Source organism: Vigna umbellata, chromosome 4, assembly GCF_029865625.1.
Source record: "Vigna umbellata cultivar VRB3 chromosome 4, Vumbellata_1.0, whole genome shotgun sequence".
NCBI classification, from domain to species: domain Eukaryota; kingdom Viridiplantae; phylum Streptophyta; class Magnoliopsida; order Fabales; family Fabaceae; genus Vigna; species Vigna umbellata.
In genome coordinates, this window is record NC_142168.1 from 18,954,160 (window position 1) to 19,006,444 (window position 52,285).

The following is a 52,285-nucleotide window of genomic DNA, read 5'->3' on the forward strand; positions in this document are numbered from 1 at the left end:
AGGTTCTCCACGCACCAAGGAGCTAAGCATTTCTTCTCATTCTGCAATTTAATTCTGCTGAATTCCATCTCTGTTTCTGTTTGCTGTTTCTGTTTTCTGTTTCTGTTTTCTATTTCTGTTTCAGTTTTAATTCTGCTTCTGTAATTCTGTTCCAGCCTTTAATTCTGTGTTCTTACAGTGCCTTATGTCCATCTTTCATTTTAAACGGTGAATTTTATTTGTTTGAGTCATTTCTACCTTTATTTTTCATTTTCTAGTAATGTTATGGTCATGTCCTGTTGTGCAGTTTTTTTTTCAACTCTGTCATCAAGTATTTGATTCTGTTCTAGCTTTCATTTTCGTTTTAAGTGTGTCCTGAGCAATTGCTAGCTCTATGTTGATCATATAAAGCAATGGCAACATGTCCAGCTTTGATCATTTGAGCCAATTAGCATTGCAAATATTGATTCCAGTAGAAAAATCTGCATAAAACATCATTTGTGGATTAATTTGATATCAGCTGATGCAGTCCAGATTTCTTTATTTTCAAGCTTTGTACAAGTTTGTTTACTGTTTTTACATGTGTTTGAAGTGATAGCAACTCCTAATAATCACAGAATTGAAAAATGAGTGGTTGAGTTGCTTGAAATCTGGTTTCAAATCACTGTTACTGTTTTAATCCAAGCTTTTCACCGTGCTAAGTTTCCTTGAATTGTATAATCTGAGTTTGGTCATGCTAAGCACATTAAATCTAGCTTAGATCTGTGTTTTTACACTTCTTAGAGTCATTTCCTTTGCTGTCCAGTTTTTGATTCCATGAAAAGCTAAAATTGGTTGGTTCATTGATGGTTTTTGCTGCATAATTTGGCCATAGCAAGGGTGATTTTCGAATCCTGCTATTTCTGTGTGTTTGGACAGTTTGAACAAGTCTAAATGGATGATTAAAAGTTGCTAATACTGTTCATTTGGTCAAAATTGAAGTTATATGCAGATTGGATACTTAAACCATCAATTTTGAGTTAAAATTGGAAGTGGGCCAGTGAATTTGAGTAGTAAGCATTAATTCAGCTGTTTAAGAGTTTAAACATGTTTAATATCATGAATAAAAGTTGTTTGAACATTCATCCAAGCTGCTGAAACACTGCTACTCATTTTGGGTTCCAAAACCACCATTTTAGTTCATATTTCTAGTGCAGTTTCTGTTTTCTAGCCACTGTTTTGGTAATTTTAGTGTAAAATTCATTGCTGGATTGTGAAAAAGCTGGTTCAATGTTTAAAAATGAAAATACATGATCAAAAGAAGAAGTATCAAGTGTTAAAAAGTTGTTAGAACCAACCAATCCAGATTACAGGCCCTGAAAAAATCAAAAACAAAATCTGAAATTCATTAGGGCATTTTATCAAACACTTCTAAAAATTATCAAACAGTTTGCATTTGGAATAATTTCTGAGCTGTGCTTGTGTTTTTCTTGCTTTCTTCATCCATTCTAGTACCTTTGATAAGTTCATCTTGTGTACCTACTTTCATTTGTGTGCTGTCCAATTGTTTGTGTCTATTTTTTTTGGCATCTAAAGTGTTCAATACAGCAGCCTATACTGGTGCAGTGTGCAGAAATTTGGTGCAAATTTTTAATCTGTTTGGTGTGATTTTGCTGAGTTTTGGAGTGTATGTGCAAGCTGTTTGGGGCATCCAGCACCAGAATCCTTCTCCTACTTTGGTAGCCTCCTAGGAAGTGGTTTGAGCATTGAAAGTGGAGCAAGAAGGAAGACTCAACAGCAGCCCAAACACCACTGTCCAGCAGCTGGAAAATTCTGTTACAGCAGCATTTCAACCCTGGAAAAAAGAGCAACTCACACCTTCATTTTGAGTGGCTTTCTGCAGCAGCAAGAAGACAAAGCTCACATTACTTCTAGGCCTCATTTCAAGTTTATTTACATCAAATATCACGGAATTTGCTGTTAGAAATTGTATTTTTTTTTCTTTGTTGTTTTTGAGCCAAGTGACTTGGAAAAATGCTCTTGAAGCAATTCCAAGTTCACAATTGAACATTGTAATAGTCCAATTTCGTTTTCTTAGTGTGGAAGTGTGTCAAGGGGCTCCAAGTGTCACTTGCACTTTCACTTAGGGCCGTTTAGCATTTACATTCTTGCATCTTTATTGCTTTCCTTAAATGTCTTGAGTAATCCTTTTGTTTTTAGGTCTCCGTGGTATTTAGGATAGCCTAGCATATAGTAAACCTTTCTTTGGTTTGTAGGTTCATAACATTTAAAAAGAATTTGAAGAATTTCTACTTAGAAACTAAAGTAAAAGAACATTCTAAGGAAACTCTGGCTAAGGAAGAATTTGGTTTCTAAGCTTGTCCATTTGTGACTAACCTCTTCTTCCTGGGAGCTACTTAGAAACATCTTTTGCTTCTAGAATCTCTGTAGAAATTTTTCACCAAAAACAAAGAAAGCTTGTGAAAATCTTTTCACTCATTACTTGTCAAATATTTTGAAAACTTTGTGAAAACCTTTTTCCTTTGACAAGAATGAGTCAATCAAGTGTGCAAGGAAGTTTGAAACCCAATAGTGAAATGTCTTTAAGGGAAGAATTTGAGCAAAGATTTAAACAAAGGGATAAAGAGATTAGTGAGCTCAAAGATATGATTAGTCAACTTTTGATTAATCAAGATAAAAAGAAAGAGAGGTCTTCCCATAGGAGAAGAGAAGAATCATCATCTTCTCCAAGTGAAATTGAGCAAAATAGTAGTCATCACAATGATGACCACTACCAAATGCCTCCTAGAAGACAACATAGAGTTAGAGAGCATTACCCAAGAGAGCCTAAGATTGATCTTCCTTCCTTCCATGGAAAAGATGATGTAGAAGAATACCTAGAGTGGGAAATGAAAGTTGAGCAATTGTTTGAGTGCCACCAAATAGATGATGAAAGGAGAGTCATCATGGCTTCTCTAAGCTTTCAAGGCTATGCCTTAATTTGGTGGACAGCCTTAGTCAAGGACCATAGGCTAAGACACTTACCTCCCATTAGGTATTGGAATGAAATGAGAGCTGCCTTGAGGAGGAGGCATGTACCAGCCTACTATGATAGGGAGATAATGGATAAACTCCATAAACTCCAACAAAGGAACATGAGTGTTGAGGAATATAGACAAAAAATGGAGTTACTCATGTTGAGAGCTGGGATAAGAGAAGAACCTAGGATAACAATAGCTAGGTTTCAAAGTGGACTTAACTATGACATAAGAGATAGGGTTGAACTTATACCCTACAATGATCTCAATGAGTTAGTCCAACTTTGTGTGAGGGTTGAGCAACAACTAAAGAGGAAAAGCTCCACCAAGAAAGATTACCCTCATAGTTCTTACCATAAGAAAGAGTATAAGAGGGAGGGTAGTCAAACCAAGCCAAGATATGAAGACAGAGAGAGAGAGAGAGGAAAAGAAAAAGTCAAAGAACCTTCAAGAGATCATAAGAGTAAGGAGACTAAGTGCTTTAGATGTGGGGAAAAAGGGCACTATGCATCTGAGTGCCGCAATAGAAAGTCAACTTACATCCTTGAGCATGAGAATGAAAGTGAGGGTTCTTCATATAGTGATTCTGAAACATCCACTTCTGAAGAAGAAGAAGCTTTACCTTGTGAGGGTGACTTACTTATGGTAAGGAGACTCCTAGAAAGTAAACATGTAGAATTAGAACAGTCACAAAGAGAGAACCTATTCCACACAAGATGCAAAGTTTTAGAAAAGACATGTTCAATGATAGTGGATAGTGGCTCTTGTTGCAACTGTTGTAGTTCTAGAATGGTAGAGAAGCTTGGTTTAACCATTACTCCTCATCCTAAACCTTACAAACTTCAATGGATCAAAGAGGATGATGGAATAGTAGTTAAAGAACAAGTAAGTGTACCTATTTCCATTGGCAAATATGAAGATCAAATTGTTTGTGATATAGTACCAATGGAAGCTGGGCACATATTACTTGGAAGACCTTGGCAATATGATAAACAAGCTTTACATGATGGAGTCACCAACAAAATCACCATTCAACACAAGGGAAAGAAAATTATTTTGTGTCCTCTTACACCTTCACAAGTAAGAGAGGACCAAATAATTCTTAAGAAGAAGTTGGATGGAGAAAAGAAAAAAGAAAATAAGAAAGAAAGAAAGAATTTGGTAACCCATGCCTCAGCCCATGAAGTTGTCCAACCTCAAACCTTGAATATTTCCAAAAATCTTTTTCTTGGACAACCTCATTTCCTTCTTTATTGCAAAGAGGCATTTGTTTCAATCACTCATGAACTTGGTTCTCTACCGAAGGGGTTGCAAAAACTTTTAAAGGAATTTGATGATATATTTCCCAAAGAGGTACCAAGTGGATTACCACCTTTGAGGGGAATAGAACATCAAATAGATTTGGTGCCTGGGGCAAGCTTACCCAATAGGCCAGCCTATAGAACCAACCCTATGGAAACAAAAGAAATAGAGAGACAAGTTAATGACTTGTTGAACAAAGGGTGGATCCAAAAGAGTTTAAGTCCCTGTGCTGTGCCTGTGTTGTTGGTCCCTAAAAAGGATGGGTCTTGGAGAATGTGTACAGATTGTAGGGCCATCAACAACATAACTGTCAAGTATAGGCATCCCATTCCTAGGCTAGATGACATGTTGGATGAATTACATGGAGCAAATCTCTTCACCAAAATTGATCTTAAAAGTGGATACCATTTAATAAGAATTCATGAAGGAGATGAATGGAAAACTGCTTTCAAGACCAAGTTTGGTTTGTATGAATGGTTAGTCATGCCCTTTGGCTTGACCAATGCTCCAAGTACATTCATGAGATTAATGAATCATGTGCTTAGGGAATGCATAGGTAGATTTGTAGTGGTCTACTTTGATGATATCTTAATCTATAGTCAAGGCCTTCAAGAACATCTTAACCATGTCAGAAAAGTCTTGCTTCTTCTTAGAGAACATCATCTCTTTGCCAACTTTGACAAATGTACTTTTTGTCAAGAAAGTGTGATTTTCCTTGGATTCAAAGTGGGAAAAGAAGGTGTACATGTTGATCCAGAGAAGATCAAGGCTATACAAGAATGGCCAACCCCTAAAAATGTAGGAGAGGTGAGAAGTTTTCATGGGCTAGCAAGTTTTTATAGGAGATTTGTGAAAGATTTCTCCACCATAGCTGCTCCTTTAAATGAGCTAGTCAAGAAAGATATGCCTTTTATTTGGGGTGATAAGCAAGAGTTGTCTTTTGAGACTTTGAAACACAAGTTAACACATGCACCTATTCTAGTTTTGCCTGATTTTTCCAAAGCCTTTGAACTAGAATGTGATGCATCTGGGGTAGGAATAGGAGCTGTTTTAATACAAGGAGGACATCCCGTAGCTTACTTTAGTGAAAAACTTAGGGGGCCTACCTTAAACTATCCTACCTATGACAAAGAGTTGTATGCCCTCATTAGAGCTTTGAAAACTTGGGAGCATTACTTGGTAACTAGAGAATTCATCATACACACTGACCATGAATCTCTCAAGTACATTAAAAGGCAAGCAAAGCTAAACAAAAGACATGCAAAGTGGGTGGAATATCTTGAGCAATTTCCCTATGTCATCAAACACAAAAAGGGGAGTACTAATGTTGTTGCGGATGCTTTATCTAGAAGACATGCATTATTAGTAACCCTAGGATCTCAAATATTAGGATTTGATGACATAAAAGAGTTATATGAAAATGATGAAACATTTGCATCCACTTATTCATCATCTCTTAAGAAGCCTTTTGATGGATTCTATCTTTCTAAGGGGTATCTTTTTAATAAAGGAAAACTTTGTATACCCCAAGGATCCATTAGAAAACTTCTTATCAAAGAGAGTCATGGAGGAGGACTCATGGGCCATCATGGAGTTGATAAAACTCTAAAATTTTTGAAAAGTAAATTTTATTGGCCACACATGAGAATAGATGTTCAAAGGTATTGTTCTAAATGTATAGCTTGTTTGCAAGCTAAGTCCAAAATTATGCCTCATGGACTCTATACACCTCTTCCTATAACTAATACCCCTTGGGAGGACATAAGCATGGACTTTGTCTTAGGATTGCATAGAACTCAAAGGGGGTATGATTCTATATTTGTGGTAGTAGATCGTTTTAGTAAAATGGCTCATTTTATACCCTGCCACAAAGTAGATGATGCTAGCTATTTCTCTAGACTCTTCTTTAAAGAAATAGTGAGATTGCATGGCTTACCCAAAACTATAGTGTCTGATAGAGATGTGAAGTTTCTAAGCCATTTTTGGAAAACTTTATGGGAAAAGCTTGGAACTAAACTTCTATTTTCTACTACATGTCACCCACAAACTGATGGGCAAACTGAAGTAGTAAATAGATCTTTATCTACATTATTAAGGGTAATATTAAGAGGAAATAACAAATCTTGGGATGAACATCTACCTCATATTGAATTTGCTTATAATAGAGTAGTCCACAAGACTACAAATCTTTCTCCTTTTGAGGTTGTTTATGGTTTTAACCCTATCACACCTCTTGATTTACTACCTCTTCCAGAATCATCTTCTTTTCTTCATAAAGAAGGTGCTTCTAAAGCGGAGTTTATCAAGAAGTTACATGAGAAAGTTAAAATCCAAATTGAAAAACAAACTCAAAAATATGCATAATACAACAACAAAGGGAGAAAGAAAATAGTTTTTGAAAAAGGAGACCTAGTTTGGCTTCATTTGAGAAAGGAAAGATTTCCCTCTCAAAGGAAATCCAAACTTAGTCCAAGAGGAGATGGTCCATTCAAGGTGCTGAAAAAGATAAATGATAATGCATACATATTAGACCTTCCTGAAAGTTATGGTGTCAGTCCTACTTTTAACATCTGCGATTTAATTCCTTTCACAGGAGATGATCAACAGGATGAAGCAGATCTGAGGACAGATCTTTTTCAAGAGGGAGGGTCTGATGGAAAACCATCAAGAAATCACATTGGACCTCTTACTAGAGCAATGGCTAGGAAGATTCAAGAAGAAGAAGGATCATCTAACATTTTACTTCTATGGAAGGTTACTTATAAAAATCCTTCTTCTCTTAACTAAAGCACTTATATTTTGTTTTCTAGGAATTAATAAATTTTGGAGAATATGATTGAGCCATCCGAGAAAGAACCAAGCAAAGGAGCCAAAAAGCAAAGGAGGTGCTTACGGCATGCACCAGCATTTTCCACGTGAATGTTGGCTGATTTGGAAGGAAGCACACACCTTGCTGGATGAGCTGGAATGAAGCATGGATTTTGCTTGATCAAAATCTGAATAATTTGAATTTTAGGAGGGAATTACAAACAGAATTTAGGCTCCTCTTCACCTATAAATAAGAGGGCCTTTTCTTTGTATTGGGTTACTTTTGAGCTTAGTAAATTGCTGCTGAAATTCATTGCCAGCCCTATTGCTCTTGAGTCACTAATTCTCTCTACTTTCTCTTCCCTTTCCTCTAGCTTCCTTCCATTGTAGGAAGGCCTTCTGAGCTGTGAGGTTCCCACACATACTTATTCCACTCAAATACACCAAAATCTCACCCAATTGCTATTGCATCCACTCTGATGTATTTCATACACTGCACCAATACTATTTTTCATCCGCTGCATCTGCAAGGCCAGGTCATTCAAGCATGGATAAGCTTCCATCAACATGCCTTAAAGCTTCTATATCAAAAAAACATGATAAGAGATCTTCCATGCTTGAAGGAGAATAACGAATCATGCGAAGGATGTTTCCTCGGCAAACAACAATGATTATCATTCTCGACAGACAAAGTATGGAGAGCAAAAGACTTATTGGAGTTGATTCATACCGATATTTGCAGACTGATGAGAACGCCTTCACATCACAACAACGGGTATTTCATCCTCTTCATTGATGACTTGTCTAGAATGACATGGGTCTATTTCTTAAAGATAAAGTCAGAAGTCTTTGGAGTATTCAAGAAATTCAAGGCCCTTGTTGAGAAGCAAATTGGAAAACAGATAAAAGTAGTTAGAAGTGATCATGGAAAGGAGTACACATCTCAGGATTTTGACAAATTCTGTGAAGATGAAGGCATAGAGCGACAACAAAATGGAGTGTCAAAGAGAAAGAATTGCATAGTTATGGAGATGGAAAGATCAATGAAAGAGAAAGTATGCCTAACACTTTTTGAGCTAAAGCAGTCTACACGGTAGTTTACATTCTAAACAAATGTCCAACTAAGGCAGTCTAAGACAAGACTCCTATTGAAACTTGGAGTGGAAGAAAGCCATCAGCTAAACACCTACGAGTATTTGGATCTATCTGTTACATACCTGATCAAAAGAGGCATAACACTAGTACAAAAACAGCGTATAACGTCACGCGTTCAACGTCCAACCACTGAACAACCAACGTTAAAAATGACTGGTGACATTTTTGTAAATAAATGCAATTGTAGAACGTCGAAGCCTCATTCAATTTGATGTTCTATGATGGTAATTATTTAAACCAACGCGTCATTCTCTTTCTTCTTTCTTTTAAACAACCAATAGTATGTCGAATCCTGTAGGGGTTCGACGTAATATTTGTCAGTCAGAAGCCAAAGAGTCACCTTTTTAATTCTTTTTTCTTTTTTCTTTTAAACAACAAATAATACGTCGAATTCTGTAAGGGCTTCGACGTATTATTTGTCAGCCAGAAACCAAAAAGTAACCCCTTTTTAATTCTTTTTTTCCTTTTCTTTTAAACCACATATAATATGTCAAATTTTGTAGGAGCTTCGACATATTATTTGTCAGCCAAAATTTTCCCCTTTTTAATTTGAGTGGGAGATTGAAAATTCATTCACTTTATCTTAGCGCGCGAGACCCTTTTCTCTTCTCAAACTTTTCTCAAACGAAGTTTGACGACCATCACATGTAATCTTTCTTTCATTTGATACAAATGCATGTTAATTAACTACTTTATGTATAATTTTAGTTTTTATTTTGACCGATTATTTTCGTGTTCTTGTCCTTCATAGACGCGTTCTACTTTCTCTCTCATTGGTGGAAACACTTTATTCCGACGAACTCACCTTTTGAAGGTTAGTTTTCGTTTTCGTTTTCGTTTTGAAGAACTTGTTTGTTGTTATTTTTTGTTGAACTTGTTTATTGTTGTTATTTGGTTGAACTTGTTTGGTGTTGTTGTTGTTGTTTGATTGAACTTGTTTGTTGTTTGTTGTTGACACTATACTACATGTTAGTTCATGCTTTATAAAATACCAAAAACTGAAATTTGTTGTTTTTCTACTTTTCAAGTCTTGTAGAGTTGTAAAAAAAGATTACAATTAATTAAAAAAAACAAAAAAATTGCTTAGCGTCGAATCTTAACAAAATTCGATGTCAATTTGATTAACGTCGAATTTTTTAAATTCGACATCAATTTAACGTCTCCCGATATTGACGTCGACCTCTAATTCGACGTGAAAGGCCAAAAAACAACGACGTTATACGATATTTTTGTACTAGTGTAAGATTGAAGAAAAGACTATATGAGAGATATTCTTGGGATATAACACACAATCAAAAGGCTATCGAGTCTACAACCTATAAACGAAAAAGCTCATCATTAGTCGAGATGTTGAAGTTGATGAACATGCTTCTTGGAATTGGGAAGAAGAAAAAGTTGTTCAAAGCAACATTTACTTCCAAGGCAATAATCTCAAAAACAACGACGTTATACGATATTTTTGTACTAGTGTACTACCCAATAGAAGACCAAATTGCAGATATTTTTACGAAGGCATTACCATGACCAAGATTTGAACTACTACGCACTATGCTTGGAGTTATCAAATTTGCATTAAGGAAGAGTATTAAAGTACAATGCAGATTCTAGAAGAATATAGAAACTCCTAAGATAGATGTACTAAAATTTAATAAAAGTTCTAGAATATTGTAGAAAAGCCTAAGATAGGAAGAAAAAAATCAAGAATATTCTACATAGGTAAAATCTAGGACATTTCACATAAGTTGTGGCTAGCATGTTCTAGAATAATCTATGGGTCTATAAATATCCATGTACTCTACCATTTGATGCATGAAAGCCAATATCTACTACAACTAATGACAACTACAACACTTCTTCCACTATCTCCACATTTTCTAAACATTTCATTATCTGTACATTTTCTTTATCCCATCAACTATTCCTTTCACAACCTCAAAATACTAACAATTATGATATGTCAATATATGTTTACCAAAGAAAATCCCAATGAGTAAGATAAGTCCTCCACGTCTCTACGCCTCCACGCCTCAGCCCAACCAAGGGAAGACCAATATGAAGCCAAATTGACGAGTATGGCGAGGGGAAGGGGTTTGGGAGAAAACGATTATGGTGAGCGGAAGGGGTTTAAGAGGAAATGAAGGCAACGTTAGGGTTTGGGGGAGGGAATTAGATGCAGAAGGAAATGAACCGCCATAAATTTTTATTTAAAAAATAATAATAACTGCGATTCTACTTAGAAATCGCTGAAAATTATTCGGAGCTTTTGAAACCGTTGGAAAATTACCCCTCCTAAAATGTATTATTTTTGTAGTGTTAATTGAATTCATTGTGTTCTATGCAGAGATTCAAGACTCATGTTCCATTTCCTGACTTCTCCATTAATTTCATAATGAAAGTCGTTGTAGAATATATAATATATTTGTACAATAGTATGTAAGTATTAGTTATAATATTATGTAAATTAGAATAGGAAAACATTGAGTTTATACGATTATAACTCTCTATGTTATGGTTTGTATTTGTGATGTACATATTTTATATAGTATGCAAGTCTTTTTTTTTGTGATTTATGTGATGTTGTCCTCGGTTCTTGATCAAACTGTAGCTATAGACAGTAGTTGTGGTAAAAATCGAGACAAAAAAGGTTCAATGCCCTCGGTTATTGATCAAACTGTAGCTATAGACCTTTACATTAAAAAAATATTTAAAAAAAATGAACCTATAACAACTGTTCATCTAGGAACCGAATCAGAAAAAGGTCTATGACAATGGCTGCAGTGGGAACCACTACCAAAAATATGAAATTATTATTTTAATTTTTTTTCGGTTTTCTTATACCCAAAGCAAATTCTTCCATTTTTGGCTTCGGTTCTGATTTGATTTCAAACCCCCTCCCTCCCACCCCCACTTTTTTACCTTGTCTTAATATGTTTCAGTTTGTAAACCACTGTCTATTGTCTAAAATAACTGTTGTCGCATCCTTTCGCGACAGTAGTGTGAGTAGTAGATTACTCTTTATCCAAAAAAGGCACAAATTTAACCAATTTAGAACACACAATTTTTCTTTATCACTTTTCTATATAAATCTCGTCACACTTATCTCCTTGATCTAATATTCTCAAATTCATCTCCTTCATCCACATTAATATCTTTAACCAATTCAGCACATCCAATTTTTCTCTATCACTTTTCTATATAAACCTCTTCATACTCATCTAGTTCATCTCATCTTCTCACATTCATCTCCTTCAATCACCCTCATTTCCTTCGACCATCCTCATTTCCTTCATTCACATTCATATCTTTCATCCACATTCATTTCTTTCCTTCACGCTTATCTGATTCACTTATAACCGTCTTCTTCATACATACTTCTACCTCTCCATTTATCTCTTTCATTCATATTCATCTATACTCATCTCCTTCATTCATATTCATTCACACTCATCTCCTTACATTTCATTCTTTCTTTTGATTCAATTCATCATTTTTTTTATCTATTTCTTTTATTTTTAAATTTTGTTTTTATTATGGGAATGTAGACACTATACAGGAAACCATTTCTTTCAAATTATTGTCATCAGCATCAACACTAAATTAAATAAACTTCAAAATAAAAATGCATTAGCTTAGGCTCAGTCAGCATTAAACTATTTTAATTAAAAACTAATTTAAAATTTAGTATTGAATTAATGTTAGTTTATCCAGATTCGGTTTTAAAAAATCTGACGTTAATGAGTTAATATTCATTATTTAGAATTCCTTCATGTAACACAAATTTGACTAATTAGTAGTTTTAATTAGGTTTAATAGGTTCGGAGGTCCCTATATTTGTGAGTTCGTTTCAATTGGGTCCTCCAATTTTGAAAGTGATCAATTTGGTCCCTAATTTAACAAAATTGAGTCAATAATACCCTTTCTGTTAAATGCAATGGACGACATTAACTTTTTAAACATGTGGTATGTTGAAGCATCCTTCAAATAAAACTGTGCAACCTGCAAATAAAAGGATGTCTCAACATGCCACATGTTTAAAAAGTTAACGCCGTCCATTACATTTAACGGAAAGGGTATTATTGACTCAATTTTGTTAAATTAGGGACCAAATTGATCACTTTCAAAATTGGAGGACCCAATTGAAACGAACCCACAAATATAAGGACCTCCGAACCTATTAAACCTTTTAATTATTAACATCGACTTTTTACTAACACTAAATATTTATTTTTCTTACAATGATCACTTTTTTAATATCCTAAATACTTTTTCACGATAAAATCAGTTATGATTATCATTATAAAAATAGAAGAAACTGGAAAGAAAAACTAGAAACATTTACTTCCTAATATGTCATAACAATTATTTTTTTTGTATTTGCTTTCCGCAATCCACTATTTAAAGCATACCTTTCTTTACTGGTGGTTGAATAATTGAATGCGTACCATTAAAAACAGCTTAGCATGATATCTTAAAATATGAATAAAGAAAAGTGAAAGAAATATCTCGTGGGAAACAAAACAAAGGCAATTTATATTGACGTTTGTATAGACATGTACACATTGTAATTTAGACATTCACATATAAAGTCATCAACAAGTGTCACATGATAAAAAAAATTACACATTTCAACGTTTTGAGAGATGAAAATCAAGATAATTGTAGACTAATGGAAAAAGTAAGAATAGAATAGGGTAAATGAGAGTTTCCTACTTTGAGGATAGGTTTAAATATTAATTTTTCACCACTGAGAGAAGTGCTATGTCCCCAAACTCCACTTTACTTTGTGAAATACTATACATACCATGTGATAAGCATGATACATTTATATTCCTGTGAGACACCCAATGTATGTTAAATGAATAGAACAAAGATTACTGTCTGAATGAACCACGCGATACCATATTTAAGGAAAAAAATGTTGTGCAAAAGTATGTAATGTTTGAATGCAAAAGCAACATTGTGTTTCACATTATGAAATCTTCTTTAATATTTTTTAATTACTATTTTTAATGTCATGAATTCACTCTCTATACTTTTTTGTCTGGTTGTCTTCACCCTTAGCTATACAATCGTCAATGTAAATAATTTTGCATTTGCTTAACATCACCACAAGAAAAACTCAGATTATAATTCTCTCTTGCATTGGCGTTATCTTGTCTTCGGTTAAGATTTTCCTTTAGCTATAATGAGACATTACTTTCTGACAACATTATGTGCTCTTCTGCTTTTATTGCATGCAACAGAATTTGCTTTGGGATTCACAAGGTCAATCGTAAATCCTGAAGAAGCAAAGTGCAGAGAGAAGGAGAGACAAGCACTCCTCAACTTCAAACAAAGCCTCATTGATGACTATGGCATACTGTCTACATGGACTCATCATCAAAATAATACAGATTGCTGCATTTGGAAAGGCATTCAATGCAACCATCAAACTGGTAACGTACATCTACTTGATCTTCGTTCTCTGGATTCACAATATTTGAAAGGTGCAATCAATCTCACTTCATTGATTCACTTGCAATACATTCAACATCTAGACCTCAGCAATAATGATTTTTTGTGGACTCACATCCCAGAAGCCATTGGCTCTTTCACCAACTTACAATATCTCAACCTCTCATTTTCTGTATTTAGTGGGAGGATTCCTTTCCAACTTGGAAATCTTTCACTACTAAGGTATCTAGACCTTCGAACAAATAATCTTCAGGGACCAGTTCCTTTTCAGATTGGGAATCTTAGACAGTTACAATATCTTCATCTTGGAGGGAATTTTCTATCAGGAGAAATCCCATTTCAACTTGGGAATCTCAACCGGCTGCAATATCTTGATCTTGGAGAGAATTCTTTATCAGGAGAAATCCCATTTCAACTTAGGAATCTCAAGCGGCTACAATATCTTAATCTTGCAAGTAACACTCTTTCTGGAGCTATCCCTTTTCGGAATGGGAATCTTCCTCTCTTACAAACTCTTGGGCTAGGTGGTGATTTTTATATAGAAGCCGAGGATTCACAGTGGTTATCTAATCTCCATTCTTTAACAAGTCTTCACTTGAGCTCATTGCATAATCTCAACTCCTCGCGCCAGTGGCTACAAGCTATCAGTGACCTCATTCCAAACTTAGTAGAGTTGAGGCTTTTTGATTGTTCTCTTTCAGATACTAATATCCAATCTTTGTTTCGTTCTCATTCCAACTTTTCAACTTCTCTTACTGTCCTTGATTTGTCTTATAATGTGCTAACTTCCTCAACATTTCAACCGTTATTCAATTTTAGCCTTCATCTACAAGAGCTTTATCTCACAGATAATGACATTGCCTTGTCATCTTTTCTTTATCCAAATTTTCCATCTCTTAATATTCTTGATCTCTCTAGAAATAATCTAACAGCATCAGTATTTGGAGATAATTTTAATGTTGGCTCCAAACTACGGGAGCTTCGTTTGTATAATTGCAGTCTTACAGATAAAAGTTTTCCTATTTCCTCTGCTTCCACAATTAATTCTTCATCTTCTCTTGTCGTACTTGATCTCTCCTCAAATCTATTGAAATCATCTACTGTGTTTTACTGGATTCTGAATTGCACCACGAATCTTCAGATCCTTTCCCTTTCTGGCAACCTGTTAGAAGGTCCCATTCCAGATGGATTTGGAAACGTAATGAACTCTCTTGAAGGTTTCTATGCCTCCGGAAATAAACTACAAGGAAACATTCCATCTTTCTTTGGGAACATGTGCAGATTGCAGAGCTTATACCTCCCAAATAACAAGTTCAATGGGGAAATTTCTCATTTCTTTCAAAGTTCTTCATGGTGCAATAGACACGTATTTCAAAATTTGGATTTATCATATAACCAAATTACTGGCAAGATACCAAAAAGCATCATATTGTTATCTGAGTTGAAGGATTTAAACTTGGAGGGGAATTGTTTAGAGGGTGATGTCACTGAATCTCATCTTTCTAATTTTTCCAAATTAGAAACCTTATTCTTATCATTCAACACATTGTCTCTAAGATTTTCCTCTAGTTGGGTTCCTCCTTTTCAAGCAACAAGATTGAGATTAGCATCTTGCAAGCTAGGTCCGAGTTTTCCTGGTTGGCTCCAGACACAAAATTCCTTAAGGTGGTTAGATATATCTGATAATGAGCTTAATGATTCTGTACCAGCATGGTTTTGGAACAAATTGCAAAATTTGGGATGGTTAAACATGTCTCACAATAATCTCAATGGTGCAATTCCTGATATACCATTAAAGCTTCCTCATGGACCATCTATAATTCTGAATTCAAATCAATTTGAGGGAGCACTTCCACCATTTTTTCTACAAGCTTCAGGGCTGTTACTCTCTCAAAATACAATTTCTGATTTGCATTCTTTTTTGTGTAACCAAATCATTGCTCCGAATTTGGCAACTTTAGATTTATCAAACAATCACATAACGGCACAAATTCCTGATTGTTGGCAATCTTTACACCAATTACTATTTCTTGATTTGAGCGAGAATAAGTTGTCTGGGAATATTCCCATCTCCATGGGGAAACTTGCTAAATTAGAAGCGTTGGTTTTACGAAAGAATAATTTAACAGGTGAACTGCATTCCAGTTTGAAGAATTGCACTAATTTAATTATGCTGGATGTGAGTGAAAATAATTTGTCTGGTCGAATACCCTCATGGATCGGAGAAAGTATGCAGCAATTGAGAATCTTGAACATGCAAGGGAATCACTTCTCATTAAATTTTCCTATTCAACTTTGTTATTTAAGGCATATTCAATTGTTGAATCTCTCCAGGAATAAATTATCAAAAGCAATTCCAACCTGCTTAAAGAATTTTACAGCCATGTCTGAAAAGAGCATCAACATAACTGAAATTCAAAGCCTTATATATGGGTACAATATTACTTATAGGGAAATCTACGGTTCCTCCGTGTCTTTTGACTACAGGCTTGACATAACGTTGGTGTGGAAAGGTGTGGAACAAGTGTTCGGAGATCCCCAATTGATTCTTAAGAGTATGGATCTCTCAAGCAATAATTTCACAGGTGAAATACCAAAAGAAGTTGTGTATTTGTTTGGGATTGTTTCTTTAAATTTATCAAGAAACAATCTGAGTGGAGAAATTCCTTCTGAGATTGGAAATTTAAGTTCACTTGAATCTCTTGACTTGTCAAGAAATCATTTGCATGGGAGAATTCCTTCTTCTCTTTCTCAACTTGATTTCTTAGGAAAATTAGACTTGTCATACAACTATCTTTCTGGAAGAATTCCATTGGAAAGACATTTCCAGACCTTTGAAGCCTCTAGTTTTGAAGGAAATATTGATCTTTGTGGTGAACAACTCAACAAAAGTTGTCCTGGAGACTATTCAACCGCAAAACCAGAAGCAGCAACAGAAAAGGAGGGAGATGATTCTGATTTCTATGAAGCATTATACATGAGCATGGGCCTAGGATTCTTTGTAGGATTTTGGGGCTTGATAGGGTCAATTCTAATTTGGAAACCTTGGAGAATTGCTTACCTAAGGTTCTTGAACAGATTGATAGGGTATGTTTTAGTGAATATGCGTAAGTCTATCTCATTGTTATTGCCATAATTATAATGTAATGTGGGAGCAAAAAAAGAGTGGATGCTTTGCTGTTAACAAGTTTAATCTTGTTTTATAATTCACTAAGTTATGCAGATGAAATCATGCAAGACGTTTAACTCAGTTGTTTGATTTATAACTAAAGATCAGTTAGCTATGATGGAAAAGAAGGTTTTAAATCAACTGAAATGTGATTATGGTGATGTATGGTTTTTATCCTGTATTTCACTAGTACAGTAATAGAAATAGACACCGGTTAATTTTGTTTATAGGCATCGGTTCTACAACCGAGACATATACGAGCGAGGTAAAATAGGACAGGCTTTATGCCTCGGGTGATGAACCGAGATAAAACGAGACAAGATTATGCTTCGGTTATTAGATAACCGAGGCAGTAGCGTGTTTTTTTTTTTTCAAATTTAGGACTCGATTCATAGTGCTCTTCAGATCCAAAATCCATTGCGGTTGGTTATGTGGTGTAGTGGAAGCCATGTGCAAACCTTCAAGATTACCCAATATGCAACCAGAAAATCTCAACTCGAGATATTGGAAACTTGGAACCCGAGATATTTGTGCAACCAGAAAATTCCAACCCGAAACTACCCAAGATTTCCCAATTTCAGAAACCCAATTTCATAGAACCCCAATGCAAAAAGTAATAAAAATGGGGATGAGGATCTGGTGGTGATGATCCTGGTGGTGGTGACGATCCTGGTGGTGGTGATCCATGGCGGCCAACACTCCTCCTACTCGCAAAACGCACCTCCAACGCGTCCTTCCCCTTCGTTTGCTCCTGGTGGTGGTGACAATTCTTCCCCTTCGTTTGCTCCTCCAACGCGTCCTTCCTACCAAAAGATCTCCAAACCCATCATTAAAAAACCCACCTTTGATCATCCTCACCCTTAGCCACCGCCACCGTCACAGCCTCAGCCACCGCCACAGCCCCAACCCCCACCCTAGCCACAAGCACAACCTCATAACCCTCACAGCCCTCAGCCCTCAGCCTCCAAACCCAAACCCTCACAGCCCCCAGCCCCAGCCACCGTCACAGCCACTGCCACCGTTCTGGTCCAACCGCTTGCTCTCGCTCAACCGCCGCGGCGACGACGAATGGCTCACCGCTCTCGCTCAACCCGCGTCCTCAAAGGAGATTGGGCTGCCGCGGCCTCAAGGGACTATTCGCCGCCACTGCAGGACTCCTCGCCGGCACCTCTTCGTTGCTCGCCAACGCCACCGCTGCAGGACGCCTCGCCGGCACCTCTTCGCGCCTCCCCTCCGCTTTCGACGTCGGCCACCATCGCGCCCCCCCTCCGCTTTCGACACCGGCCACCATCGCGCTTCCCCTCCCCTTTCAACGCCGGCCACCATCGCGTCTCGTCCTCGCACCGTGGCTGTCAAGTGGGAGAGGAGAAGAGAGATCGCGCCCTGTTTCGATGCGAGTGAGATGAGGAAAGAACGAGAGGGGAGATGGGAGTGAGATGAGAGTGTCAGAGGAAAGTAGAGGAAAAAATGAAAAAGCGGGTCATGCGGTGTGACTGATTTGACCGGGTAATAGGCCTCGGTTCTACTTTAACCGCGTCAATAGGGAGGGGTTCAGACTTTTCAGTGACCAGCAGAGGTGTATAGGCTTCGGTTTCATTCCAAACGAAACAATAGGGAGGGGTTTAGGCACCGGTTTCGTAGCAAACCGAGGCAGTAGTTACGTTATAGGCACCGGTTTTGTGTTAACCGAAGCAATATGACTTTTGGACCTCGGGTTGGATGGGGACCGAGGTATATAACCTTGTACGCTTCGGTTTCTCAGTAACCGAAGCGTATATGGAGCGTCAGAATCCGCTTTTTCTACTAGTGTTTGATCCTAACTTGATGCTTTTAATTCTTAAGTATCCCATATATGGGAAAAAAATACCAAATTACTAACATGAAAGAAAAATTAGGAGGATTTTCTAAAAAAAATTAAGGAACTGGAAAAAGTTTTCCAACGAAGATTCGTAATATATATTGATCTATTCATCCTCGATTCAAAAATAAATGTCGATTTTTACTATAGAGATATTCATCATATCTTGTTTGTGAAATGTTGATTTTTACTATAGATACTGATATATTCATCCCAATTAAATGTATATTTCAAACTTGAATACACACTACTCAACTAAATCATTGACCATGATGATGAAATAAACATTTATACCAATGAAGATTATGCAAAATAAGATATAGGGTTAAATATCTTTTTTAGTTCATGAATATTGATTCGAAATTGAAATTTATTTTTATTCAAAATTTAATACATTTTTCTCTTTAAAATTTAAAAATGAATAAATATAATTTTTTTAACTCAATTATGTTTTTTTACATGTCTAATGCATTTCAAACTAATATTTGAGATCTTTATTTTATTTGATACATTCTCAGTTCAATATCAATTGAAAAATGCGTTTGACAAAAAAAAATTAATTTTCATAATGTGTTGCAAAAGTTATTCTTCAAATGAAACACGTTTCTTCATTTAATAATGATGTACCTTTTGACTTAAAATATGCTTGTAACTTGTAACTTTTGTTTTACGATTAATTCTTTTTATGTTATAGTATATTTAAAAAAATTTGAGTAAAAGATTTCAACTGAATCATTTTACACGTACCATTTGAAATTAAAAAAAAAAAATCAAGGTTAAGAAACGAATCATCATCACTCATTTTATCTCTACACTACAAAAATCAACAATTCATAAATAAAATTGAGTTAGACACAATTTTCTTACATAAAATGGAAATATAATATTTTTCATAACTACGTGTCCAGGTTCTTCACCATCACGGTTTGTAAGGTTTACAAAATTTATGAGTGTTAGGAGGCATAGAAATATGTTAGAATCTGATGATTTTATCTGTGTGCTTTATTTTCTGTTTTATTTTCATTTTTGGTTTTTAGTGTTTACAAATATTTTGTTATATAAGACCATGTATTCAAGGGTTACAATGTTAAGGTGAATAATATTTTCATTCTTTGGTCACTCTTTCTTTTAGTAGTAGCGTAGGTTTTCTAACATGGTATCAAGAGCCGGTCCTGCTTCCATGCACTAGTACAATGAAGGGAAATGACACCGGTTGATTTCGCTTATACGCATCGGTTATGCAACCGAGATATATCCAGACGAGGTAAAAAATATAACCTTTATGCCTCGGTTGTGAACCGAGTCAAAAAAATGTGTGCTTATGCCTCGGTTCACTTCACCCGAGGTAGTATGATGAGTGCTTATGCCTCGGTTTAAATCTAACCGAGGCAGTAAAGTGACTTTTTCTTTTTCGTCATCATCAACAGTTATACAAAAGTTACAGCAAAAAATCGAAATTCATGTATGAACATATATACATCTTGAAATCCATCAACCTTTCCACCCAAAGTCTTGTTTTGTCTATGCATTTTCTTGGCAGTTTCATGGCCTTCTCATGGCCTCCAAAATCAAACCATCTCAACCAAGGAACATCATCTCCCACTGTGAACACCCCGAAAAGACGCATGAACTCCTTCACAGCCTTCACACATCTCCCTGCCTTCTCATCATCCACGGTTCCTAAACTAAAATATCGCTTTCCCAAAACCATTTGAAGAACAACGTTGAATATCAAATGAGAAAACAATTGATGGAACCCTGAACTTCTAACTCCACCAAGGCATAGCCACAATCGAAATCAGAGAACCCAGAGAATCAATCAAACAAAAAACACAATCGAAATCAGAGAATCGCAATCCGCCACGAACGCTTTCGTCTCCTGGTCGGCCTCGGCCACGGCGTCAACCGCCGTTGCGACGGCAAGCCTCGTTCCAGACGAAGCCTCCCTCTCGGCAACACGATCTGGAGCGGCTTGGCGACAGCGATCTCGAGCGGTGGAGGCAGGCAGCAACGACGGAGGGCTCGCCGATCTGGAGCGGCTTGACGACGGCGATCTGGAGCGGTGGATCTAGAGAGGCGGAGGCAGCGGCGGCGGACGCAGCAACGACGGAGGGCTCGCCGATCTGGAACGGCTTGGCGATGGCGATCTGGAGCTGTGGATCTAGAGCGGCGGAGGCAACAGCGGAGGCAACGGCGGAGGCAGCGGCGGAGGACGTACAGCGGCGGAGGAACGAGGGGAGTGAGAGCACGAGGGGAGTGAGAGCACGAGCGGAGTGAGTAGGAAGAAGAGAAGAAGAATGGGAGACCAGACAGAGAGAAGAAGTGAAAATGAAATGTGAGAACCGAGACCACGGACAGAGAGAAGAAGTGAAAATGAAGAGTCAACGTGAGAACCGAGTTAGGTGGCAAGAGTTGTATGCCTCGGTTCGTCTAAAACCGAGTTAGTAGTGCGCATTAGGCATCGGTTGCTGGGCAAACCGAGTTAGTAGCTCTTGTCAGACCCAACAGTTGTCAGCGGAGCAGGTTTGGACATAGTTTTATGCCTCGGTTTTATGTAGAACCGAGTTAGTAGCATGCTTTAGGCACCGGTTATAGGACAACCGAAGCATATATTTAAGCTATTATTACAACTCTGCCACCGCACTATTATACGCTTCGGGTTCGCTTAAACCGAAGCGTATACTGCGCTTTCTTATCCCATTTTTTTACTAGTGATGAGACCTCCACACTGGTTCTCTTTTTCTATTCCATTTCGAAAAGAACTCACTGATACTATTTTTTTCCTCTCACAACGATAAATCAAACCTGCGATCAAAGCCCATTGCCTACAACGCTTTCTGGTTAATCCTTAGATTCTATCCCAATTTATTTCTGTTTTGCATCGTGATTCAAGAATTCAAAATCCTGAATATATTACTTGGCAGACCTAGGATCAGCTTTCTCCTTTATTGGCTTCAATCCTCTTTATCGGCGTCCTTCTTAGCTCGTATCATTGTATTTCAAGTTTGAGAGAAGATACATCATTAGTGCAAAAAAAGTTTTTTATACCTATTTAAAAAGGCTTTTTATATCTGTTTTTTAGTAAGTACAGAAATAAGGGGATATAGAAAGTTTCTGTTTTTACACCTATTCTAGAACCCGTGTAAAAAGGTTCAGTTTTTTACATCATTTTTATATATAACACGTATAAAAGTTGATATTCATACCTACCATTTCAAGAGCAAGTATTAAAAAATGCCAAAAAACTCATTTTTTATATCTAATGTTTCCACACCAGGTATAAAAGAATCTCAATTTCATACCTAACATTATTATAACCGATATAAAGAAATAATGTTTTTTAAAACTTGTTGTACTTTAAAAGATATAAAAGTGACATTTTGTTTTAGAATATTTGATTTGTATTTGCCTATTTATATCCGAAAACATAAAATTGTTTCAATAATGAGAAAAATAATCAATATTGTTTCTATTATTAGCACATCAAAATAGTCCCTCAATATAATATTTACCTAACAAAGTCCCTAAATACATTTACATAATATAATTACACATAAAATACTTCCTCAACTCAAAATGTAATATTGAAACGTCTAATCATCTAGAAACGGTTATACATAGAAATTGAAATTTACATTGTTTGTAATCCAACTTAAAAAATTCACAATTACATTGTCTATAATTCAATAACTTGTCTTTCTAACAATTAATCACTTTGAGAATTTGATAGGCAATTTATCACTTAGACTCAACTTCTTAAAGCGTGAATCATATTTTTCTAGTAGATCAAGCTCAAATGCAACCATGTTAATAGCTCGAACCAGTCTCTTATCACCCACTTTTCCAATGGATATTGCCCCGGTTGTCTGTAACCTGAGACATATAATATAAATTTTAAATTATTTAAAATGGTTTATGCACCGGTTTTGCTTATAATCGAGGTAGTAGCCCTTAGGTTAAACTAGTTACTATTCTTCTTTAAATCTCGCACTCTCACGATTTCTCTCATTTGTGCTTCTGCCTTGCGATTTTTCTCCTCTGTGCCTTGCGATTTCTGCCATTTCTCTTCACCGCAAATGACCCAACGTTGGAGCAAGGATGATCTACATCTTGAGCGGAAGCAACGACCTCATGGCGACGGTGTGGAGATGGCGCGACAGGCGGCGTTTGTGGTGGCTCGCAGCGGCACTCGTGGTGGCTCGTGGCGACACGATTGGTCGTTCTTCTTCTTCTCTCTTCTCTTTCTGGTTCTATTTTGGTTGCAGGGAGGACGATGCAAAATTGACGGCTGGGAGGCGGAGGCGCGGCGGGACACAACGATGGCACATGGATTGAAACGCGTTTTGGAGTTTTGTTGGGATTGAGAAAGTTAGGGTTTTGAGTTTGGGGAATTTCGTTTTGAGTTTGGACTGGATTGGCAGTGGCGAGAAGAATTTGGGCTAGTTGGACACACACCCTTAACCGATGGCGAGGTTCCACTCTATTGGGGTGGCGTCAGCGTAGGAGACGGTGGCGTGGTAGAGCTTTCTTGGGTCGCAGGAAACGGGTATGGGGAAATCTTGGGTCTGGGTGGTGCAAATGTTTGAGGTGTAGGGTGTAGGGGTGTAGGAGGAAGAGAGTTATGGGTTGAAGATAGAGTTAATGTTTTGGTTGTTCTTGCAGTAGAGCCCAGAGATCAGTGGCAGGGTTGGGAATCAAGTTGGCAGAATGAAGGGAACCGCTTGGAAAGAGAAGATGAGCTGATTGTGCAAATCATAAATGTAATGGCTGGCTATTGGTCAGAAGAACTACGACTCAATCCACAGTAGCAGAGGTTGCTCCAAACCACTAAAAGAGTCTGCCATGGCCTCCGTAATTATCAAATCAGCAAGGTCAGTAACCAAAGTTGGAAATCATTTTGTATATTTGAATAATCTTATGCTTAGATTAGGTTCGAGACCCTGAATTTTCCTCCATCTGTAATCATTGTCAAGCACATGAGAGTTGGAGCGACAAGAGGATAACTTGTAATCATTAGATTAGTACAAGTTCTTGCTTCTAGCTATCACAAATTGATTTATGAATGTTGTGTAGATCTTTTTGTAAGTGTAATTGAAACTAAAAGTTGTAATCTACAAGCATACCTCTCTCTGCCAAAAGGAACGGCTTCTGTTGTTGGCCTCATAACAATGATGACTTATCACTACAATGTGCTAGTAAGTTCAAAGTTGTTTTTTCTGGTAGATATGTTTTGCTAGAAAGAAGGTGGAAACTATCATATTGGAAACTTAATCAAAATCTTGTTCTCATTATTTGCCATTGCATCCCTTGTTATGTTATAATCTTTCAATTTCTTTTTCCATAACGATGTTGTCATTCATGTATTTTTTCATGCTCACTTTTGGATTTGCATTGGTCTTTATATTTATTGGAACATATTAATATTTGTGTAAGTTGTGTTTCTTTGTCTAGTTACACCTTTTTTCTTGCTCCCTTCCTCATGGTATGTTACTAAAATTAGAGTTTAAATCAGTTTATAAAATTAGTTACTAAAATATTAGTTACTTTTCTATTATTAGATTTTAAATCAGTGACAATTTTAGAATCTAATAACAGAAAGTAATGAAAATTTTGATAGTTAATGTTAAATATCAATTTAGATTCTAATTCATAAATTAGTTATAATTTTTTTATTAATAATAGAAACTATATATTTTAGATACTAATAATTTTTAGTTTACAAAATAGTATTTAAGTTAGATATAATGACTTGTTCTTTTTTATTTCTAAATTAGTTAATATTTAATTATTTTATTATAGTGTATCATTTCAAATTGTAAATATAATTTGTATTAGTATCATCATTAAAAAAAACTAAAATAATAACAAAATCCGAATATGATATATATAATATTGAAAAATGACATAGAATTTGTTTAGCTTGGATTATATTTAATTGTGGTATTCGATTTTTTTAGTTAATTAAATATTTAGTCTTAAAGTTAAATATATTTAATATATACAAAATTTTAAACTTAATAAATTATTGAACATTTCAAAGAATTTGTAGCATGATTTGTGAGTTGTCATTTTCAGGACTCAAATTTGACAGGAAGAGAGTGACAGTGAAATGGAGAGCAATGATGCACTAGGAGCTCGAAAATTTGTAAAACAAAAGCGGGAAAAAGTTCAGCGTAGTGTCTCTAAAGATCAGTCTCATTCAATTGATGCTTGTGATGGTTGCCTCTCTTTACTGAAGAAGAGATGCTTAGATGGTAAAATAGTCATTGTGGTACCACTTCCTCTGTTCTTTCCTCATCTAGAGAACCATTTTTGGTTTGCCTTTCTACAAATTGCCTTTGTTCCACCTAGGTGACAAACATTACTGTGATTTTAAATTTTGCAACCAGAAAATAGTATTTGGGAATTGTATTTGGAGGTTAGTATTTTCTCTCCTTTCATCTTTTTAATATCAACTGATTTCGGTTGTGTGATAATTGTATTTATGTGCTTCATGATATAGATGATCCTATCAGAAAAAAAGGCAATCACTTGGAGCAAAGAGAGAAGTTAGGATTGACTTGTACCACTAAAGGCCAATCGAAGTCACGGGTAGCACCTTCTGAGTCAACAAATGCGCTTGAAAAAGTTGAAGTCATTTGAAGTGCTGAGCATGACAAAGCTTCAGTTTCTTAGTGCTTTGAAATGTGATTAATATCTGAATATGTGTTCTTGTAGTATTGTTCTGCTTCTGCTTGCCTTAATATTTGAAGCCAACCATTTTATTTAAAAAAACTGACAGTTTTGCAGCTATTTCAGCACATAAACCATCTTATTCTATAATCAATATTAGTTCAAATATTTTTATAAGGTGGCATGTTACTAGCAACTTTGCAGCATGATATCTGAACAAAAAAAACTATTTTACTACCTTGGTTCTACTCCAAACCGAGGCATAAGACCTCTTCTACTGCATCGGTTCACGAGCAACCGAGGCCAAAAGTTTGGCGAAAAAAAAGTAATAAAAGGAACACCCTCTTCTGCCTCGATTGCTCTTGTATCGAGGTAAAATCATACACCTTTTTGCCTCGGTTCTGAACCAAGGAAAAAAGTGGTAGACTTTTTGTCTCGCCTATATATACCTCGGTTGAAGAACCGGTGCGGATAAACAAAAATAACCGTTGTCGTTTCCCTTCACTGCACTAGTGACTTGCCGACATCTTAACAAGTTTTTGGCGCCGTTGCCGGGGACTCGTGGTTTAAACTATACTTTTGTGTGATTCTTAACCGATTAGACTTTATCTTTAATTTTATCTCTTTATCTTTTTATCTTTTTGTTCTTTTTTTATTTTTATCTTTTTATCTTTTTTTTATCTCTTTATCTTTTTATCTTTTTTTTAATATTTTTTATCTTTTTATCTTTTTGTTTTTTTATTTTGTTATCTTTTTATCTTTTTATCTTTAATTTTATTTTTTTGTGCTAATTGGGTGCTCTAGTGTTTTGTTCTCTAGTGTATGCAGGGTACAATTCGGACTAGATGCACAAAAGTTTCTGAACCTCTTCTTGTAGGTTTGGACGTGAGTAGAAGAGAAAGAAGGAACAGGACGTCCAGAGAACTTTTCCCTTCTTCTAAGACTCTTTTACAGCCATCACCTCAAGGATCTGACCAGGAGACAGAAAATATGGCTGAATAGCATAATGGTAGACGTACCCTGGCAGATTATGCAACAATCATTGGCCCTCATCATTTTAATAGCATTGCAAGGCCGATGGTTAATGTTGCAAATATGGAGATGAACCCTTCTTTGATTCAATTGGTGAAGAGCGACCAATTCAATGGATTGTCACATGAAAATCCATATGAGCATCTGACCACATTCAATGAGATATGCAATACTGTGAAGATCAATGGTGTGTCAGATGAAGCTATTAGACTGAGCTTATTTCCTTTCTCTTTGTGAGGCAATGCTAAGATGTGGTTGAACTCTTTTCCAGAAAACAGTTTACTGAGTGGGAAGCTGTGGTTGCAAAGTTTCTGAACAAATATTTCCCATAATCAAAGGTAAACAAAGGAAAACATAAAAGTTCTTCTTTCAGACAGGGCATGGATGAAACATTAGGTCAAGCGTGGGGCATATTTAAAGGGTTGTTGAGAAAGACGCCCACTCATGGTTTTGATGATCCTACAGTAGTCATTCTATTCCTTGGAGGTCTAAGCTCACAAACTAAATTGATGCTAGATGTCTCAACTGGAGGTAATATCAAGTGCAAGACTCTAGAGGAAGCTTATGATTTGATTGAAAATATGGCTACTAATGATAATGAGATGCATAGTGAAAGGACTCAATTTCAACAAAAAGGAGTTCTACAATTACAATCTCAAGATGCTCTATTGATACAAAATAAGATTATGACTCAACAATTGGAGGCTCTGATGAAGAAAATCTCTCAATTGCCAAAGGAGTTGTAGAATGTTTCCCAAGTTCAACAGCAACTTTGTGAGTTGTGTGGTGGATATCATATCAATGGTCAATCTGTTATGCCAAAAATTACCCAAGAAGAAGTCAATTTTATGGGTCAAGGTAACCAATTTTGTCTAGGTAATTACAACCAAGGGTGGAAACCTCATCAAAGTATGGGTCAAGGGCAAGCCGGGCAATTCAATAGGCCACAACAACAACAATGGCAACAACAACCTTTACTATATGAAAGAAAAAGGGGAGTTGATTGAAGAAAAAGAAGAAAGTGAGAGAAAAAGTGAGGTTGAGAGGAAGGATAAGAATAAAGAAAAGGGAGAAAGAAAATAAGAAGAAGAGGGAGAGAGAAAAGAGAGAAACATTGAGAAAGTTCTTCCTTACCCTAAAGAGTTTACTAGAAAGGAAAAAGAGAGACAATTAGGGTGTTTTAAGGAGATGTTCAAGAAATTAGGGATTACCATTCCATTGACTGAAGCATTACATCAAATCCCTACATATGCAAGATTGTTGAAGAAGTCCCTCAAAAAGAAGAAATATTTAGATGAGGGAACCATTGAAGTACAGGAAAATTGCAATGTGATTTTGCAGAAGACACTCCCTCCTAAAGTCAAAGATCCGGGAAGCCTTACTATTCCTTGCACTATTGGGAATTATGATATAGGAAAAGCTCTAATTGATTTAGGGGCTAGCATAAATTTGATGTCCTTATCTGTGCTAAAGAAGATTGGTGATCTTGAGGTTAAACCTACAAAAATGGTGTTGCAAATGGCAGATAGATCTACCAAGAATCCCTATGATATAGTGGAAGATGTTGTGGTCCAAGTTAACAAACTTAAATTCCCAGTGGATTTTGTAGTGATGGAGATAGGGGAAGATTTGAAGATTCCTATCATTCTTGGAAGGTCATTCATGAAGACAGCTAAGGTTGTCACCAATGTAGATGATGGAGTTCTAATGCTTAAAGACCAAGATGAAGAGGTGACTTTTAATGTCTTTGATGATGAGCAGCCGATTCAAGAGAAGAAGACTAGTCCAAAAGTTACAGATAAAAATTTGTCAAAGACTAGTGTATCTAAGCAAGCTGCTGACTCAGTCAAGGGAGGTAAGAATTGTTTTTTGTCACAGGTAAAGGAAGAGGAGATAGAGATTAAAGAAAAACTAGTTCACCAACACCCTGTTGTGAAAAGTGATGAACCCAAACCTGGCACACCAGTGAAATTCAAGAACATGTTATGGGTTGTCAAGACTATTAAGGCAAATGGAGTTTTTGAGATAGAGGCTCCTTACTCTAGGAGAGTCAAGTTGGTGACAAGAAAATTACTGAGATTTTGTTGGTATCATGAAGGAAGGAGGAACTCCAACATTAAAGATCCAAATTGAGCATGATGGTGTCAAGCTAGTGACGTTAAAGAAGCGATTTCTCGGAGACAACCCAGTTTCTAATTTTTTCTTTTTAATTGATTATTTGTGTGGTTTGGATTTGATTTTGCTTTGCAGATGATGGCATCTACTGATGGATGCCGATGAAGATGAGAAAGATCAACATTTACTGATGGATGATAAGAAAGATTAGACATCTACTGATGGATGTTACTGATGGCATCTACAGATGGATGCCGATGAAGATGAGAAAGATCAACATCTACTGATCGATGCTTATGAGAATGATTCGCATCTACTGATGGATACTGGAAGATTCAGATGAAAGCATCTACTGATGTATCGTGCTGGATCAGGATTTTTATATTTTTGCTTTATTTTTATGCGTATTTGAATTTTTGTTTATTTTGTTTTTATTTTCGCTTATGTACTTGGTTTAATGAATTGTGCTGCAATGGTTTGGTATGATGTGATAAACTATTGTTTGTGATGAGTAATATTCTTGTGTTTGCTCTATTGTTCTATGATGCATGTTGAGTTAATGATTGGTGAGGCTTTTAAGCATAGATGGTGGTTGCTCATAGTTTTGTTAAAAACAGATGCATGATTTCAATTGTGATTAATATGTTGGGCAGGATGTTTATCAAATTGTGGAACTTGAGTTAACTTGTGAGAGATTGGGCTCCAGAGTTTTGATTGATTGAATACTATTGTTTTGGAAGCATGATTGATTTTGCCTAAGTTTCTATGATTGAAGCACTTGCTTGCTTGTTACACATGATCAAGGTCATTTTTTCTTATCCCTTAGAGCCAATGCCAATAGGTGAACCCAACAAAGAACAATGTTTCTCTTTATCCCTTTGAACCTTGAGCCTAAAGTTGAAAGTGGAAAAACCCTTTTTGAAATCCTTACCTTGAGTTAACTAGAGTATGTTTTTGTGGTAATGGAGAATAGTTCAAGTTTGGGGTTGTGAGAAACCGGAAAGAACTTTGTGAAATTCATGAAAGAGCATTGAGGAAAAGCAAAAGTAAAAGAAGAAAGAAAAGGTTAAGCTCAATTAAAGGAAAGTCGGGAATAAATTGAAGATTGGTTTCTCACATAAAAGAAGAAAGAGAGATTATTATTAATGTGAATAAATGAATTTTGCACTCTCTTACTCAAGGACTTTGTTGTCTACAAAAACCATTTTTTTTTCTTAGCCCGACCTCAATACGAGACTTAAAAAATTCCTTGTGATGATAACTTGCTTGTGAGTGTGTTTAATATATGGTTAAATGAAAGGCAAAGTTGATTCATGTGACATTGTGATGGTAGAGTGTAAGAGTGTCACCGCATTATACACCTTTGAGTTGAGTGAAACACTTTTGAGTGCTTGAGTGAAACATTGTTTTTGGTGAGGAATAGTTTCATGCACTTTATGATAACATTCTTGCTTGGTTGTTGATTATTTATGAGGTTTGCATCTGTTGTGTATGTCTTGATTATGTGAGCACCATAATTGAAGCTTGACTGGCTAAAGCATCATTATATCTTAACTAATCTTTTTATGATGAGCAGACATGAGTGATTTACTTGTCTTAGAGAAAAATGCTTTTTGGTGTGCTAGATCATTGTACTATGATTATTTTGTTTAAGCCAAGTTATAGTTTGCTTCAGGAGAAGCAAAGTTTCAAGTTTGGGGTTGTGATAACGGTTGAAAATACTGTTATCTGTGATGCAATTTTGATACCAAATCAACCCTTTTTGGACTTAGAAGCTTGCTTGAACTCATGTTTTTAGTTTACTTTTGTGAATAAGAGAGTTGGGGTTATTATACTTGAAATTTTTATCACTAAATTCTCTTGATTTTGTAGGAAATTGGAATGATTTGAAAGAGGAGAATCAAGACCGAACGGTTCAAGAAGATAGACCGATCGGTTCAAGAAGATAGACTGATCGGTTGAAGAAGATAGACAGAATGGTGTGATAGAGGAGAATGCAGACCGATCGGTGAAATGAGAAGACCGAACGGTTTAATAGAATGCAGATCGAAAAATGTGAGAAAGGAGACAATTGTCGAACGATTTGAGAGAAAGGTTGACAAACCGAACGGTATGAGAAAGGAGAGGCCGAACGATCAATAGTGTGAGGCCGAACGACTAACAAAGTAAACCCGATCGATCCATGACACTTGCGCCAGCAACGTTGGCCCATGGCCCAATTCATCCCTATTTAAGGCTTTGCTCGACCTAGAGAGGACATCTTTTGAAAGAATTGACACAAATTCAAATTTCTTCAACTCTCTAGAGGCAGAAGTGGATGAAGAAGCTCTCCTGTTCAGTTTTTAGGGTTTTTGTATCTCTTTCATTCAATTATTCATCTAGTTTCTTCATGATGATGGGGAACTAAACCTTATTTGTTGTTGGGGGATGATGTAACCTTGTGAACTCTCATGTATTTGAATTGATTCCAATATTTTTATGCTTGTTTCATTAATTGTTAGGGTTATTCTTCTTTTCTCAATGCTTGTTATGTTTAACTCATTCATGGCATGATTATTTGTTTTCCTGATATGGACACATACGGGGAAACCTAGATCTGGAGAATTGCTCCTAAAAGCAGTATTGTCTAGACATAGGAATATGAGTATGGGTTATCTTAAGCTTCTAAGTGTAATGCAGAATTAATTATTAGGGATGCAAGACATTGTGAACTAGTAATTAAGGATAAGCTTTCTTTGTAGAGACATCGGGTTTTAATTAATTTAGAAAGTGATATTAACATTAATGAAGAAGATGAATTCATATATATGCATGAGAGGAAACTCGGTGAAATCTAAACCCCAATAACATATTCATCTCATATTTTCAATATCATTCATTCATCTTTGTGTTTTTTCTTCAATTGATCAAAAAGTGCATTCATATTTACTTTATTGTTTTTGCATTCAAAACCCTAAATTTTTCTTCAAAAGTCTCAATTAGTTAAGTAATCACATGACTGTTTAGTGTCGTGAGTCATTTGGGAACGATACTTGGTCTTACCATTTTATTATTACTTAATACGATTCGGTACACTTGCCGACATCTTAACAATTACATGAAGGAGAGCATCTCTATTTATAGGCTAAGGTGTCTCAAAATGGGCTGAAACTTTAACCTAAAAGAGCCACATTGGCTTGGAGAGCAAGGAGAAATCCTCTCCAATAGGAGGAAGACAAGTGGCAAAAATCCTCTCAAATTAGAGAGTGACAAGTGGCCACTACCCTTGGAAAAAATCTCCATTCCTAGAGTGACACATGGCCACTAACTAGGAGGAAAACTCTCCAATGGGAAGCTTCCACATGTCTAGGACGAAATTCTTCTCCCTTCTTCTCCAAGCTTAGCCAAAATGTTGACTCCTTGGTCAACAACCCATTTTAGATGTCCAAGCATAGTCAACTTTGGGCCTTGGGCCTTTGTTGACTTGTTTGGTTAAAATCCTATTCTACTTGGCCTAAAATACAAGGCCCAATTGAAATCCAACACTACTAGACCCATAATACAAGGCCTAAATAAAATCTAGACTACTTGGCCCAAAATACAAATCGCAAATAAAATCTAGACTACTTTGCCCAAAATATGCCAGCAATTATTCTTCCCTACTAAATCTTCATGATGACTTAAGATGGCCCAAGAGAAAGAGTATAGGCACATCTTCCATAGATGCCTCCAACTCTTAATGAATGTGCTAGGTCATGGCAAAGAGTATGCACTAGTGCAGAAAGGGGTTTTAACGTCTCCCAATAGACGTCCGTCCACAAAAGCCCCAACGTATATAATTGACCGGTGGCATATTAGTAAATAAGTGGAACTGTAGACGTCTGTCCTGGGGCTAGCCGGACGTCTATAATGTTATGAACGTTCGTCCTTGGCGACGGACGTTTATAGGCTGAACAAAGTGAACACGTGTCAGCCCTTTGGACGTCCGTCCTTGGTCGAGACGGACGTTTATAATGTTCTGGACGTCCGTCCTGGGTGACGGACGTTTAATAGGCTGAACTAGTAAACACCTATCAGCTCTTTGAACGTCCGTCCTTGCCGGAGACGGACGTTTAAACTTGAGTGAACGTCCGTCCTAAGTGACGGACGTTTATTAAGCTGAACAGTGAAAATCCATGTGCAGGCTTTGAACGTCCGTCCCTGGCCGAGACGGACGTTTATACTTGAGTGAACGTCCGTCCTAAGTGACAGACGTTTATTAGGCTGACAGTGAAAATCCATGTGCAGGCTTTGAACGTCCGTCCCTGGCCGAGACGGACGTTTATACTTGAGTGAACGTCCGTCCTAAGTGACGGACGTTTATTAGGCTGACAGTGAAAATCCATGTGCAGGCTTTGAACGTCCATCCCTGGCCGAGACGGACGTTTATACTTGAGTGAACGTCCGTCCTAAGTGACGGACGTTTATTTGGCTGAACAGTGAAAATCCATGTGCAGGCTTTGAACGTCCGTCCCTGGCCGAGACGGACGTTTATACTTGAGTGAACGTTCGTCCTAAGTGACGGACGTTTATTAGGCTGACAGTGAAAATCCATGTGCAGCCTTTGAACGTCCGTCCCTGGCCGAGACGGACGTTTATACTTGAGTGAACGTCCGTCCTAAGTGACGGACGTTTATTTGGCTGACAGTGAAAATCCATTTGCAGGCTTTGAACGTCCGTCCCTGGCCGAGCCGGACGTTTATACTATAGCGAACGTCCGTCCTCGGAGACGGACGTTAAAAGGCTGAACGTTTATAGCTGAACGTTTTCAAGTACCCATTGCAGCCCTTAGACGTCCGTCTCAGGGGGACGGACGTCTACGAGGCTGAACGTTTCAATTTCCCAAGTAGGGACCTTACACGTCCGTTTTGGGAGGGCTCGGACGTTTAAGGTACTGACAGGGTGGTTGGATATTTAATTCTCTTCAGGCCCTCAACGTCAGTCCTAAGAGGGCTCGGACGTCTATAATATTATAGACGTCCGAGCCCGTATAACGGACGTTTAATGTACTGACAGGGTGGTTGGATATTTAATTCTCTTCAGGTCTAGAGACGTCCCATATGCGGGGGCAGACGTTTATACTATTATAGACGTCCGGGCCCTCTGAGGACGGACGTTGAGGGCCTGCCATGGGGAGTTGAAACGTTCAGTTTGTTCAATATAATAGACGTCAGCCCCCCAAAACGGACGTTTATCATATTACAGACGTCGACGCAACCAAGGACTGACGTTTAAACCCACCCGCGAATATCATTTTTAAATCCTCAAAGACGTCACATTAGTGACGAACCCGACGTCTATACTATTATAGACGTCCGTCCACAAGCTCGCCGGACGTCTAAGAGTATAATATCGTGCTCCCGCGAACCAGTGACCAGTTAACGTTTGGAAACGCACTGTTCATCGTCTTCCTCCGCAAAACGCTGCTGCGCCATTGATTTCCAGGTGAGTTTTCTCGTTTTTGGACCGTTTAAATTCATTTTCAATCCGATTACATTGCTCTGTGATGAAATACCTTTGATTTGAACCGATTAAAAATCGTTTTCGGTCCGTTTTTTTGCAGACTCTTGCGTGTTCTTGGAGGCTTCTTTGACTGTTTTTGGACTGCGTTTTAGGCCGTTCACTCCTCCGTTTTCATCCTTTTCATTTCGAATCTACTTTTCAGGTTAGCTTGTTGGTTGAAATTTTTTTGTATGCATGTAATTAACTTTGTGGGGGAGGCCATAGGATCATTTATTGCATGGCCTAGAGCATTGATCATGTCCCACATCGCTACTCCACAGGTATAATGTCTTTTAAAATAGTATTTCTATGTTTATTCTTCATATAATTGTTGACAAAGCTTTGACGTAAATTCTTATCTTCAGTTCACACGTCCTCAGAAGCAGCCAATTCATGATACAGTCATACATGAAGATGATGAGATGGCTGAAGCGGAGGATGATCCTCTATCAAAGTTAGTGACAAAATTACCCAGATTAAAGAAAGCATCATTAGAACTCTACTGGGATTTGAGGGTATTTGGTCTTCCCCCACATGTGCCAGTTTATATCACATTTTCTGATGCATTGGAGGTGATTGGGGGAGACAGGATGTTGAATATTTCCATCATTCAGCTGTGGTGCATGTAAGTTACTCAATTTGGTCTTTCATATTACTTTTATTTACATTGTTATATAGTTTCTAACAACTTAACTTTGTTGTTTTAGGTACATGGACACAATCGTTGTAGACCAAGGTCGGTCTTCCATGTACGGATTTGTTGAACCTCAGACCATTCAACCGTCTGGTAACACACTTCAAAACAGACAAGATTATTTGCAAACATGGATGGATGAGTCAAAAAGAGACGTATACCTTGTGCCATACATTGACGGGTAGGTGTTGTTATATGTGGTCAGTTTATTATTATAGTTTCGTTAATTAGTTGAATAACTATTTGTCCTTCGTGATAGGTCGCACTGGCAGCTGATGGTAATCCTTCCCAAACAATGTAAAATTATATTTTTTTGTTCGTTGCACAGGAGGATGAAAACTGAGTTGAGAACCATGCTTCAAGGGTAAGTGTTTCTCCAAAAATGACTTTGAATTTGATGTTCACCTTCAACTTTTATGATAAAATAGTCATATTAATTATACTTTGTGTTTTCAATCTGTACAGAGTTATTGGTAAATCTCGTGGTCAACTGGTTCAAGTTTTGTATCCAAAGGTTGTAAGTCATTTAACGTTTCCTTTTCATTTATGTTATTGAATGATCTAAATTCTTAACTATTTAGTTTGTTATTTTAGTGTAACCACCAGGTAGATTCATGGGAATGTGGCTTCTATGTGATGTGTTGGATTAAGACCATCATTCGAGCAGTCATTACAGATGACTGGAATGAGGTAATGATGTATACCTTCAATACATTACAAATCATATTCATCTACAACTATATATGAAACAATAATGAATCTTTGTTGAATTTTGCAGCGCTTCAAGACTACATCGCCTATTACAGAAGACACAATTAAACAGATAAGGCAGGAGTGGACCGCTTATCTTCTGCAAAGATGGAGTTAGGAATAGTTATATTTCTTGTTGAACATTGTTTAGTTTTTTAGTTTAAGTTTTATGTTGATAGTTTGGTAGTGGATTGAACTCCACATTAAGTAGAACTTTGTTTATATAAAACGCATTTTTATATTATTGCAAAATTGTTCTGGGACATTTTTCTGCTTTTCAGGTGTGGTTTTATTGAAAAAATAAACTAATTTTTTAAAAAAAAACGCCCAGTAGACGTCCGTTAGTGCACAGTCGGACGTCTACAAACGTCTGTCAGTGCACACACGGACGTCCACCCCCCAGCTCCTACCTAAAACATTTCAGCAAGGTAGACGTCAGGGGGGAGGAGGCGGACGTATATATAGACGTCCGTCCAGACACAACGGACGTTTATGTAAACGTCCCTCCTGACACAACGGACGTTCATGTCGACGTCCGTCATGACACAACGGACGTTCATGTAGACGTCCGTGCTGACACAACGGACGTTCATGTCGACGTCCGTCATTACACAACGGACGTTCATGTAGACGTCCGTGCTGACACAACGGACGTTTACAGAGACGTCCGTCCTGCCACAACGGACGTCTGAGCGACGTCACCCACATAAACGTCGGGCGTACGGCGGACGTCAAAAGGCCAAAATATCGGACGTTAAAACCCCTTTCTGCACTAGTGATGCCATCATCCTCTCCCTCTTGAAAAGGATTTGCCCTGAAATCTTCAACATGGGCTAAAGGAAACTTCCTTTTCTTCATAATCTTCAATTCTTCCTTATTTTTCCACCAAGGTCAAATACCCATTTTATAACACAAGTTAGAACAAGTGTTATAATATTGAGTATGTGAAGGATATAGCTCCCAATAAGGATACACCTTAAATCAAATGAATGATTAAGGTATTGGAAAGTAGGAGCCTTTTTCTTGAAAATTTTATTTCCCACACAAGGATGCGTTGGGTCTTTTCTTGTCATGTTTATAGAGGAAGATGGCAAGGAGATCTTTACACTTTTACACAAGTTTTTGACCCTTAACATCATAATTTTCTTGTTGAGGCATTCTTAAGACTTGTGCATCACGCTTTGACACTTATAACAAAAGGTGTCTTTTATTTTCTTTTTACCTTCTTTTTGTATTTCATTTTCTATTTTCTTTCTCATTTGTGCTTGATCCTCTTCCACTTGAGAAGGTATAAGAGGATGAAGTACAGACTTTCTTTTAGTGTGAGTGATGGTTATCTCATTGGTGTGGCCATTATGTAGAGATTCTCGGTCAAAAAGTCAAGACCTTCCCAACAAAATGTAACAAGCATCCATAGGTACTTTATCACATAGCACATTATCTTCATAGTTCCCTATAGATAGCTTGACCATCACTTGTTGATTAACTTCCAATTCCTTGTCTTCATTGATCCCTTGAAGTTTATAAGATTAAGGATGAGGAAAAGTAGTTAATCCATACTTATTAACCAACCTAGTGCTACAACAATTTGAACATAAGCCATTATCCACAACAAGGGAACATGTTTTGTCTAAGATTTTACATCTTGGGTGGAAGATGTCATCTTTTTGTGTACTCTTGTGAACTAGGTTGATTATGGAGAACTCTTCTTATCATAAGTTCTCCCTCACAAGGATGGGCATCATCACGTGTGCTTTCTTCTTGTTTCTTTGCACCACTTCTCTCACTCTCACTCTCACTTTCCTCATCTTGGCTACTATATACATCAATACCCCTTAAGATCATGGTCTTTTTGGTGGGGCATTGTGATGCAATGTGACCTCTACCAAGACATTTGAAACACTTAATTTCACTAGTACGAGTGTGAGATGATGTTCCCATCCTTGGCCTCTCTTTTTCTTTCTCTTCTTTCTTCTCCCTCCCTAAATTCCTAGAGCGTTCTTCTTCTACCACTTGCTTACCCTCCCTTTTGTAGTCTTTCTTAACACTACAGTTAAAGTGGAAAGGCTCCAAACCTTTTCTTAAGAGTTGTTGCTCTACCTTAATGCAAATTTGTACCGAGTCATTTTAGTCTTGGTAGGACAACAATTCCACTCTATCCTTAATCTCAAGATTAAGACCACTTAGAAACCTAGAGATGGTGGTCTCTTCTTCCTCCCTAATTCCTTCCCTCAACATGTAGAGCTCCATCTTTTGCCTATAGCTCTCAATGCTAATGTCTCTTTGTTGGAGCCTTTGGAGTTTGTTCATTAGCTCCCTATGATAGTATGAGGGAACATGCCTTCTTCTCATGGCACTTTTCAAGCCACTCCAATAGGTGACTTAGGGAAAATTAGAGATTTTTCTCTCTCACACAAGGGAGGTCCACCAATAAGTGGAATTCCCTTGAAAACTCAATGTGGCCAATGTGACCTTTCTCCTCACTTGATGACACTTAAAGAGTTGTTCAACTTTCATCTCCCAATCTAAGTATGCCTCAACATCTTCTTTACCATGGAAATGGGGGAGGTCTACTCTAATCTCTCTTGGAGTGTGCTCTCTATCATGAATTCTATGTAGGTGAGGTTGACAGTATTGGTTTGCAAGCCTACTATCTACCTCATGGTGAGTTGAGTTGGAATTTTAGAACTCCTCCTTGTATAACTCCTACTTCTCTTTATTCCCTGCTTTTTGTTGTTTCTCATTAAGGACTCTAAGTTCTTCTTCCAACTTAGAAAGATACTCTTCTCTTTTAATTATTTCTTTTTCTTTGAGAAGATTTTCTTGCCTTTGCCAAATTTTAAGTGACTTTAGGTCTTTTGCTAAATTTTTCAAAGTGGGTTTTGCATCCTCACTAGAGTCACTTCCAATTTCATAGAAATTAGTCTTAGACATCCTTAAAGATTTTTAAAAAGATGCAATGCAACAAACAAATACTTAAATTTCAAAGAAAGTTCCTTAAGAGATTTAAGCAAGCAAAAGACACTTAAGTTCACTTTTAGGAAAGGAAGGTAAATCACAATGGATTTCTTAAATACCAAACATTTCCTAGCCAAAGTTTACCTTAGGCTCTCTTAAACCAAATTTCTCAAAGGGAACTAAAGTTCAAGTTAAAGTTGACACATACTAAGCTATCACAATTAAAGAAAGTAAATAAACTAGCTATGCGACCTAATGATTATGTTAGAAGAACTTTGGTTCCTCCAACCAACCAACTAAAAATGAAATTTACTAATAAATAAAGGTTCTTGTTAGCAGATTGGATTGAGAACCAAAGACTCCCCCAAGACACTTAAAAAGTCCATGAGTTACAAGAGAAAAAAAGAAAGAAAGATTACAAAGCCAAAAATTTCAACCAAATCAAAGCTACCTCGCAAGGTGTTTCTCTCCTTTCTTTTTGGCTACCACTCTAGACTTCAAGCTCCCTTTGGTTCTCCACCACCTAGAAGGCTACCTCTAAGATATTGGATCACCTCACAAAGAGAACCTACACCATACAAAGTAACCAAAACCAAAATTGTGCAAGAAGAAATAAGGAATAAAAGCAATAACAAGGTCCAAAAACAAGAAATGATTTGCAAAAGGAATTTAATTGTGACAAAACTAAGAAATCCAAGAAGACAAGGAAGAAATTAAAGGTTAAGAAATAAAGGATACCACTCAAAAGAAATCCTAATGAAAGGTGCTAGAATAGATTCACAAAACAAAAGTTACTAGAAGAAAAGTGGGTGGTTCTTGTCTTTTGGCAACTTTGACCAAATGGGGCACTAAGGCCACTCTTTTAACATCATAGCCAAGACTTTTAGACACTGAAAAGTGAATATAAAAACATAAAATAGTTAGCAAAACACGTTCCAAAACAGATTGCACAAAAACAGTGGTAGTGGTCAAAGCACAATATTTTTCAACACTTTTTTAGGCTCTCTTTAGTACTCCTTTCAGGCCTTTTTCTTAAAAGCTTTTAGCACTTATTTTTACACTCTTTTAAGGTGAAAAATAAAACCACCACACACTTGGAACATAGGTGATTTATGGGTTTTGAAAGGCACAAAGACAAGAAACACAAAATAGAAAGAATCGTAATTACTAGAATCCAATGGAGTTGAAAACTAGAAATGTCAATAAGGAAATTTTTGTTTTAAGAGCTTGCCAATGATCTAATTGAAAGTATGAACCCAAAAAATCAAATATAAGACCCTCAAATGGTAGTATATGGTGCAGTTTTGCAAACTAAGTTATATATATTTTTTTTATGATTTTTCAAATTTAAACTTGAAAATAAAGACATGTAAAGGACTAAACATGACTCTAGACAACATGGATGGATTCAAAAATTAAAATAACACAAAATAAGCATATAATACCAAACAAAACAGAAAGGAATGACTCAAAACGAAGAAGCACAAAACAGTAGCCAAAACTACCAAAATAGAACTTGAAAAATGCTAGTGACAACATTTTGGCAACTATGACATTTGCTGAGTGTTTTACTCATAACTTTATCCACATAACTCCAAATAAAATGGTTTTTTTTTTTAAACTAGACTGAAAAGGCTTTCATTTGAGTATTTTTTGGACAACTGAACTAGATGCAGTTTAAGTTTCAAAATCATCACACCTTACTGCCAAAAACAATGATAGATGAAAAAAAAACACAAGACAAGTAAGGAAAGTATTAAACAACAAGGAAATAACAAAGGAACAAAACTAAGAAACTTAGCTCTTTGAAGAACCAAGGCTCTTGATACCAAATGATGGCAAATGCTCTAGTTAGGACAAGCCAAATCTAGAAGCAAATCAAGCCATAAGTTAATGGATGAAGATTGCGAAATTTGATGATGGTGAAAGGTGTTGATAGCTCATGGTTTTGGTGAGTTGTATGGTGAGGGAAGATGTGTTTAAGGGTTCTCTATGAGGGGTTGAGCCAACTCTTGGAGGAAGGTGGCTAGAGAAGCACACTTGGGTTGCTTTAGCCTAGGGTGACCTTAAAAGAGTAGTATGGCACAAAAATGACAACATAACTTTACTCTAAATCAAAGGTGATTACATGATGGAGAACACCTCTATTTATAGGCTAAAGTGTCTCAAAATGGGTGAAACTTTAACCTAAAAGAGCCACTGTTGAATATTTTGGCAAGCGTACCAATAGTCAACTATAGTATAATGATTTTTTAAGTAAGAGTATCGATGCCACGAGGAACAGTTTCAATTAAATAGATAAATTTATCCCAAACAACATATATATAAGGGTATTCAATCTGATTCATAATGGATTTTGATGATTTATACCACGTTGCCTAAAAGTAGAATAGTAACAGCAGATAAGTTAAAGAAAGCTTAATAGGAGAAGTTGGGATTGAATTCATCTATCTCACTCGTCTGCAATCTGAATGAATATAAACATATAGCAACTGAAATTACCAATATTGATGCAACACACAAAAGTCATTTATACCGATTCCTCGCGTATAAAATTCATAAGATCAGTTCCTTGAATATTGATTCCTCACATATCCAACAAACTGTCCAACATTATATTCAAGTGTTATAAGCAATTGATAAACTGAAATCTATCCCTAGCATCACAGGATATCAAGTATTCTTGTTCAGATCAGATTTTAGAAATACTTTCCAGTCAAAACTAAAACCCACATTCATGAAACTATTGATCAGATAGAATCAAGCATTAAGAGCAGAACAAAAATACCAATATTGAATAAAACAGAAATGCTATATATAAATATCACCAGATTATATCCGAGTTCGAATCGATTACATTCAATCCCAAGAGAAAAGATCAGCCACTCATGGTAGCCATTAGCATTCTAAGATATGAAGAAGAAGATCCTCCAGTTAAAGTGGAAGAACAACCCTTTTGATAACTCTATGAATTTTTTTCTCTGCAGCTCTTCGTCCTCTCTTTCTTTCTGACTCGTGAGTATATATATTGCACGAATTCTCGCTTAAGCTAGATGATTATCGCTTAAGCGAGAAGAAACTTCTTGGAAAAGATAGGTCATTCTCGCTTAAGCTAAATTATTCTCGCTTAAGCGAGAATGACTTATAAAGTAATGGCTTCCTAGACGAATCTTGCTTAAGCGAGATCAGTTTAGCTTGGGCGAATTGTTGCAGGATTTGCTCTTCTCTCTTTTCTCTTCTCTCTTAATTTACCTGGAACATATACAAAATAGGGATCAAATGATTTCCTTTTAATCAACAACTCGGAAACATATGATTACATTTCATCTTTCTTAGATTTGGGCGAATTGATATAAATGTACACAATTTAAAACATAAGTGCCAAAATTTCATATGAAAATTTATTACTTTTTTGGACTTATCAGCCACCTGGGTGGCTTGGAGAGCAAGAAGAAATCCTCTACAATAGGAGGGAGACAAGTGGCAAAAATCCTCTCAAATATATTTGCTTGTGCTTGAACTATATGTTATGCATATTCATTGTGATTATATCTGTAATATGCATATTCATTGTTTAACAATTAATCTTTGAATATGTTGTTTTTGATTATGTACATGATGATGAATATTGTATAATGTACATTTTTGTTGATGGACATTAAAGATTTGTTTTATAGTTATCTTGCACAAAATGGCATAACAAATGTTTGATATTATTGATGTGTGTGCTTGAACATGTATTAATGATTGGAAAAATGTTTACATGGTTAAACAGATTGAAAATGTGTTTCTGGTATAATTTAATCTGTTAAGCAATCCATGTAATTTGTTAAATTGTTTCATATTTCTTGTATACTTTATTGGAGGCAAACTGTTCTAACATAATTTGGTATACAATGTGTATAACTGATTAAGTAAGAAAGTTAGCCAAGACATGTTTTTAAAAGAATGAAAATCTAATTTAAAAGAAGTTTGAAATTGAAATTTTGCTTAAGTGTTGACATAACCGATTACATAATCATTGTACATTCAATTTCATAACTAACATTTGATTGAGTTTTGATTATAAAAAGCGTCCAAGAACCATCTTGAAGAATCAAGGATTAAATCTGGTTTAATACACCAAGATTCTGTCAAGAATTGTGATTAAAGGTTTTTGATCATATCTGCATTATTGGAGTGTCTCCTGTGAAGATCAGGTTTATCTTTTTCAATCCGTAGATTGAGTTTTCTTTGAGTTTTTGCCAAAGGAGAGAAATGTGTTTGTTCTCATTGAGAGTTGGAATTGCTCTCAAGGTTTTCTTAGAGACTAGAATTGCTCTAAGGTTACAGAAAGTTAGGATTGCTTTCTGGGTTGTGAGAGTGTGAGGGTGTTCACCTCTTGTTTGTTGTAATTGATTTTGAGTGGGGAAGGAGAGTGCATGGAGAGGTAGTCTCTATATTCTTGCTTGTAAAATCAATCATTATAGTGGTATCCTTCAACTAAGGTTGTTGAAGAAGACTGGATGTGGGCTTGGCCGAACCAGTATAAAAATTTGTGTTTGTTTTTCTATCCTTTGACTCTTTACTGCATTATTTCATTATTATCTTGTGCGCTAAAGATCATTCTAAAGATCTCCAAAAATAAAAAAAAAAAAAAAAGCATTTTTATTGAAAACCAATTCACTTACCCCCCCCCCCCCCCTTTTGGTAAGAGAAACAAGCTATAATTTTTCTTACAAACCCAATCAAATTCCAACTTAACCAAGCACAAAACACATAAATTAGGGCACGAGCGAGAAAGGAAGAAATGGGCACACCTGGTATCTCAATAAGGCTTCGCTGGAGCTTCAATGCACCACAACAATGGTCTAAAGGAGGTGCGACAAAAGGGGCAACAAGAAGCTCTGCCAATGACGCGAGAGGAGGCTTTGTGATGGAGGTACAAAGGATGACAATGTTGCTCAAACGGAGGTCAACGGATTTCACACGCAAACTGGAGTGAAGTATGAGGACATGATGGAGGCTGCTGAAGGACAAAAACACATTGCTTAAAATTCTGAGGAAAGAAGAAAATGAAATTGGGGGAGGGAAATCCAAAACGTAAACTGATTTCATCAAGGAATTTATCAATGACATTTAACCCAATATCAACTGATATATCTATTGGTAAATGCAAAGTGGCCTTCGTCGGTAATTAACATTTATCGACAGATCTTAGACCGTTTGTAATGTTCCTCTACTAATTCCCTTTTTCTTACTGTGGATAGTCTTTTAGGTGGAGAATTAGATCATCATATGACTTAATAGCCGAATAGGTCGTCTATCATATTAGACATTCTACAACATAAGGAGATGCATGTGTAGATGAAGTGGATAAGTGTGAATGGAAGAGATAAGTGTATCTGAAGGAGATGAGTATAGATGAAGAAAATGAGTATAGATAAATAAGATAAGAGTAGAAAAAATAAATGAGTATGAAGAAATTTATATAAAAAAGTAAAAAATATTTTATGAGCGAAAAGATTTGTCACCTTTAAACTTAGATATTTGAATTGAAAATAATATATATTCATTATCAAGAAAATATACAAATTCATAATATATAAATAAGTTGCGCATGAATACGTGTAATAAGCAATAATAATATGTTGTTGTACCAACTATTTAGTCTTTCCTATCACAGTTAATTGATTTGAAAAAAAAATTTGAAAAACTTTACTTTGGTTAATTATGAAGAAATTTTGGAATTTGGTGAAAAATAAATAAAAATTTATAGTTATATAACATTATTAGGAAATTAATTATTTGATGTTAAAATAGGTAACTATTTAAATCATCTATGGATTATTATGCATTGGAGTGAATTTCTCATTTGCACTTAAGAATTACAAAAAAAGTAAGTTCTTTTCGCACACTCACAAGACCAAAGTCAGAATTTTCAACTAAAGCATATCCGAAAATGAGAAATAAATAAGGTTAGAAACTTTTTTCCAATCTATGCAAAAGTAATGAACTTATAGGTTGCTTGCATTCAGGTATTTAATTTCCTTTCTCACAATAATTCTCTATCTTTTTTTTTTCTCTTTTGGTGATGTCTAAATGATTGTAGTGGAGGAGGACATATTGCCAGGTTGAGTACAAATTTAGTTCTTTTCTTTTGGTACTTTCAAATTTTTCTTACAAAAGAAATTTTGGACATAGAATAAAGCTACTCTTCTTTTGTAGCTTTCCAAAATAAAACAACTTGTTTGCTCAACTGAAAAATAATCAAAGAATCATCAAGTACAATGCTATGGGGTTGGTAAAAGAAAAAGTAGATGAAATAAATTTATTGAGATTCTATTCTTTTTCTTGGTTTGTTGGATTTTAGGGAGAGGAGGAATTTGTTCTCTTCTTTCAAAAATAGAAAAAATATTTGAAAAGAAAATACCCAGAAAGAAACTTTTTTGTCCATCACCATATAAATAATTGTGGACCGTTGTGATAAAATGTAGCACTTTCTTTAATCATAACTTGACACGTGTTCTTCTTCTTTCTTTGAATATGATAAGGAAAAGGAATAAAAGGAAATTGTGTAAGATTCTAATTTTTCTTTTCTTGATTGGTGGAGAGAACCCCTTTTTACCAAAGAAGTTCAATTGATTCCTAACTATAATGTTGGGAACAGATCATTTATGCCTAGAACTATACAAGTTTTCCTTCTATCCATGCAACTTAAAACTTGTTTGCAAGAAAAACAATAAGAAAAATAATAATAATAATAATAATAATAATAATAATAATAATAATAATAATAATAATAATAATAATAATAATAATAATAATAATAATAATAATACAGATTTTTTAATGTGAAAAGTATAGTCTTATATAAAAAGAAAAAAAACAATCTAATATAAATTTATTATAAAAGTAAGATTACGAAATAACTTTTTTTTAAGACATTGTTTCTCAATGAATAACTTAACAACAATCTCATTAACAAAAATAAAAATTTTCTTTTCTCTCTCAATTGGTGGTCAATTTAATATTAGTATTCAATTTTCAAGTTGCCTTTGTATAGACCTTTTGATGAGAAGTATTATTTTGATATCTAAAAATTTTTTATACATTTTATTTTTACTATTTTTATAAAAGTTAACATTTTTATAATCAAAATACTCTTAAAAAGTACATTTTCAGTTGTTGATGTTAGTGGTGTAAAAGAAACATTTTCTCAAGTATATATATTAAATGCACTTTATTTGCATTAAAAGTTTCATTTAGTGCATGTTAATTAAGTGAAATAAATAAATATTACATGTTCTTACAAGTAAAAGAAATATGTAAAAGTTAATAATCCCAGTAAAAGTTAATAATCCCCGTAGTTCTTAGTAAACCAATTATTTAATTAAGAGGTGTATTTCCCAACTCCTAACTTAATTGGTTAACTGCTGTTAGGGTTCAAAGTTTGTAACATGATTTTTAATTGATTAAATGTTACTTTTAGTATTTTATATCTTTTTATATTAAAAAAACTTATCTGGGACATTATTATAAATTGTGAAATTTCATCCATGAATGAATTTAAATTTTCTATTAAGTTCTTTTATTGTTCTTCTCTTATATCTTTAAAATATATTGATCTTTAAAAAAACTGATGTACATTAATTTGAATGTTATAAAATATATTAAAAAATTAATATACCAACAAGTTTACTTTAAAGACTCGACAAAGAAACAATACTACAAAATTAGCTGAAAACCTTGACACGCTATGAATCATATTATTAAAAAAAATTAAATATAAAAATATAGGAGATCAAAATCAAATATATGTTTAAAAGATACAAAACAAACTTTCTACAAAACAATTTAGATAACTCAAAATAGAAAGGGTTGATAAGTATTGAAAAAATTAAACTAATAATCACATGAAGAGAACTAAACACACCTTACACTCAATAGTATTTTATAATGTTCTAATCATTATGTTTTTTATGTTATATTTTAAAAGTCTCAAAATGATATTCTGTGCTTTTAGGAAAATATTTTGATCCATTATAACTAAATTATTCGATAGATAAAAAGAACTGCGTGTTATCTTTTTATAAAAGTTTTAATTTGATATTTTGGTTTATAAAAAAGTTCATGTAGTACTTTATATTTAAGAAATGTCTGCTTTGATATTTTTAATCAAAACATTAAATAGCTTAACCAATACATCATTTTGATTTTGTTACATGTATAACTTTGTCAAAAATGAAAAACATAAACTATTTTAAAAACATAAAAAACCATTTGAATTTTTTAATTTTAATACATTAAAATGCTAAAAGTGTCAGAATATAAAGGGTTAAAAACAACATTTTATTTTTCTAAATTTAATATAATTGTTCTCCTAATCCATATATATATATATATATATATATATATATATATATATATATATATAATTTTCTCCCAACAATATAAAGAAATACTTAAAAGCAAACATTTATTAAGCAAATAATTAAAGTGAAACTAAGTATTCTTAAAGCATAGTAACACTCAATATAACATTGTGTCCCAGTTTTTATTTATATAAATTCAAAGTTTTGGTATTTTTAAATGCGCAAAAGCTATAAAAAAACTAAAACAGAAAACAAATACCAACACCCAACTTTATAAAGTAACAAAATCAACGTATATCCAAAGAGAGATGCCAACCTGACTCAACCCATTAAGATGGTGGATTGACTAAAGAGTTGGTTCACTGAATAAAAAATCTGGAAAGAAAAAAGAAAATCTCAAAAATTATAAAAAAAAATTGAACTCAAATATTTTTTTTGTTTGTTTAATTCAACTATCATTTATATAATAATATCCAAAAAATGTGGATTAACTTCTTTAGGAATGAATTGTCCTACCTAACCATCTTAATGACTCCAAGCTATGGAGAATCAGTTTCCCATAATATGGTTTACAGTGAATTTTCCTATGTTGAAGGATCTTTCTTGGTAATCCCATAACCCTTATGAATTCTTTTTTGTTGTTAGAAGTGAGCCATCACTATTTTCTTTACTATAAACTCAATATAATTTTTGATAACTTGTATAATACAATTTAATTAAACTTTTCAGTATTACATAGTGTCTACTAAAAGCACATAAATTTTTTTAGAAAATTAAAAATCACGTTTCATTGTTTAGTAATTTGAGAGTACCACACCATGGCTCACTGATTAATCCAAATATGATAATAAATCAACCCACAGAAAACTCCAAGCTTTATAATTATCAATTATCATCATGCAAAATAAAGAGAACTCCATGTACAGATTACAATACTTTGAAACACCTTACTCTCTTTCTGTGCTAGTTATACCAATCAAAACAACTTTCTTTAACCTATGTCTCATCTCATCATTTTTAGCACAAATGAAGAGAGAGTCTACATAACTGCATAATTAACACAGTTATAACTATATATAACATATAACATGAATACAAAACAAAGATAGGATACTATTCTAGAGTCCACTTGAACCAATCAACTTGGTTAGACCAAAAGTGATGAACATGGCCATCCAACCCCCAAACAAGACCCTCAAAGAAGATCTCAACACTGGAGCCTTACCCAACACAGCCCCTAACCAACCAAAAACCACCAAAGCAACGGTCACGGCAGCCACAACCACCCCAATCCTCACCTTATATTCCCTTATGAAGGAGGCTGCAAGCAATGGCACCATTGCACCAACAGAAAAAGCTAAAGCTGATGCTGCTGCAGCCTGCAAAGGATTTGGCAAACCCTCTTTCTCTTCTTCATTGGTATCTTCTACTACTCCTTCTCTGTCACTACCAGACATCCTTTCTTTTTCTCTCTTCATCTGGGCAACCTCTATGTCAAGCTGTGAGTACACAGACACAAACTCACCTATGGCCATGCTGCATGCTCCTGCCACCAACCCTGCAAACCCTGATAGGATCATGACCTTCAGGTCTTGCTTCACGGCTCCAATACCCATCATGAGTGATGCTGTCGAGACCAAACCATCGTTGGCTCCCAACACGGCAGCGCGGAGCCACTGAGATCTTTTCGAGTAGTCAAAGGTGTCCTCGGCTTCGATCTCCAGAGTTGTTGCATGTTGCTCAAGGTCATTGTTCGGAAGCTTGGCTTGGTTCAGGGATGTTTGATTTGATGACATGGTGGAGAGAAAGCTTGAGCCAACTGAAGAAAAAAATAATAAACAGAGGATGATGAAGAAGATGATAATGAATAATAATAAGAAAAGGAAGATGGTGTGTGGAGAGAGTGTGGAGGACACACGCTACCAACAAGGGTATTTATGGATGAAAATCCTCTGTTGTGGAGGCAAAAGTGGGGCAAGCCCACTGGTTAAAAGACAAAAAGATATTTTATTCACAAAATGTCATATAAAAATATGTATTGGGTTTTAAAAGTATGGTAATTTTTCTCACTTCTTAAAGATTGCATTAAAATTATAAAGGAGGAATAATTGAAGCTTCACTCAAATTATAAATATAGTAAAAGCATGTGTGGGACTAACCATATATACTTTGAGATATTATATATTTTCTGAAACTTGATTTGCAAGTTTTTTGGTTTGACAAATAATTGAGCCTTTCTGTTTATAAATTCATAAGAAAGCATAATCTGTGAACATGCGTTGCTTCGTTGCACTTTAAACCCACAATCTGCACTTTTTTTCACTATATTAAAAGTTTGGGTGTGTAATTTATGAGGTAACAATTAACAAATCAGAATAAAATAAACAAGTCTCAAACTTTGAAGGATGGGAAAAAAAACAGATTAACACTGTTTAGGAAGTTGCTCACACCAGTGACACCCACTTAAACAAAATTAACTTGTTAATAACATCAAATTCAGCAGACAAACATAATCAAGTGGCCGAAGAAATTAATTGTTTAGTAATGTAATGTCACGCACTGCTTTTCTTCACAAGAAAAAAAAAAGGTTCACCTCTTTTATAAAGCTCCAAATTCCAATATGTGAGAACTGTTGATCAGATAAAAAGTTTCACCAACATGGAATGGTGTATGGTTGAATCCCAGACGCAAATGAAATTTAAGATAAGTGTTGATTTATTTTGCGAGAAAACAAAGTAAACAGAAGGCAAAGTAATTTAATTTTTTGGTGTGCACATGTGTGATAATAGGAATGAATAATGAGAAAAGAGATTGCCATACATCATCTCTTTTATCCCTAAAGAAGTGATCCAAAAGGAATATAAATTTTTGGCAGTTACACTTGACCTGAAGTTCATGATATGAATCATAATTATGGCGTGACTAAGACAAGGACAAAGGTGTTGTTAACCCTTATGCAATGCATCTCTTTCCATTCCAAAATAAGGGAAAAGCTTTTAGATGCACATATTTCAGTTTCAATTCAAAAACTGGCACAGAGAATTTCATGTTAAGTTTCCAACAAAACTACAGAAATTCACGTGACTTTAAGCTTATTATGTTATTATGTGTATAAACTTAAATCAGCTTAAGACCAGACACTTTAATAAGCTTAAGACCATACGGTTGTGTTAACATATAATTTCAAAAGGTCGAATTAAACTAAAATTAATGTTAAGAATAATTATGTTAAATTTAAATAAAAATTGAGTTGAAATTAGGACAGTACTAACTTATATTTTATTTTTAAATTTATAAATAGAAGTTTGATATATTATGATAAGTTTGTTATATTTATTACATATTTATTGCTAAGATTGTTAAATTCTTACTTGGACATTGAAGTATACTTTACACGGATAATTCCTTAGTTTGACCAAACGATAGCTAATGTGAAAATTTAACCTCCATCCATAAAAAAAATATTTTAAAGGTAATATCCTCGTATACTCTCATTCTTCCGGAAAATGTGGATTGATTGAAAACTCTATTCATAATTCTTGTCTCATTTGTGTAACTTAATTAGATGGAATTATAAGTTACAATTAACAAAAAAAAGTGAAATTATAAAAAGGAAAGAAACTTAAGAAACAAGGTATATGAGAGATTCTCACATTTATAATGCACAATATCACATATTTTGAGGTTTTGATTAGTCTGACTTTAGTTGATTAAGTAATTAGAGATAGGAGTTATGGAAAAAATTTTAGTATGTTAAACTCTCAATGTGACACTAATAACTTATAATTAATTCAACTTTTTAACGTAAAAATAGATAAAAGAAATTATTATAGCATATTTTAAATTTATTCTTATTTTGATCTATTTTCACGTTATGTAAATTAGTTTTATTAATTTTTTGAAAATTAAAAAAAAAATTGATTATGTCATGAAAAGATCTCACAATTGATCCATTGAATTAGGGTAGTATATTAAGGACAAATATTCTATGATTATCAATTTTCTTTTATCTTATTCGTAAAAATAATTGGTTATTTTCTTGAGTTTATAATTTAAGAATTTATCGATCATACTTAAACTTATAAAATAATACAAATATAATTTAAGAATTTCTCAATGAGACTTAAAATTATATAAATCAGTACAATGGCTCTGTTTTTCAATTAGAACAAGACAAACATTGAGTATAAAAGAAGAAAAATAATCAACAATAATGAATTTAGTAAAACAAAATATCAGCTAACACATATTCAATTACATCAAACTCCAACAAAAGAAAAAAAGAAGACTTACTATAGAAGAAATAGGGTTTGTTTTTTCTCTGGGTCTAAAATTCATCCTTTCAGAAGACCTAGCTATTTTTCGTAATGGCGAGATTTTAATAAAAAATACTTAAGCAGGTTAAAAATATATAACTTAAATATTTACAAACAAAAATTATTTATTTCTTTTCTCATACTTGGACTCAGTCACTTTTAACTGGGTTATTTATCCTGTCCTAAAATGTCTAATATCCTTCTAAATAACAATTTTCATTTTATTTATGTTAAATTTTGATGAAAATTGTTGACTCTTTTAAGGATTTGACTGTTCCACTAATGTCTTCATAAATATATAAAAAAAGAGTACAATAAAAATAAATATAAAGTTAAACTTAAAAAACAACTTATTCAAAATTAAAATATCCGCGATTTGAAATAATAAAATGTTAAATAATTGCATTTAGAATTATATATATATATATATATATATATTGATAGGAAATGTTGTTGATACCAAGCATATATATGATTTCATAAAATTTGAGAAGGTAATCCATTCAGAGTTTAAAAATAAGGACGCTATGTGCGTTCATAGTAATTAATTAAAGACAAACTGGCATTACTTGAAATGAAAAACCACTAAAAAAGAAATAGAATAATTTTAAGATAAGGTCCACCCTACTCATTTCATAATTGAAAGTGACTACATATATACAATACAGTGGAGAAAAATACTGTGACACCAAACCACCACACATACGTAACTTTAAAATAAACTTTTTCAGACGATGATTTTGACTTCAATTTCTGAAATTGCAATTTCTTTCGAACTAATTTGGAATCGCAGTTTCAGACCTTGCTTTTTGCGTCTTTCTTACCTAGAATTCTGACTGTTAAATACGGTAGGTTAATTTTTTTTTATAAATTTTTCATATCAAACTCTAAAATAAAACTATGGATGAGAGTATATATTGCGTAAGTGAGATCCTAGATTTATACAAGTTGTGAAACTTTACAGCATAATAGTTATTCTTTCCTTTCTTATTTATATCATTCAAATTATAACTGGTGTGATATAGTTTTTCTTTTAAGACTCGATTTATGATTTATAATATGTTTAGTGTTATTATTTTTATATTAAATCACACCTAACTAAGAGAAATTGTACTGAAAAATTATTTGACTA

The 52,285-nt window shown here is 35.1% G+C and overlaps 3 protein-coding genes and 1 long non-coding RNA gene across 4 annotated transcripts; 3 read left to right on the forward strand and 1 right to left on the reverse strand.

Annotated features, from left to right (window-relative positions):
• Positions 1-13,446: 13,446 nt before the first annotated feature.
• Positions 13,447-26,761, forward strand: LOC148199456 (receptor-like protein EIX2). Its single transcript, XM_088112678.1, has 2 exons — positions 13,447-16,822; positions 26,718-26,761. Exons 1-2 carry the CDS (start codon positions 13,447-13,449, stop codon positions 26,759-26,761), a joined length of 3,420 nt encoding a protein of 1,139 aa, XP_087968804.1.
• A 1,677-nt stretch (positions 26,762-28,438) lies between these two features.
• On the forward strand, positions 28,439-31,077 carry LOC148199457 (uncharacterized). The gene is made up of 2 exons (XR_015786261.1): positions 28,439-28,918; positions 30,434-31,077. It is a non-coding gene; the product is annotated as an uncharacterized LOC148199457 (long non-coding RNA).
• Positions 31,078-34,145: 3,068 nt separating this feature from the next.
• On the forward strand, positions 34,146-35,800 carry LOC148199458 (uncharacterized). The gene is made up of 6 exons (XM_088111501.1): positions 34,146-34,706; positions 34,789-34,956; positions 35,035-35,139; positions 35,241-35,289; positions 35,370-35,465; positions 35,554-35,800. Exons 1-6 carry the CDS (start codon positions 34,504-34,506, stop codon positions 35,641-35,643), a joined length of 711 nt encoding a protein of 236 aa, XP_087967627.1. The 5' UTR covers positions 34,146-34,503; the 3' UTR covers positions 35,644-35,800.
• An 11,899-nt stretch (positions 35,801-47,699) lies between these two features.
• Positions 47,700-48,755, reverse strand: LOC148199459 (vacuolar iron transporter homolog 2-like). The gene has a single exon (XM_088113786.1). The coding sequence runs from the start codon at positions 48,631-48,633 to the stop codon at positions 47,956-47,958; it is 678 nt and encodes a 225-aa protein (XP_087969912.1). The 5' UTR covers positions 48,634-48,755; the 3' UTR covers positions 47,700-47,955.
• Between the last annotated feature and the right edge of the window lie 3,530 nt (positions 48,756-52,285).

What these genes read in the sequence shown, in the direction of transcription:
- LOC148199456 (XM_088112678.1), top strand. Translation starts at nt 13,447, where the DNA reads ATGAGACATTACTTTCTGACAACATTATGTGCTCTTCTGCTTTTATTG. An exon ending in GTATGTTTTAGTGAATATGC is followed by an intron (nt 16,823 to 26,717) that starts GTAAGTCTATCT and finishes ACTCTTTTCCAG; the next exon opens with AAAACAGTTTACTGAGTGGG.
- LOC148199458 (XM_088111501.1), top strand. Translation starts at nt 34,504, where the DNA reads ATGGCTGAAGCGGAGGATGATCCTCTATCAAAGTTAGTGACAAAATTA. An exon ending in TTGAGAACCATGCTTCAAGG is followed by an intron (nt 35,140 to 35,240) that starts GTAAGTGTTTCT and finishes CAATCTGTACAG; the next exon opens with AGTTATTGGTAAATCTCGTG. An exon ending in TTACAGATGACTGGAATGAG is followed by an intron (nt 35,466 to 35,553) that starts GTAATGATGTAT and finishes TGAATTTTGCAG; the next exon opens with CGCTTCAAGACTACATCGCC.
- LOC148199459 (XM_088113786.1), bottom strand. Translation starts at nt 48,633, where the DNA reads ATGTCATCAAATCAAACATCCCTGAACCAAGCCAAGCTTCCGAACAAT.